We start from the raw sequence: 64,479 nt of genomic DNA on the forward strand, positions 1-64,479 counted from the left end.
GAAATTGAGCCTCTCTCTTCTCTGTTGTGGCTGGTACACGTCTCTGGTCTCCTGTGGTAAGTACTTGCACAAAAGGAATCACTTGAATTCAATGACAGTACTGTTTATGACATGATTTTTTTCCCTAAGATCCATGGACAGAATGAAAAATCTATAACCTTAGATGGGAAGGACTACATCTCTGTATCCACCAACTTAAAACTGAAATTTGTCACTTAACTCAGTTATCCACATAGGTAGCAAGCCACTGTGGTCTTCACTGGATTGTGTCTTTTATCATCAGTCAGAACTATAGATGTTGATATTACAAGGCAGTGGTTGTAGATTTTTTTTGGGGGGGGTGTCCAGTTGTGGGGCCTGAACTCTGGGCCTGGGCGCTGTCCCTCAGCTCTTCAGCTCAAGGCTAGCACTCTACCACTTGAGCCACAGCGCCACTTCTGGCTTTTTTCTTTTTGCTTATGTGGTGCTGAGGAATCGAACCCAGGGCCTCAGGCATGCAAGGCAAGTGCTCTACCACTGAGCCACTTCCCAGCCCCTAGATTTTTTTTTTTTACAATATTTCTCATATTCATCACCTTGATATCACGGTGGTTTTTGAACCTGTCTTTACGTGTGTTAAAGCCTTTCACAAGAATCAGATGTATTACTAGATAATTTAAAAATAATTATATTCCCTTACAATTGATTTCTTTGGTAATCAAACATGTTTTATTTCTCACATTTAATATTATTCTGAGAGGCAACCGTGATTCTGACTCTGGGAATAAACTTCCCAGATTGCCAAAGGGGTCCAAGGCACAAAAGAGCTTTAGAATCTGCCTGGGAAGGTGGCTCAGTGGTAGAGCGCTTGGCTTGCATGCACAAGGCCCTGGGTTCGGTTCCTCAGTACCACATAAGCAGAAAAAGCTGGAAGTGGTCTTGTGGGTCAAGTGGTAGAGCACTAGCCTTGAGCTGAAGAGCTGAGGGACAGCGCCCAGGCCCAGAGTTCAAGCCCCACAACCAAAAAAAAAAAAAAAGAGTTTCAGAATCCTTGAACTATAGAAAACACAACTGGTGGAGAAGTTTCTCATTTTTCAGGGGATTAATCTTCTTCCTCATCACAAATAATATCAAATTAGACACTGGAGTCCCCGAGAATGATGTTAGGTTCTTCCTCTAGTCTACAGGACTGAGAAGCAGCACTATACAGCTCACAGGGGACACCACCCTTCACGTTCATCTCAGCCAATGGAGACTCAGCTCACAAACCCTGCAGCTCAATATTTATTTTCTGTTCAAGGGAGGCACTATTAACTCCCAGTGAAAGGTCTAGGAAAAGATCCAACTGAGAAGGGAGCTTCCAAGGCTGAGCAAGGAGTAATTGGCTGCTAACACTGCCACAGAGGCAGGAGGAGCTCAGAAAGGAAGACTGGGAGAGGGAGAGGGAGCCCAGGTCTTCCATTCCACAGGGAAGAGCTAGGCCAGATGCCTGTAGGTTGCACGTTTGATGTTGGAAAGATGAGGGATTCCCATCAGATGGCATCTGTCTCCTCTGTCAAGTAGGAGGCAAGATCATCTACTGAGAATCAGAGAATGAGGGAGATAGAGAAAAAAATAAAAACAGTAATATCTAACTATCACTTTGCAGCTCATGGTTAATCTGGGGCTTGAAGGTCAACTAACCTTATCATTATTATTCTTTTTATTTTTAACTAGTGGGTTATGAACTTAGGCCCTGTACATATTGGGCTGGTAGTCTTATAGCTTGAGTCATGCCTCCAGTCTGGCTTTTTGCTGGTTACTTTGAAGATTGAGTCATGAACTTTTCCAACTGCAGCCATAATCTAGGTATCAGCTATGTGGTATCTGTGTCTAGATGTATAAGCATGAGGCCACTAGCTTCCAACTCAATTCTGACCTCAAAACACAATCCTCCACTTCTACTTGCCCTCTAGCTGAGGTTACAAATGTGTTCAATTCGAAGAATTTGTAAAAATTGCGATCTCTTCTTCCATGATCCATTGATCATTCAAAAGTGTATTGTTCATTCTCTCTGTTTTTATATGTTCTATATTTAATTTTTTCTGCTCTTGAATTCTAGTTTTATGCCATTGTGGTATGATAAAATGCAGGGAATTATTTCATATCTTTTGCATTCGTTATGACTTTATGTCCTAAAATGCCATTATTGTGGAGAATTATCTATTGACTGAGAAGAATGCGTATTATCTGGCTACTGGGTAGAATGTTGTATGGATAAACACTATGTTCATTTGATCCATAGTGTCATTTAATCCTGAAGTTTTTTTGGTTGATTTTTTTGTTTCCTTTGTTAATATGATTCATTTCTAAATCAGTTTGACTTGATGTTCACTTTGTCCAATATTAGTATAGCTACTCCTGCTTGCTTCCATTTGCTTGGAAAATATTTTTTCACTTTAAGATGGCTTCTGTCTTTGCCATTGAGGTATTTCTTACAGGTAGTACGTGAATAGGTCTTGTATCTAAATTCAATCTACCCACAAGTCTCCTTGGATTGGATATTTGAGAACATTGTTCATAATTATTATATATATATATATATATATATATATATATATATATAAACATACTAATTCTTGCCATTTTGTTTTTGTACTATGTGATTCTTCCCTGCTCATGTGCTTATCTTCTCATCTAAGGAGATTCATTCTTTGCTATATTTTCATGATTTGGGTTGTCTATCTTTTGTGTTGGATTCCTTTAAGTATGTTCTGCAGTGATTTTTAGTGGTCATAAATTCTTTAGGTTTTGTCCATCATGGAAGGTTTCTATTTATCCTTCAACTATAAAAGATAGGTTTATTTGATACTGTAATTTCATTTGGCAGTTATACTTTTAGAGACTGCAACAGAGTTTATGCCCTTTGCTTTTAAAGTTTCTGTTGAGAAATCTGATTCAAATGGATTCACCTTGATAGGTGACTTCTGTCTTGCAGCTTTCAATAGTTTTTCCATCTATGTGTCCAATATTTTAAGTATAATATGGCTTGGAGAGATCTTTTTTCACTCTTGCCTGTTTAGATTTCTAAAAGCTTTCTGTACCTAAATGGACAAGATTTGGCAAGTTTTTTTTTGCCATTATTTTATTAAATGTTTTCTATCCCTTTTAGCTTTTACATCTTTCTTCTATGCCTATCATTTGTAGCTTTGGCCTCTTAAAAATGATTGCCCTGCCCCCCCCCCCGCCTTGCATCTTCCATTTATGTCTTTATTTTTTATCATGAAACTTTCAGATTTTTATTAGCTTATATTAGTTATACGTCTGTGGGAGATGTTTCATTTCTATATTTGTTTGTAATATATTTCCACCAATCTCATCTCTGTTACTCTCCCTTTCCCTTTACGAAACAGTCTCCACTAAGTTCATTGTTCTACTTTCATGGTTGCAAACAATCTGTTTCATTGTCTGTTAGCCTAAGTCCTTCCTGCTGGTACTGTCAGAACCTATTTCTCTTGCCCTGACTTGCCATCCCTCTGCTGATCAACAGCTTTCATCTAGGCTGTTTATGCTGTTTCATTGTTGTTTTTTTACATCTTCATGTGATTTTTCTGCTACTTCTACCATGTCTTCAAGTCATGGTAGTCTATATTTAACTGATTCAGTCTATTGGCTAAACTTTCAAATAAGGGCTTCTAATTTGACTTACAGAACTTTTCCAGAATTTTAATTTTTTCAAGATTTCTGTATCTTTATTGAATTCTGGATAGTCTTATTTCATTCAGGTGTTTATTTTCTGAATTTCTTCATGTAGTGCATGTATATATCCTCTTTAATTTCATGGATCATTTAAACAAGATCATCCTTTTGAATTTTTCGTCTGGGATTTCATCCATTTCATTTTCATTAGGGTCCATTCTTGTGAAGTTGCTATCTTTCGGGAGTAGTCATGGTGCCTTTTATTTCCTTTCATCTTTCTCATATTCTGGTTGACTTGCATGTCTGAGATCAAGCCATTGGTTGAGAGTATTTTTTAAGGCTTTCATTCCATTTACTAATTGCACATACATCTGTGTAGCCAGATTCAAACTCATCCTCCTCTCTCTCTTCCCCCCCCCCCCCCCCCCGAGAGAGGGTGGTTATTCTGCCAATCATAGGCTTGGTCCTCTGTTTCCATAATGATCCATACAAGATGGGACTTACTCCTTTCTGAAAAAGGTGGCGCCACTGCCCACTGTAGCCTCTTCTTCCCCAGCTCCCTGCTATTTAAACTTGTCATTAGATCCACTTCAGACCCTCTTCTTTCTCCACCCACCTCTTGTAGCCATCTCCTCCCAGACACTGGCAGGGGCTTCTAAGACATGTGGAGCCATGCTTGTTTCTTTAAGTTCCCAGAGTAGTTCATTCTTGACCAATAGGCTCCCTTGAAGACAGCACCTCATTCTAATTCTCTGAGATGTGCGGAGTGAAAAAATGCCTTTCTCTCCAATGCTAGCCTAACATGGATACGTCCAAGTCACTATACCAAATCCTCACACTGGCTTAAGGCTTATGGAAAGAGAGAGACTGTCCTGCGGCTAGTTCTGTCCGTCTGTTTTCAAGGCTGCCTAGCTTACCTTGAGATGGTGACTTCACCTCTCTCTCCCATGGGGAGCCAGGGTTAGAACGGCAGAGAGTGTCCTTTACTCTGTTACCTATTTCTCTGTACTTTTCAGCTGTTCTGTCCTTCTTTCACGATTTACAATGCTCTTCCTTTTTCTCTCTTTAGAATAGTCTATTCTTTCATTATCCTGACTTTTCTCATTCACCGAGTTAGGTGGACAAAGCTTCTATTCTGCCTCCCTTCACCCTCCCAAGAACCTGAGGATTTGTTTTGGCTGTAAAGTCTTATCTGCCTGAAACCTCCTTTCCTTCCACAGGTCCCTTTTCTAACTGGTATCTTTATCACATGATGGGCAGACATAGCTCCAGTGAATCATCTCTTCTTTGAGCAATCCATCCAGTCCACAGAGAAGAGAGTTTCCTGATGGTTCCAGAGCAGTGGGCACACTGCATTACAGCTCACTGACTGTTACAAGTAGAGATCAAATTTCTTGCTATTCTTCCACCAACAAGGAAAATCCATCTCTCAGATTTGTACAGCCATACAGGAAGACAATTACTGAACCCTGACCAGAATGTATGGTTTTTTACTTGTTTGTCTGGTTTTGCTTAGTGTGGTGGTGGAAGCCTGTAACCCTAGCACTCAGGAGGCAGTGACAAAAGATTATTTTTTTTGCTTGAACTGAGTGCCTGGTTGCTGTCCTTGAGCTCTTTTGCTCAAGGCTAGCACTCTACCACTCTGAGCCGTAGCACTACTTCCAGTTTTGTGGTGGTTAATTGGAGATGAGTCTCACAGACTTTCCTGCCTGAGCTGGCTTTGAACCCTGATCCTTAGATCTCAACCTCCTGAGTAGCTAGGAAGCCAAGATTTTGTGTTCAAAACCAGCTTGAGGTTCATAGACTACTCTATTTCAAATTTTTTTAAAAAAGGGGCTGGGAAGGTAGCTCAGTGGTAGAGCGCTTGCCTTTGAGGCCCTGGGTTTGATTCCTCAGCACCACATAAGAAAAAAGAAAAAAGCTGGAAGTGATGTTGTGCTCAAGTGGTAGAGCATTAGCCTTGAGCTGAAGAGCTGAGGGACAGCGCCCAGGCCCAGAGTTCTGACCCCACGACCGGACCCAAAAATAAACAAATAAATAAATAAAAATAAAATACTTCAAGTCTATTCTTTGCCTACCATTCTTTTCCTTATTTTATCAAGCTTCCTTGGTAATTCTATTAGATAATTCTTTTTATGATTTTCATTTAGGACATTAAGCACATGAAAACAAACCCAGCCCTCATCCTCTACTCACATTATACTGATACATTTCTTGCTAATGCCATGAGTTAGAAAGAACAACTTTTTGAGAGAGTAGATCTCATGTGATGTGATTTATTACCACACTAGAATTCAAAGGAAAAAAGAGACCATTCTTCTTTCTAACTTAGGAGTTCCTTTGTGTTCTGTGTGTTTAAGAATGGGTGTGTGATTCTGGCCTGTGCTCAGGTCATTGTTTGGTGAAGGCTTTGTGTCTGTGATAAGCTCATGATAATGCGCCATTCCTTTCTTGAGTAGGTTTCCACCTACTGGCCCTCATTCAGTGTTGGTCACAGTTGCCCTGCCTAAAATGGGTCCACCTCAATGGCAAGATCTGAAGGAGGCTGCAGACTTTGAACCTTGTGATGATTACATGTAGGATACATATTACTTTTTAACTTAAAAATACAAAGGAAAAAGGCAGTTACCACTCTAGTCTTAGGCTAGTCACATTTTGATGTATCTTCTCTTAAATATTGTTGTGCATACGTATGCAACGGGAAGACTAGTGGTAACAGAGGTTTAGTGAAGGTATAACATCATGTGAGGGGAAGGAAATCCAGTTCTTTATTTTAAGGTGGGAGCTGGATCTTGCCACTTGATCTTTCCCTTTGTACTTTCGTTTCCTTCACAGCCAAGTTCCTGAAGGAGCTGTTAACACTCCCTTTCTCCACTTCCTTACTGCCATGGAATCCATTCTTTATTAGGAAGCAGAATTTCTGGGTGATACTTGAAGTTCATTCTCATGAATTCTAGACTGAGCCTGGACAGTAGGACCGTGTATTTTTCTCCTGTCTGAATGCATGGGTGCAGCCAGAGTTGATAAGAGTCTAACCCAGGTACGGATTTTGTGAATACCACAGAGTAAGAGACCCAAGGAAGTGAAGAGCAGATGTCAGGGTGTGATAGCTGACCAAAGAATTGAAATTGATAGAGGCAAGAGGGGGAGAAGGTTTAAAGGAAAGTCTGCATAAAGTGTAGGTCTCTGTGGGTCGAAGGTTATTGCAGTTAAGGTAAAGAAAGGGAATGAGCTACAAAATAGAAGAAAAAAAAAGCTGCTTGGAGAAAAGAAGGATTCAAATTAAGATGGTGATAAATGAAGTCAGTCAGCCCCACAGACAAAAGATGCATGTTTTCCAGTATATGTAGAAGCTAGATTTAGCTTACAAACTCCTGAGTAAATATGTTGGGTAACAGGTAAGTGTATACACATGTATTAACTGAAATATGGTGGGTTCAAGGGAGATCTCAAATCGTGCAATTCATTAGAAAGCCAAAATTCAAGTTCAGCAGAAGTAGGTAGGTACTAAAGGGGTGAAGTAGAGTCAATGGGGAAGGGGTAGACAAATGAAAAAGAGAAGAAGCGGAAATACAATGTATCTTGTGTACACAGTGTACATTGTAGAAAATGAAGAGGGAGGGAAGGGGTAGACATTGATCATGATACATTGTATTCACAAACTGCTTTGTTAAATGGCACGATTTTTGTAAAACTACTTCAAGATAGTAAAAACTAATCTTAAATGGGGTGCTGGTGGCTCCTGCCTTAATTCTAGCTACTCAGGAGGCTGAGATCTGAAGATCACGGTTCAAAGCCAGCCTGGGCAGGAAAGTCCCCATGAGACTCTTATCTCCACCACTCAAAAACCAGAAGTGGCACTGGGGCTTAGGTGGTAGAAGGCTAGCCTTGAGCACAAAGAGGTTCAGGGACAGCAGCCAGGCCCTGAGTTCAAGCCCCACAACGGACCAAAAAAATAACAACTTAAAAAAAGGTGATGGGATGCAAAAAGGTCTATGTGAAGTTGTGCTGAATAACGTGTTAGCCACTAGCCAAGGGTGACCACTGACCACTGCAATGGGCATAGCCCAAACTGAGCTGTGCAATCAATGTACCTCAAATTCCTGGGACTTACACGCCAAGAAAATGGAAACTATTGTTGAGCACTTGTGGCTCACACCTGTAATCTAAGCTCTTGGGGAAGACAGAGATCAACAGGATTATTGCCCAAGGCCAGTGAGGGTGGCTAAGGCAAACCCTCACGAAACCCCATCTCAACCAAGAGCTGGGTAAAATGATGTGCTCTTGGCTGTGAGGGAGGCTGGGATTGAACGTATCACCATTTGAGGCCAGCTCAGGCAAAAATGTTTGTAAAAAAGAAAAAAATGGGCATACATCTGTCGTCTCAGCTATGGTGGGAAGGTTTAAAAAAGGATTGCAGCCAAGCACTAGTGACTCATGCCTGTAATCCTTGACACTCGGGAGGCTGGGATCAGAGGAACAGATTCAGAGCCAGCCCAGGCAGACAAATCTAAGTGCGTCTTATCTCCAATTGACCAGCAAAAAGCTGGAAGTGCAAGTGTGGCCCAAGAGGTAGAGTAACAGCTGTGATCACAAAAGCCAAGCAAGAACATGAAGCCCTGAGTTCAAGTCCCGGTACCAGCATAGTAAACAACAAAAAACAGGATAATAGTCCAGGCTAGTTCCAGGCAAAGAGTGAGATCATAGCTCACAGGTAACCAGAACCAAAAGGGCTGGAGGTGTCTCAAGCGGTAGAGCATCTGCTAGGAAACCCTGAGTTCACACCTCAATACTGAAAAACAAAAAACAAACAAACAAACAAAAAACTCTGCAGGGGGAGGGGGAGCTATGAAGCTATTTCACTAATATTTTAAAAATTACCCATCATATATTAAAGTATTAAAATAGTCACATTGATTCAAGGTACATTATTAAAACTAATGTCACTCATTTATATTTTACTTTAAAAAATTATGTTTGTGACTCATATTTAATTTTCTTTCAAGGATGTAGTAATGGTGATAGGGCAAGTTATGAGAGGAGAGAAATTTAAGGAAGAGAGAAGGAAAAAATAAAGATGGAGGGCTGGGAAGGTGGCTTCCCATATGCATGAGGCCCTGGGTTCAAATCCTCAGTACCACATAAACAGAAAAAGCTGGAAGTAGTGCTGTGGCTCAAGTGGTAGAGTGCTAGCCTTGAGTGAAGAGCTGAGGGACAGTGCCCAGGCCCCCCCAAAAAAAAAAGATGGATCATTTGTGTGAGTACTGAAATGACTCAGAATTCATAGGAGAGTCATATTGGAGTGAGTGATAGTGAACTAGACGTGACACTGTTTAAGAAATGAGGATGTGTGCTCCAGGGTGATAGAGGATTGTACAGTACACCCGTGTGATGAGACAATGAGTGATGTGCAACTCAAGAAGCTGGGAGGAATGGGAAGCTGGTGACCAGGCAACTTGTCTGGATGCAGCAATGAGGACCCGAAGAGTTATTGTCCTATTATCAGGTCTAATGCTGAGGAGGTTGTAGTGAGAAGACACTGCCACTGGCAAGGACCCAAGCGAGGAACTGGGTCCTCAGAAGAGATCTAGGTTAGAACAAGCTGGGAGAGGACATGTTTTCTAGGCATAGTCTGGGAGCACCAGAAAGCACCTGGACAGAGGGGAGGAGCCAGAGAATGTGCTGAGAACCTGGAGCTTCATTTGGTCCTAACCTATGGAGGTTCAGAGAGAGCTCTGACTAGAGTCAAGGCTGTGAGGCCGGGGTGGGGGGAGGGGAGAAGGAAGGAAGGGAGGATGAATGTCCATTCTTCATTTCTGCTGGAGGACGGAGATAGGTGGAAAAGGGCAGTCCTACTAGCATCTGAGGAAGGGAGCAGGCCCGTATCTTACACCTGGGCCACCTTTGCTGAAACAGCAGAGCAGGCCCATCATCCTAAGCCCTCTCTAACTTCTCATGCAGTACTTCTGCCATGGTTTGGGTCTTGAAAGTCCCCCCAGAAGCCTGTATTGTAATGTGACCACCAACCTCTGATGCTTATTTGATGGTCGAACCTTTAGAGGATGTAGCCTAGTGAAGGAAGGTAGATTATTGTGTGTGTGTGTGTGTGTGTGTGTGTGTGTGTGTGTGTGTGTGTGTGTGTTTGCAGTGGATGCTGGGACCTGGCCCCTTCTCTCCCTCTCTCTCCCTCCCCTCTCTCTTCTTCCCTCCCTGTCTCTTTCCCTTCTTCTCACTGCTTCCTGGCACCATGAAGTGATTAGGCTCCTCTATCTACTCCTGCTATGAGGTACGAGCCACCAGTCACCAAGCCAACAGGGCCAAGACACCAAAAATTGGAACATCTAAATCCACAGGCTAAAAAAAAATCATTTCCTCCTTTAAACTGATTTATCTTATTTTGTCATGGCGATTGAAAGCCAAGTAGCACCACTAGATAAGTGATTTCTTCAGCCAACAACAGCTTCACATTATTACCCAGAAGTCAGATGACTTACAAATGTGAGCCTTCAGTGTGATTCTCTGCCCTTAATGCAAATTTCCCATGATGTCCTATACAGGGACTCATTCTGGTCCTCTCCAGAAGGAAACACAGTCTTGCTCCCAGAGCTGTGCCCTGCCACAGAAAGCACCATTGGTCCAAGACATCTTCCCTCCTCCCTCCTCCCCCAAACTCACCTTAGCACCTGCTGATGATTTCATGTCTCCCCCAACAATCTACTCTTGTCAGTGTCCAAACTTACCCTCTGTTTCTGGAGTTCTACCATAGCCTCTTCACTGCCCACCTCAGCACAAGCCCTCCTGCTATGGTCCACAGAGCCCTGTTCTGGTATTTCCCAATATTCTTTTTCATCCCCAACTCTGCAGTGGCTTCCCATCATTCTCTGGATAAATCAAAGCTCGTCCTCATGCTCTGTAGTCTCTCTCTCCCTGTCCAGATTTCTCTCACCTGTGCTTGTACTTCATTCTCAGATGCCCTGCCAGGCCTGGTTCTTTGAATGGGTTGTGCTTGTGGTTGAGCACTAGGCTCTCTCTGCACAGAATGCTTTCACTTCCCCCTCTGCCCAGCTAACTCCTGCTTATCTTTCAGACTCAGCTTGGACAGCTCTTCCTTGAGCTACCATACTAGGTCACAGCTGCCAATCAGATCCTGTTTCAGGATCCTGTATCCTGTCCTTGTTTGCTGAGTGTTGTCTCTCCTAATAAATTTCCTAAGGACATAGACTCTGCAGGGGTTAGGATCATGTCTGCTTTTGCTCAATAATATATCCTAGTGCAAAACAAAATGTCCTGTACATAGTAGGTGATCAATAAGCATCTGTTAACGAACCAGATGATTCAAGAGGTCATTAAAAAAAATAAACCCTCAAGCTTTGCTAAGTCCAGGGTCTCTATGTGATCCAATGATTTTGGAAACTCAGTTTCACTCAGTAGATGCTTGTAAGGCCCTGGCTCTGTGCAGGTTTGTTCTGGGCCTATTCTCTTCAACTGCTACTAAACAGACTGGAATGATAATGTTAGAATTGGGGAGATTGTTGGGTTGCATCTCCTATTGGGTACTGACGCCCATACTGATTTTCTTGAGCATCTTGACAAGTCTTAGTGGCTGCTGTTCATGGTAGACACCTCTGTCTTTCTAACACAGTGTCCATGTGCCATATTGGTCCTGCTTCTGGGTGGTGAGGCAAATAGCAACACAGGGGTTGGCAGGAAGGGCGGCCAAAGGAAGTTTGAACAAGGTCTGTGGGTTAGCACATGAGCACCCACTTCCTGTGTCAGATCAGCCCAGTGGGATTTTTAGGTTAAGCCCACCAAATTAAAAGGAGTGAAAGCTGGTGAGCAAGAAGAGCTGTTAAGTACTTTCCATCTGAAGCAAGAGAGATTATATATCTATATTCACCCCCCACTCCATGAAATGTCTCCTCCTTCTAATGACTTAGTTGAGTTATTTTCAGTGACAAACACTCCAGCTTTTAGGCCAGGCTCTCTTAGATTTTGGCTTCCTCTGGGTACAGGGAGAAGAAAGCAGCAGATGCCCCACTAGAGCGGCCTCAGTGCCAGCAACCTGCTTGGTCTGTCATGGGTGCCCTGGGCCTCTTTTCCTGTCTGCCCTTCTCGGCTCCCATGGTTGCTGACTCGTTGCCATCTGACCATCTGCCTTGCCCTGCCCCCACTTTTCTGACTTGCTGATGCTTACAGTATCTTTGGATGCCCATCTGGTCTAGCCCTATGGATGAAGAACTCTTGCCTTTCCTCTGCTCCATAAACACCATGTGCAGATTGCAACTCTTCCTCCTCCTCCTCCTCCTCCTCCTCCTCCTCCTCCTCCTCCTCGTCTTCCTCCTCCTCCTCTTCCTCTTCCTCTTCCTCCTCATTGCTGCTGGGTGCCTAAGGAGACATCAATGAGGACTGGATAGGAAGGAGGCCACTTGCCTATTGTGATTAGTGTCCCCACACCAAGCAATGTCTATGGGGTAGATGATTACAACTCCAGTGTCCCTCCCACTGCCCCCCTTTAAAAAACTGGATTTTACTAATTATTATTTTATTATTATTATTATTATTATTATTATTATTATTATTATTATTATTATTATTATTATTATTGTGCTGGTACCAGGGCTTGAAGTCAGAGCCTAATGCTCTACTACCTGAGCCACATCTCCATTTCTGGCTTTTATATATTGGTAGTTAATGGAAGATAAAAGTCTCTGGGACTTTCCTGCTCAGGCAAGCTTTGAATTTTGATCCTCAGATCTCAGCTTCCTGAGCAACTAGGATTACAGGTATGAGCCACTGGCTCTAGACTAGGATTGTTTATCTTTATAGCCAGAGTGTCTGGAATCTTAACATTCTCGTAGTACCTAGGGCTGGCCTGAGGGCGGTGCAGGGGAGGAGATTGCATATAGGAGGATGCTCTGACGTCTGCTTCCTAAACTGATCTGGAGGAAACAGGCCCAAGGGCTTCTGTGGTTAGTCCCGTCCTTCCTTTGAAGGAGTGGCCCCGAGGGCAGAGCAGGAAGACACTTGGTCTGGGCTTTGGAGGCAAAACTCCTCAGGTCCAACCTACAGCTTTATCCTCAGCTCATCCCAATTTCACCAATGTATCTGTAGTTCCACTGACTAGCTTTGTTCCGGACCGTGGGGCAAGGAGGGGGTAGTAACTAACATTCGACAGCAATGGGAAACTGCACCTGTGCTCATGGCACTCAGTCAGAACAAGGAGAGCACGCTGCATCAGGCAAAAAAGACACAATGGTTTCCATTCCTCTCCTTTTATTTCTTGGATCATAAAATAAGGCATGTTCACCACAGGAGAAAATACAACTGTAAAGGCCTTTTTGTCCTAACAATTCTTGTGAATGCACCTGGAACAATACTACTAACACAAAAGCATAGGTAATAAAACACACAGGTTCTCGTTCATTCTCTCTCTCTCTTTTTTTTTTCTCTCTCTCTCTCTGTGCACATGCGGATAGATGAATGTGATGATGTTTTTGTGACATAAAATGGTGGCTCACAGGTAAGGGGGAGAAGCCAGTGGAGGCAGAATTGAAATGGCTGTGGAATGTTAGAACAAGAGGAGCCATGGAATACAAGGGTACAATTCAGATGGGGGCGGGTGTGTGTGTGTGTGTGTGGATGAGGATATTGAAAATAAGAAAAATATTTGTATGGCAAAAACCTGTGCAGTTTTGGAGCAGAACTTCCAACATCTAGTTAGCCTCATTTTCCTTAAATGGAAAATTGGGTAATAATGTATATTCTCACAAGGGTTTAAAATGAGAAATAGAGATGATATATTTAAAAGGCACAGCTATACATTGAGTATGAGCGTCTCTCTTTTTTTTTTTTTTGTACTTATTTTTCTTTCATGGGATTGGAATTGGAACCCAGGGCCTCTTGTAGGTTAATCAAGTGCTCTACCGTAAGCCTTTTCCCCAGTCCTAAGGGTGCACAATGATTGTAGCTGATATTGTTATTGCCACTGTGTTGTGTTGCTATGGTTACAGTGCTTCAGCAGGGCAGTGTCAGGCATCTAGTTGTTCCTGTCCCAGACAGCAGATACAACCCCCCCTCCCATGACCTCCTTCATTTCATTTTGGAATAAATTCATTTATTTGTTCCTATCTTGCTTCTTCCTTTTCCTCTCCCATAAGTGGATTTCTTTATGCTGTGTATCCTTGAGGAAAACTTTCTGATATCTGTGGCTGTAAATCTTGAGGTGTGTAAAGATGTTTTAGATAGCAAAGGTCAATGATCAATCTCTTACTTCCTTTCTCAGGCCTGGGGCTGGTGGTCATGCTTTTAAGTGAAGACATCCACTTCTTTGTCATAATTTACACATACCTGAGGAGAGCAGTCATAATGGCTTGCTCAAGAAAAAATACTTAAGAATTATGAAGTCAGTTCCTGTTCATTGTCAGCAGCTTTGTAGCATTGATTCTGAAGCTCTGGACATTCTGGTCCAGTGATTCTGTCCTTTGGGAGGAAATTCTGTGTTTCTACTTGCATTCAGAAGGCTGGCTTAGAAGTCTTAAGCTTGAATATTCTGCAATCTGAGGGCTTGTTGTTGTCAGTAAAACTAAGCCTTCCTACGCACTCTTCTATTCTTGATTTATAAATAGGCTCAGCTGCCTAACAATTACACATACTCTATTTTGCACATGTACATTTCTCGGAGGAGATTTGTTTTTAGAAGGCAGGTGGCTTTTACTCTGATGAAGTTAACTTAGTCCAGCCCCCCTCCCCACCTCAAGTAAGTACCTTTAGGAGAATAGAGATGAGGCATTTGGTCTTCAAGGCCTAAGGAACAATCTCCAACATGCACAGGATCTTCAGTATCAAATTCCTAACAGATCTTCACAGAGGCAGGCCCAGGACTGGCCTGTGCGTGTCGTGAGAACGTGTGTACCTGTGCGCTTTGTATCATGTGTGGCCTCACATGTTTTGGCTGTGGAAAAAAAATACCAGTGACAAAGACAAATAAGTTGCTGGAGAAAAGAAAGAAATGGGAAGGTGATGAAGTTGTAGCTCTAAGTATCATTAAGGATGATGATGGAAGGAAGGAAAGGGTCTCACATATATCGAGACCTGGGGAGAGTTTTTCCTGGCAACCCAGAACATACACATAGGAAGGAGCTACCTCAGGCTTAACTGGGTGGCATTTCGACTCTCAAGGGAGAACTGGGACTTGAATCACCACAGCATTCTATAGCATTTTCAGATATGACATTCCACTTACCTCTCCATATAAGGAAGTAAGGCGGGTGACTAGTATCATTCTTACAGATGAAGAAAGTGAAGAGGAATGAACGGGGCACCGGTCAAGCTGGGGCTTTGCTCTACGGTATCTAGAGCTCTCTTTGGTCTGGAAATTCAGGGTTGCTGATGTCCGGGTGCAAAGCAATGAAGTCTGGCTTTCGTGAAAGCCTGTTTTTTTTTTTTTTTTGTTGTTGTTGTTGCAAATTCACGAGGTTGGTAGACATGAACCCAAAGCATAGCCCAAATACTTCTGTAGAGTTAGGGGGTAGTGGATATGGAGGCTTAGGGGCTGGAAACTGTGGAGGCCTTAAAGAAGACAATGGATGACAGTCAGGAATGTCAGATGAAAGAAAAGGCGCCTGAGGGGGAATATTGCCCTAGAGGGCAAAAGGCTTGATTCCGTAATTTATGAGTGTAGAAGAAAGCAGGCCTCGATTGGGTAGATTTTCTTGTGCAATTAAAAAAAAAAAAAAAAAGCAAACCCTAGCCTGGGGCGCTGAGGAATCCGGTCGGACCAGTGGAGGGCCCCAGCGAGTCTTCCAGTGCCCCGAGGTGGCCCATGGGCACTGCCAGGGTGTGGGTCCCAGCGGGCTGGGAAGCAGCGTGGAGGACTGCCTGGTCGTCCCTGGCAGTCTGTGTGAGTCTTTTCTGGTCCAGGTGGGCTGCCTGCCCTTCCTCGCCTCGGCCCCGGTGGGCCCACCGACCCTGCGCCCCACCTCCCCGGGTGTGGGGTGTGGGTGGGTGGTGTGCAACTGATCTGCTAGTTGGGGGGCAAGGCGGGGGGGCGATGCAAATTCCTAGTAGCCCCTTCTAAGTGGCTGCCCTGCGCCCCGAAAGACGCAGCTGGGGGGGGGGTGCGCGCGTACGCGCACGCACACACACAGACGCAGACACACACAGACACATACAGGCCGGCCACAGAGAGGCCTGGATGTGTGTGGGGCGGGGGGGGGGGGGGCGGCAGAAGGGAGGTGGGAACGCCCCCCTCGCCATCCCCGCCCACCCCGGAGAACCAGTGCCCTGCCCGGCCTGCCAGCTGGCGGCTGACCCCTGAGCTTTGGGGACGCTGGGGGGAGGACGGGGGAAGGTTGGGGGCAGGTAACGGCAGGCCAAAGAGGAGGGGTGGGGGCTGGGTACCCCTGGGACACCCGCCCCCGGCCGATCCCGGAGAGGGGACGGTGAGTCAGATCCCGGGCACCCCCGCGGGTCGGGCGGGGGGGCGGGGCAGGTCAGGAAATGACATCAGAGGCCTATGTTAGGGGAAGGGTGGTCGGTGCCCGACGGGGTGGGGGCGACGGGCGGGGGGGAATGGGGGGGGACCTTGGCGGAGCCTAAGGCCCTGGGGCAGGAGCAGGGGGGGTGCCTTTCCTGGGGGAGGGGGTGGTTCCTAGCTCGTCCGCCCTCCCCCAGCTCTCCCCGCCCCCCTCCCCGGGCCTCTCCTTGTATGGTCTGGGCGCCGCTCTCCGCCCGCCCCCCTCCCGCCCTCCCCTTTCCCGGCGTCCGTCCCTCCACGCCCGGCTCCGAGGCTGCCGGGGACCCGGACGCAGAGTCCGCGGACCTTGCGCCGAGCGCTCATCCAGTCGCGGAGCGCGCGCTCCCGCCGGCGGTGAGGCGCGCGTGGGGAGGGGACGCGGGGCGCGGGGCGCGGATGTGGGTGGGGAGCCCCGATCGCCGGGGAGTTCGCGGCTCGGCGCCGCGTAACCTGGCGACCCCCCCCCATCCCGCCAGCACCCCAGCCCGGCCCAGCCATGGCCGCCCCCCGCCCGCCGCCCGTCATCTCCGTCTCGGCTCCAGCTTTTTACGCGCCGCAGAAGAAGTTCGCCCCGGTGGTGGCCCCGAAGCCCAAAGTGAACCCTTTTCGGCCCGGGGACAGCGAGCCTTCCCCGGCCGGGGCCCAGCGTGCACAGATGGGCCGGGTGGGCGAGATCCCCCCGCCACCCCCGGAAGGTATGCAGTTGGGTATGGGGTGTGTGCGTGTGCGTGTGTGGGGGGGGACCAGGACACCTCCCCCTCCAGTTATGCAGCTGGGCCTGGGGTGGGGGCAGCTGGGACCCCCCCCTGCGGTCCCCAGGGTGCGATCCGGGCTTTGTGGAATTTGGGGGGGGGTGCTTGGGAAAGTGGGTGCGGGGCGGGGGCTGGGCGCAGCCACCCCGTCCCGAGCAGATGTTCTTACCTCATCGCGGAGCCGGTGGCTGGGAGCCAGGCGCCTGGGACGGTTCCAAGTCTCCCGCCTGGGGGAGGGAGGCGGGAATGTGGGCCAGGAATCTATCCCCCCCCCTCCGGATCCGTTCTCCCAGTGTAACGGGAGCCGCACCGCTCGCTCCTCGGCTCGTCCGCCTCGGCTCCCGGGGCATGGGGGCGGGAGGGGGGGACTGCGCCCTCCTCCTCCCCCCTCCCAACCCCCAGACCCTGGAGAAAGTTCTTGCACTGGGAGTTAGAGCTGTGGACCGAGGGCAATCGAGGCCCTGACGCATGGCGCTCTTTTTCCTTCCTACCCAGACTTTCCCCTACCCCCACCTCCCCTCCTTGGGGATGGCGATGAATCTGCGGGTGCCCTGGGAGGGGCCTTCCCACCCCCACCTCCCCCGATCGAAGAGCCTTTTCCTCCTGCACCCCTGGATGAGGACATCTTCCCCTCCCCGCCACCTCCAGTGGCGGAGGAGGCGGGGGCCGAGGCCCCTGTCCCGCTCCCGCCGCAGGTATGGGGCTCGGAGGGGCTGCTGCTCTGGGACCCCCCCCCCCCCAGAGCAGGGTGGGGACTGGTGGGTCCTTCTCACCTCCCATGCCCCTTCTGTCTTGTTGGGGGGTGGGGTGGGGAAGGGAGGCCTGGGATGGGTTCTCTGACCCCTGACCCTGCAGCCTAGGGAGAAGGTGAGCAGCATTGACCTTGAGATTGACTCTCTGTCTTCACTGTTGGATGACATGACCAAGAATGATCCCTTCAAAGCGCGGGTAAGGGAGGGCCCGGGACCCTAGGAAACGCTGTTGACCTGGGGAAGGCGACCCGTGGAGGGAAAAGAGGAACTCAGGCCGGGCCACTTCTATAAGTGCACTTCTGTCCTCTCTGCCTCTCCTCCCAGGTGTCATCTGGATATGTACCCCCACCAGTTGTCACTCCGTTTGTTCCCAAGTCCAATACCAAGCCTTCAACTGGGGGCACGGCACCCCTGCCTCCTTGGAAGAGCCCTCCGAGCACACAGCCTCCAGCTCAGGCCCCGCCACAGAGCCAGGCACTGTTTCACGTCCAGGCTAAGCCCCAGCCTGTGTCTTCTGCTCATTTGCAGCCGCGAGGTCCCCCAGCTCCAGCCCCAGCCCCTAAGTTTCCTCCACTGGCTCCCAAGTGGAGCGCTGGAGCCCCAGGTGGACCTGGGCCGCAGCCTAATAAAAAACTGGGGGCTCCGGAAGCCCCGTCTTCCTCCAGTATAGGCTCCCCTCAGCCTCCGAATTTCACCTATGCACAGCAGAGGGAGAAGCCCCAAGTGCAGGAAAAGCAGCAACCAGCGCCCAGGCCACCACCGCCACCTCAAAACCAGGTGAGGGACAGATCCAGGTGGAGGCCTAGGGGGGGTGGATGGGAGGGGGGGAGGGAGGTGTATACCGAGGTCAGGAGCCAGAGAAGCTGGGAAAGTTGTGTGGAGGGGGGTTGCCGGAATGTTTGAGGTTGACTTTTCACACCCCATTGGTGAGTATCATTTGTTAGGACAGTAGGGACAGAAAGAAAGCTGTTCTCTGGCATTGGGTGGGACCAGAGATGAGGAGAGGTGGGGGAGAGGGGGAGTCAGAGCAGCAAGGGCTCAGAATTAGGCGGCTTTGGTCCACCTTCTCTTATACCTCTGCCCAAGGAGGATCACCAGTTTTTTCCTGGTCTGGGACTTTGAGTGAATCTCAGCTCAGAGTACTTGCAATGCCCGAGGGTCCATCTGGAGATAGGAGCCACAGCACCAGTAAACAAGGGAACAGCCAGCCCGGCCAGCTGCAGCTGAGTGCCAAGCACTGTGCTGAGATGCTGGAAGGGAAGAGATCTCTCAGAACAGGCTCAGTGGAATGGAATTAGTGGACTGAGGATTGAATCCCCTGCTCGGTTTCTCACATGCCATCACACCCTAGGCAAGCGTGGCAAACTGGGAGTTGGAGCCTCCATTTCTGAGTCTTCAGAACAACACTGTCCTCTGTGATGGTGGTGAAGAGTAAATGATCTAATGTGTGGAAAGGACTAGGCTGTGTGTCTAGAATAGAACTCTGTTCAGAATAGAAACAGAAGAGTTCTTGCTCTCTAGTTCAGGAGCTTTTTTAGAGTTGAAGGGAATCTGATGGTCATCTAGGCCCACCATCCTCATCCAAGGAGTTCATCTGATCCTGTGTATATTCTAGACATACTATGGGAAGAAATGCCAAGTGGATTCTTGTAACTGAGCATCACTGCATGGTAGGAACTCAAAGTAGGAAGTCAGGACTTGGAGGACTGGCAAGTCATGAAGTTGGTGTGCCTTGAAGGACAAGTAGAGTTAAGAATCCCAAGAGGACACCTGGCACTGGTGGTTCCTGCCTACAACCCTAGCTACTCAGGAGGCTGAGATCTGAGGATTGTGACAATAAAGTCCATGAGATTCTTATCTCCAATTGACTACCAAAAAAAAAAAAAAGCTGGAAGTGGAGCTGTGGCTCTAGTGATAGAGCACTATCCTAGAGCAAACAGGGATAGTGCCCAAGCCCCAGCAAAAGAGAAGCAAGCGAAACAAAACAAAACAAAGAATCTGTAAAGGAGGCAACAGCATTTGAATGAGAATAATACTGGCAAAACTCAAAAGTGCTGATACACAAAGGGTGTTTGGAAAACAGAAAGCACAAGGTTCCTTTGGGGGAAATTATGGAACTGTATTTGGGGGCTAGGGTAGGAAATAAAATTGCCACCAGTTTTGGGAGTTTTCTGCAAAGTTGTTGCACCAGAGACGTATGAGGTCAGAGGTCAGCAAGGTGTGAGTTTACTCCTGAGCCACACTAACGTTAATTGCAACCAAAAATAAGACCCACAGGAAAGAACCTACAGAAGGAGGCAACCGAAAGCGGTTGGATGAACAAAAGGGGAAAGGAGAAGAAATAAACCAGGGAGGTTCTGAACCTGAATGTGTTAGGGAGTGACAGGACTTTTGATCAAATAGAGAAGTTAAGAAGGGGAAATGGTTTGGACCGGAAGAGGCGGGGTCCAGTTGGCAGCTTGTTGGGCAATAGGTTCCAAGAGTACTTGCCCTTTGTTCGAACTGTCAGTCAGCTAGAAATGTGGGTAATTCAGGATGGGGTTCTGAACCACAGAAGTTCATGTGATAGTGCTCACAGGGACCCTGAGGCAGCAAGCTTTGAGGCATTGCACAGAGGTAGTTGATGTTTTGAGAGGAACTTTGGCTCATGCTACCTTGGCTAGGGTAGGAAGGAGAAGAGAAGTGGGGCTAGAGGAAGTGGAGCGAAACCCAAGAAGGTATTGTAGGGCTCTTCTGCTTGGCATTGGCCTAGGACTCAGATAAGGCCAGAGATTTGACTTTTAGGACATCACAGATGGCCTTGGAGTGGTCCTTTTGTGGTCTGATAGGAACAATGTCTAAGGAGTGGTGAGAACAGGGAGGTGGTAGTGTCAAGCTGGTCCCCAAGGTTGGCAGGAAAAAGACCAGGGAAAGATGGTGTTAGTGTAGGGGGAGCCAGGAAAGTGTAGGTTAGGGGAGGGGGGCCTAAGTGTGTTTGGAAACAAAGAGGCCCGAAGTTTGTGGGGAAGGCTCAGTGATGCCTGGGAGCAGGGACTGACCCCAGGGGCATTTCTAGGGAGCAAGGACAGGGCGGCATATGTGGTATTTGCTGTGGCGAGCATGCAAGGACGAGGAGTGAGCTTATACTGGCTGGCTGCCAGGCCTGGAGCGGATGAGGTCATCAGTGAGCGAGAGCGAGGGGGCGAAGTTATTGGGGGCTGGAGATGGAAAAAGGTTCGGAACAGCTGCTCTGGGAAAGGCAACTGGAAATCTGGTTGGAGCCAAACAGCAGACAGAGGAGCTGGGGTTGGAGTGTGTGGAGGGCCCTGCAGTGCTTTAGGAAGTCTGTCTGCAGTGTTCAGTTTCTCTCCACCTACTTTTCTGCAGCTCAGAGGCAGAAACAGGAAGCCAGGCCGTGGTGTGACCTGAGGTTGGAGATGAGGCCAAGATAGTCCGTGTGGCTCTTGAGTAGCCAGAGTTAGCGGGAGGCCAGTGTAGGGGTGGCGGGTGGCAGGCTGGCAGCTCTAGACACATGGGGCAAGTGGGGAGTCAGGCACCCAGCCCTTCTACTAGGGTCACATAATGGAAAATGGGGGCGTATTTGAGAGGGGTCTTGGGAACCAAGAGGTTGTTAATGTTAGATTTAAGGTGTGCTGAGATGGAAGGTGACTGATGGAGAGAAATTCAGCCATGGGAGTTGCGGAGCTGTGGCATTGTTACCAGTAGGTAGAGGAAAGCTGTTGGTAGCAGACAAGAGTGTCCTGGAGGGTATGGGTGCCCACAGACAGGGTTCTGGTTGCATTCATCCTTCTAAAGACTAGGGCCAGTGTCTGATAGTGTGCCAAAATGGCAGGAAGGGAAGTTTGCAAGAGGTCCCTGCTTGTTTTCCAGGGACCTATGGCACTCCAGAGTAGGAGATGTGTCTTAGGGCAATATAGTTAAGAGCGGGCAGTATTGTCCCTGTAGTTCTGCTGCAGGAAAGCAGAGCAGAGCTGGTACAGATCCTTTCTGGTGTTGTTTGTACTGGGGTTTGAGTTTGGCCTTCAGCTCTCTCTTGGCCTTTTCACGAAGGCTGGTACTATTTCACACTGACTTTTTTGCTGGTTAATTGGAGATAGAGTCTCGGGGACTTTTCTGCCCTGGCTGGCTTTGAACTGCGATTCTCACATCTCAGCCTCCGAAGTAGCTAGGATTACAGACTTGAGAAGATTGTGGAGTTCCGGGTGGCGGAGGGGCAAAAAGACAGGGATTGTGTCTCTTGGGTGGCCTTAACCCAGTAAAGATGACCAATTCAGTGTTCCTGTGGAAAGGTCTTTTGAACACATGTGGTCCAGGTCAGAAGGTCTCCCCAAGTTCTCTGGGTCCCACAGCATTCTGTCTCTCACCCCCCCCCCCCGTCCCCCCCCCCCCCCCCCCCGCCCCACCTGCGCGTTCCCAGTCTCCTCCAGTATTCAGTCTCTTATAGGAAGAAGGGATGGTAAGCTTCTCTCTCAGGAGGGACCCCGGGATGTCTTGGGGTTCTGGGGGGTTGGGGCTCCAGCGGACAGCTCTGGGGTTTAACCTGTGCTTGCATCCTCACGCTGACAGGGGCTGCTCAGCAGCAGGTGGGCCGGGTAGGTGTGTACGTGCGCCCCCCGAGCGCGCGCCCCCTTTTGTGCACGCAGCACGCCCCTCCCCTGCGGGGAGGTGGGCGTGTCCGAGCATGCTCTGTGAAGTCGATGCGTGCGTGGCCTCTGCGTGTTAGGTGCTTCAGTGACCTGAGCTGCTGTGTGCGTGGCCTCCTCCGTGGCTTAGTTGTTCCGGCCTGTCTCTGTGACCGCTGCGGGGGCGGGGCGAGGGTTTGGGGCGCCCGGGGAGGGGGGGTGTGGAGATGTGTCCCTCTAAGAGATCCAAGCTAAGGTCAGTGCCTGCCACTCTGTGATGTGTTGGGGGGCCTCCCCCTGGAGAGAAAAGGAGGGGTTGGGAAGGTTGGGATCCGAGCAGCCAGGGAAGCAGGCTGGATGAAGAGATCGGTTAGTCTGGGCGGGCTCCTGGAGGGGGTGACCCTGGCCGGATAGGAAGAAAAGTGTCGTTTCCTAGGTGCGCTCTCCTGGGGCCCCAGGACCCCTGACTTTGAAGGAGGTGGAGGAGCTGGAGCAGCTGACCCAGCAGCTGATGCAGGACATGGAACAGCCCCAGAGGCACTCCGTGTCCGTGCCTGTGGATGGTGAGTGGTGGGGTCTTTCTCTCTTCGGTCCTTCGGGTACTGTGCTGGCCACGGATGCGGTTGGAGGGTCCCCGGTGAGCTTGTGAGAAGGCTGTGCCGCCGCCGCCTCCTCCTTTTCTTCCTCTTCCTCTTCCTTTCTCTTCCTCCCTCTCTTCCTCCTCCTCCCCTTTCCCCCCTTCTTCCTCTTCCTTCCTTTTCCTTCCTCTCTCCTCCTCCTCCTCCTCCTCCTCCTCCTCTTCCTCCTCCTCCTCCTCCTCCTCCTCCTCTTCTTTCTTCTTCTTCTTCTTCTTCTCCTCCTTCTCCTCCTCCTCCTCCTCCTCCTCCTCCTCCTCCTCCTCCTCCTCCTCCTCCTCCTCCTCCTCCTCCTCCTCCTCCTCCTCCTCCTCCTCCTCCTCCTCCTCCTCCTTTCTTCTTCTTCTTGATGTGGTTCTTTGTTTTTTTCCCAGAGACGTGTGGTCAATGCCAGAAGCCACTGATCCGGTCAGAGCCGGCTGTCCGAGCCATGAGCAAGCTGTTCCACCTGACCTGCTTCACCTGCCACAAGTGTAACAAGGAGCTTCAGGGGCAGCAGTTCTACAACGTGGACGGGTCCCCGTACTGTGAGGACTGCTACACCGTGAGTCCTACTTTGGGCTCTGGGGTGGATTGGGGCTGGGGGGGGGGGAAGGGGGTTCAGGGAGCCCCAGGAGTCGTCAAACCGTGCTGCTTCTGCCCCTTAGAACACCTTGGAGAAGTGTCACTCCTGTGGGAATCCCATCGCCGAACACATGCTGAGGGCCTCCGGCAAACTCTACCACCCGAAGTGCTTCACCTGTGTGGTGTGCGGCTGCCTCCTGGAGGGCACCTCCTTCATCATGGACCAGGCCAGCAAGCCCCACTGCGTCCCCGACTACCACAGGTGAGGACCCACCCACGCCCCCCCGGCCGGTTTCTCTGGGTTTCATCCATACTTTGTCAGGTAGTCAAGGTCCCACAGAGCTTCAGGACAGCTCCAGACTCAGGTCTTGCTTTCTGGCCCCTGGGGACAACAAGGGGCAACTTGTCCCAAAGGTCTGGATGGAACGTCCCATGACTGGCCTTGGCTAGGGACACTTACCACGGTGTGCAGTGACTATTCACCTGCAAGTCGTTTCTTTTGCACTCAGTTTGGAGCACTGTTTTTTAGTTTTTTTTTTTTTTTGTTTTGTTTTTGTTTTTAGAAACTGGGACAGTCATTTTGTCAGGATGGCTAGTAAAATACCTTCATAGTGCTAAAAGGAAGCTGGGAAAAGAACATTGTCAATCTCCACCTTGGAGATTTTCAAGATTCCACCATGGGTGGCCCGTGTTCCCTGGCACTGTCTAGGATCAGAGGAAAGGCACTGATATATTGGTGTGGTAGACCAGGAGGGGCCTGCCACATTACTAATGCTAACTACAGGAGCGGCCTCAGCTGTGTGGTAGCCAGAACACTGGCAGGGTGAGCAAGAGATCTTTGCTTCAGGGTCAGGTTTGGTGCTTGGCCTTTGGACTTTGATGAGAAATTGCTCCACCAAAAACATGGGTGCTAGTAGCTCACGCCTGTAATCCTAGCTACTAGGAGCCTGAGGATTGAGGTTTGAAGTCAGCCCCGGCAGAAAAGTCCCTGTGAGACTTATATCTCCAATCAACCACTCAGAAACTGGAAGTGGTGCTATGGCTCAAAGTGGCAGAGTGCTAGCCTTGAACAAAAGGGCTCAGGGACAATACTGAGGCCAAGTTCCAGCCACACAACCCCTTCCCCTAAGAAAACCCCTCAAAGAAATATGGGACAAACAGAATATGTGGGGTTTTGTACCCAGGAGTCATGAAAACCTGAGGTGCTGCTGGCTCCATGGAACCCATGGCCTTGTTCTCTATGTCCATCCCCTTCCCCTCCCTCCCCTGCAGGGCATACGCCCCAAAGTGCTCTGTCTGCTCAGAGCCCATCATGCCTGAGCCTGGCTGTGAAGAGACTGTGCGAGTGGTCGCTCTGGAGAAGAACTTCCACATGAAGTGTTACAAGTGTGAGGTCAGCTGTCCCTCTGTCTCTCTGGGGAGCCCCGTTGTGTCTTAGATCGTCTTAAGAGTGGGAACTTTGTGTGTGTGTGTGTGTGTGTGCGTGCGTGTGCGTGTGTGTGTGTGTGTGTGTGTGGTTTTATAGTGTCATGGGATTGAGATGGGGCGCAGGTGTCCAGTGAGGTTGCAGAAGTCTTGGCAGAATGGAGCTGAAAACTAGATGCCACTGGCTCAATCCTGTAATCCTAGAGCTGCTTCTGGAGGCTGAGATCTAAAGATCATGGTTTGAAGTCAGCCTAGGCAGGAAAGTTTGTGAGGCTCCTGTCTCCAGTTAACCAGCACAAAGCCAGAAGTGGCGCTGTAGCTCAAGTGGTTGAACACCAGTCTTGAGAGAAAAGCTTGAAGGACAGTGTGCCCAGGCCCTGAGTTGAGTTCAAGTCCCAGCATCAGCACAACACAAAACAAAAACTTCCAGAATGGAGCTGAGACAAGATGAGAAGACCCCCCCCAACCCTGTTATTTTGCGGGTGGGCACCATGACCCCTCTTGTCTCTGGGGGAGGCCTGGTGGGGGGTGAGGAGCGTGAAGGTGGCCGGTCAGGAAGAAGGGGGTGAGTGATGGGACCATCCTCAGCTCTGAAGCACCTGATGACCAATTTAAAGCTAGAGCAGGAGCCTTCCCACGCTGAGCGCCCCTTCCCCTTCTTCCTTCTCAGGACTGTCAGAAGGTTCTGTCCATCCAGGCTGATGACGAGGGCTGCTTCCCTCTGGATGGTCATGTGCTTTGTCGGACTTGCCACACTGCGAGGGTCCAGAGCTGAGTGAGGAGGACCAGGCCGCCTTTCCACTTGTGGGCCCATTCCCTATCATGGACCACACCCACACGGACAACAGTCCTTTCCTTCCGCCCACCCCCACCTAGCCCCTCCCTCCATTCCAAACCCTTTGCCAGCATCTTAAGTGCTCTGGACCCAGGGCCCCAGCATGGCCCAGGTGGGGTGCTGAAGCCTGGGGCTCCAGGCTTTGCTCATCCCCTGTAGGGATCTCCAGGACCCCGCCCGAGGGGCACCACTTTAGTGCTGCTGCTTTCACCGCTGCACCGATGACCCTGCCCGTCCTGAGCGGTCTCTGCACTCCGCTTGCTGAGGGCTGGGAGCTAAAACCTTGGCCCTCTGGGAGTCTGAACACCCACCCCCCGCCCCACGCTGTCAGGTTGTGGCTATAGCTCCAAATGGAAATAAAACCTTGTTTTGCAGAATTGTCAGTAGTCAACTGACTCTTGGCTGGAGTAGATAGAAGGATCAAAAGCCTAGGGGTAAGGATGAAAATTCAGCTCCTGTTTTATTTACAAAAATAGATATGCCTATGTAAGTATATATATATATATATGTATATATATATTAAACCCTCCCCCTCATACCAACCCACCCACCCACATAATTGCTTCTCTTCCATCCCCACCTCCCTTTTTTTTAAAAAAAAACAATAAAACAAAACAAAGGCTCCCGGGTCCTGAGGCAGAGTCCTGGAAGAGTAGGTAGGAGCAGCACCAAATAGCCTACATCTTGTAGGTTGAGGAAGGGCCCAAGGAGTGGCCCTGGCCCCATCCTTGCTCCCTGAGGGCAGGGGGAGGGCTGAGGTGTCCGCAGTGGCCACTCAGTCCTTAAACCCCTGAATACTGCAAAGTATTCGCTTCTGGTGCCCTGGCAACGTGATTCCCATCTGGGTGAGGTCCCTGTGGAAAAGGAAAGGAGTTGCCCGAGTCTGGTGGCTCAGATCCCCCAGTCTCTTACCCAGACCGCCCTAGCCCCAGGATCCTTACTCGGCTGTCAGCTCCAGCACACACTCCATGGTGTCCAGCCCGGCCGAGCGGAAGTGCAGGATGTAGCGCTTCATGCGAATGGACTCCAGCCACTCAGAGACGCTTCGATAAGGGATTCCATCAGAGCCGCTCAGGCTAGGCAGGCGGAGAGTCACCCTGGGGGATACGAGGCTGCCTCAGTCACAGGGGCTTGGTTGGAGTCTGCCCTCCCCATCGGCAAGCCAGTACTGAAGTTGAATGCCTAAGCACAAATCATCCAGGCTCAGTGGATTAGCCAGCCATTGTCTGAACCCACTTCCTGGCCTGCTTCCTGGTGCTGGGAGCTGTGGGCGGGCAGCTGACAGACCTGCTGTGTCGGGTAGACTTGTGGAAGGTAGCCACCTGGGAGGCCTCGATGGAACTTTTTCCTCTAGCCTGTTCCACATGGAAGTACCCCAGGTGAGAGGAAGAACAGGCATCGCAGCTGGGTGTGGGTGGGCCTGCCCTTTCCTAGTGCAGCTTGCCCGAGTGCTAGGAGCGGCCTTTGCTTGCTACCTTCCACCTCTGTTGTTATTCTTGCACTTTGACACCCACAATACAATGAGCGTTCCTGTACTAAAGCCAGCCAGAGCCAAAAACCATTAGCAAAGTAGATCTGCTGGGGGAAAAGAAAATATCCAGCATTCCAGAAAGATTAGCACATGCAGTCTCCAGCGTCCGAGGGAGGAGTGTTCCAAAAAGATAGTTTCAAAAGTTGGAACTTGGAGCACAATTTCTCCCAGAAACAAGGTTATATATGGTGGTTTGATACAGAAGCAGACTGTGCCAGGCTGCTTTACCCAATAAAGCAGTTGGAAGTCTAGCCTTGCCTGACTCCCCCACCTGCTCTCCTTCCCGCCCGCTCCCCACCACCTCATTCTCTACATTCTGACCATGTTTTTAGTAAAGTGCAATTTTTGCCATGTCCCTCCTGTAGGCAGTTTTGAGAAGAAAATGGATAATTCTCTATACCCAGGAAGTCCAATTTCAGGAAAGCTGTCCGTAAACTAGGTGCTTCCATTAACTGCAATCTGCCAGCCTCCACTCTGCAGGGCAGGCCGTGTGGTCGGTCAGAAAAAGCCACAGATCTCCAAGACATTCCCCCGCCATTCCTACCTCAAACTAGTTGTGCCCAAGCTCCCTGGAGCTGGCCCTGTGCCCTTGACCTCTTCAGTATCTGGCAAAAAGCATTCCTATCAGGTAATCCAAAAGCTGTTGAATATGGGGTCCTTCTCTCCACATGCAAGAATATTTCTGCATGGTAGGTGCATGGGAATGTATCCTAAGCTCCAGACTGGGCCACAAGAACTCCCCAGACACGTGACCAGCTGTAGGTGGTCAAGCAAGTATGGTTTCCTGAAATTTCTCACGTGAAGTTGGGGATTTGGGACCTGGCTGTGTACCTCTGCCATGTGGGTAGTCTATATAGCTCACATTGTCGTCTTCATCATCATCATTTTTAAATAAGTTGTAACTTTCCCCCTTCCTCCTCTGGAGTTTAACTGTAGAGCACAGAACTCGAGGAGAGTTCTGTGCTAGGCTCCCTTAAGAGCATGCATTATGGTCCTGTCTCATGCTTAGACTCTGTCCAGATCTCCTCAGGGCTCAGCACTCGATGGATATAATGGGACGTCCATTTCTATTCTGATTTCCCCTGTACTTCCCCCAGCATGGCTACCTGGGGTCAAAATTGGCAATGGTCCTCAAGGAGTGGGGGTCTCTAAGCAATTGCTCCAGATGTGCCTGCAGCTGGAGGAAGTGGGGCCGACGGGTGCGGTCATACGCCCAGCAGTTCTTCATGAGTTCATATAGAGGGGCAGGGCAGTCCACTGGAGGGGGCAGCCGGTACCCATCCTCGATGCTCTTCATCACCTGCAGGAGTGGGGCAGGGAGGGTTACCTAGGTGTAGGAAGCTAACCTGATGGTCCAGGGGAAAACCACACAGGATTGTTTGCCATGGAGATTAAACAACCCTGGCCACAGCAGGAAGCAGTAATCAGAACAAAGTGTGAGAAGGAGATAAGTATTTAAAAAAAAAAGAAAAGAAAAAGAAAACTGAGGTCAGGAAGAAGGTATCTGGAGGAGAAGGCCACGGAAGTCTGTGGGAGATGAGAGGTGGTGAGGGACAGGACAAGTCCAGGCTCACCTCCTGGTTGCTCATCTCTCCGTAGGGCTTGTCCCCAAAGCTCAGCACCTCCCACATCACAATCCCGAAGCTCCACACGTCGCTGGCGGTGGTAAAAATGCGGTGCGCAATGGCTTCTGGGGCTGTCCAGCGGATGGGGATCTTCCCTCCCTTAGGAAGGCAGGGAACAGGAAAGTGACGAAGACCACATGGCCAGAAGAGGCTCTGTGCCACTTGAGCACGAGACCTGGTGGCCGTACACACACAAGGGCAGGAAGAGCATGAATGGTCTGGGTGAATGTGTTTGTGGTACATAACGGGGGTCTAACCTGGGTTTCGTAGGTGCCATCAAAGTCATCCAGGAGGCGGGTGAGACCAAAGTCAGACACCTTGCAGCACAGGTTCTGATTCACCAAGATGTTCCTGGCAGCCAAGTCCCGATGGACGTAATTGTGGTCACCGAGGTAGTTCATGCCAGATGCTATGCCCTGCAGCATGGCCACCAGCTGCCCGGGCACCAGGTGGTCCTCTTGTTCCTGCAGCAGGACGAGTGACAGGATGGGCAAAGGCCATTCGTCCCAAGGCACAGGGCTCCCGGATACACCCCCTCCCCGGCCAGTCCCCCGGCTACCTTCAGGAAGGCATCCAGGGCTCCGTTCTCCATAAACTCTGTGATGATCATGATAGGCTTTCCTGAGACACAGAACACAGCTCGTCACACACGGATCCAGGTTTCCTGACCTTTGCTGCCCACCCTCCATTTCCAGTGCTCCTCCTCCATCTTCCCTCCCCCACCGCTCAGCACAAACAGACTGCCACTCATACTCTTTGTGATGACGCCCTCCAGGTGCAGAATGTGGGGGTGGTTGAACTGGCCCATGATGGTCGCTTCTCGAAGGAAGTTCCACCACTGGCCATCGGGGGATGTGTCCTTCAAGGTTTTAATGGCCACCATCTTGCAGTCCTGGCTGGGGAGCCGCAGGGTCCCACGGTAGACTTCCCCAAACTCTCCTGGGTAGAAAGAAAACAAAGACTGTGGCGCTGCAAAGCCAGGTTAGCCCAGATGTAGGCCATGAACCCCTCTCGTCCTCTCGCCTTCTCTTGCAGAGGATCAAAAGTATGCTCCTTGGAACAAAAATTAAGTTGTCCTTCTTGGAGCTCTACAGCCTGATCATCACTGTTTCCCGTGAGTGAGCATACTACCTGGCTTACAACAAGTACTAAATGCTGAGGGGGGTCCTGTCGGCAGAATGGAGCTGCCCAGGGGAAGTTGGGTGGGGGGACAACTTTTGCCATCTCTCTTCCAAGAGTGAGCTCCCTGATCTCAGCTTGGCCAGTCCTGGCTACACAACTGGCCAGGACACTGCCCAGCTTTGTTCTCTGCTCAGATCCATTTCCTCTGGTGACCCAAGCAATCAGAGCAGCCCAAAGACACTGGATCCCTGTTGTGGTGGAATGAAGGCTCTGGATTGCTACCATGTAGGGGAAACATATGAGGACACCCTGATTGTAGCTCAGTAACAGATGATGTGTTGGACAGTCTATCAGAGAGCCGCGGAGCAATGCGTGCTGGAGGCAGAGACTTTTCCAGGGTACCCGATATGGTGTTTTTGTTTTGGGTGTTTGGTTTTTACATAAATGCTCAAGTCTCAGGCAAGCATAGCTCACCTGGTAAGTAAAGCCAGAGGAGAGGCCAGCCCAGACAAGGGTTAGAAGGCAGAGAGCTACTGGCAGCCATCTGCTGCCCCGCGGGAGACCGGCTGTGCACGGCATGGCTCACCTTCCCCTATGACCGTGTCCACAAGCAGCCAGGCCGGGTCGAGCTCTTGGGTGAAGTCCAGGGCTCCTTGTGCAGGGTCCTCATAGGCCTGGAGATCCACATAGGGCTTCAGCCACAGCTTGTCCTCTGGGGAGCACAGAGGGGCTCAGCCAGGGCAGCACGCAGTCGGGGCTTGGAGTATCGGATCTGACAAGAAAGGCCCCTTCCTTTCTTCTCCATACTTCTGTGCTCCCTCAGATGAACCTTATTTTAGCTCAGAGACAGAGAGAGATAGAGAAAGAGAGTCTCTATTCTTAGCAAGAAGCCTCCACATCCTGGCCTTTCTTCTTCCAGCCATACCTGAAGGTCATCGATCTTCACTACATGGGGCAGTAGCCAGAACCCAGGCCCTGGAACCAATTCTCAATCTGCCCCGAGTTACCCAATCTGCTTACAACTCCTGACCCAGCTTGAGCCCCATGCTCATCCAGCCAATCAGACCTCCTTCACTCTCTCTCCCTTTCCAACCACTTGGATCCACCGCAGCCGTCCTTTCTGGCAGCGCCGCCTAATGAGGTGACAAGCAGAACGCAAGCCCCTGTGTTTCAGAGGTCTGCAGCCCTTCTGCCTGGCCTTGGCTTTACCCATAGACCTAGTCACCACCAGATGGAGAAGGCTGCTGACAGCCCCGGGGTGGTGGAACGCTGGCCCCCACAGCTCAGCTAGCAGACCGTTGCATCAGAGCCACTGAGAGCTATCAGGGCAAACTTAATTAAGCAAAGTTAATTAGGTGGCAAAACATAAAGCCCTAGGGACATTAAGCCCCGCCTGCACCCTCAGAGTTGTCCTGCCGATGTGGGTCCTTTGGTTGAGTCCCAGTAGTAAAATACACACAGCCAGGCAGCCGGTAAATCCTAGCTACTCAGGAGGCTGAATCTGAGAATCGTGGTTTGAAGCCATCCAAGGCAGGAGAGTCTGTGAGGCTTGTATCTCCAATGAGCTACTCAAAAAAAAAGCCAGAAGTGGAGCTGTGGCTCAAGTGGTAGAGTGCTATAACTTAGAGCAGACGAATCTCAGGGACAGCACCCTGGACTTGAGTTTAAGCCCCAGGACTCTCTCTCTCTCTCTCTCTCTCACACACACACACACATTCTCTCTCCCTCTTTCTCTCTCACACACACATTCTCTCTCCCTCTCTCTCTCTCTCTCTCTCTCTCTCATATGTACACATAGGCTCTCCTCGCTTACCTCGATCGGCATCCATGGTATGGTCACGCTGTCTCTGCTGTCGCTGCCGATGGTTTCTCCTGTGGGAGAGGGGTGGCACTTCCAGGTCGTAGGCCTACCTCGGTGGCCCAATGGGCTCCGGGTATGCAAGATGGACATGGGGATGCACTTAAGCTTTGGCAGCCGGGGATGGGGGGTCGGGGATGTCCCTGTCAGGGCTTCTGACTAGGCAAAGGGTCCTGGGAAGAAGTGGGGTAGGGCAGGGAGGCAGCACCTTGATCGGAAGAAATGAATCCCGAGCAGCAGAGCTACACCCAGCAGCACCCCGAAGATGATGGCCACAATCTCTCCTCCAGTCAGGCTCTTGGAAACTGCAGGCACAAAGGTGAGCAAGTCTTGGGGGGGGGGCGGGACTCACAGCCCCATGAAGTGTGGATGGGCAGGGCAAGGGCCTTGGGTATGCTCAGGGTCAGGTCTCTTGGTGTGTGCATCTGTGTGTGTACATGTGCACACATGTGCAGTACACATGCAGTAGGAGCTCAGGTGCATCTGTGGGTGACAGGGATGTGTTTCTGGGGGGCGGGGTAGAGTAAGAACTACCTGGTGGGCTGGTCCGAAATTCATGGTCGGGGGAGAAAGGGCCGGGGCCTAGTGGAGTCAACATTCGCACTCTGACGATGTATGTGGTGTCTGGCTGCAGTTTTGTCAGCAACACCCGGGGTTCTAGAACCATCTGGTGCCATTCTTCATCCTGTGGGTGGAACTTGTGTTAACTGGGCTGCGCCAGGCCAGACCAGAATGGAGATGATGGACAGACCTGGGAGTGAGTATGAGCAGGGGCTGGACACGGGCAGGACAAGGTTCTTGGTGGAATTCTGTCCCGCGGATGCTGAATTGCTCTGGGTGGTTTCCCTCCTCCCATCCCAGGCCCGAGGAATATGCACTCTGAGGGTGTGGTCCACCAGCCCCCCTGACCTGGTTCAGGATGTGCAGTTCGTAGCTCAGGTTTCCACTGGGACTGCGGGATCGAGACCCTGCCCAGGTCAGCTCCAGCTGCCTTGGTTCTTTCTTCACGAGCCTCACAGACAGGCCTGAGAGCGATTCTGGGCATCCAGAGGGACGGTTGCATTTGGAAGAAAGAAGGAATCCGATCAGGAGTTATTTCCACGGCTTCCTGCCCACTCATCCCCGTGCTCTTAAACCTTCTGATGACATCGAGTGGCTCACCTGCATGCCCCATGTTGATGCTGAGAGAGGCACTGGCAGGCTGGGAGCCGTCCAGGCCGGACACTTTGCTTTGGGATTTGACGTGAAAGGTGTAATTGGCGTACGGTTCAAGGCCTTGCACACGCACAGTCCGCACCGTGAGCCCCAGAGCCCCGGGGAGGAGGCGCACTCCTGGCCCACAAGGCTGGCAGGGCCCTCCGTCCTGCACTGTACCCTGACACTGCAAACACTCCACACTGTATCTCACGTCCTGCCGTCCCCCCATGTCGGCAGGGGGTTCCCAGCGCAAGGAGAGCTGAGTCCCCGATGCAGAGAAGCTCAGGTTTTGGGGAGCCGATGGGGGTCCTAGAGAAGAAGAAAAGACATCAGTAGCTGCCAGCTTCGCTCTCCCTCAACCTACTGAGCCCCACCTTTGTCTATCTCCCCCATTTTAGAAGTCCTCCAAAGTCTTCATGGGAGATCTGACCTCCACAGAAGGGAAGGTAGCATCACCAAATCTCTGCCTTCTCCCAGGGAGAGGCTAGCACTTCATGGTCACTTCATGGCATCCAGAATCTATCACATAAGCCCTGGAAAATCTGCCTCCAGTGAGTGCACGATGAAGACCTAGCACCTCCTCCCAGATGGCCACTTCCTGTCCCCTGGACTCACGTGTACATGCTACCTGGGGGCCCTCCCCAGGGGCCCGGTAATGGCCCTTCTCACAGGTACAGATGGTGGCTCCCGCGGACTCGGCTGTGCTGTGCTGGGGGCACTTGAGACAGTGGGCTATGTCCACATCAGTCCGGTAGAAGCCACTTGGACAGACTGGAGAAAGAATGCCGTAGAATCAAGCTTTTTCTGGTGTTTGATGGGAAGAACCAACCCCACGCTGTTGCTACAGCAATCCTGCGTACTGAAAACACTTCTGCCTGTGTGCACTGGGATTAAAAATAGCTGAGAGGGGCCAGGTGTGGGCGGCTCACGCCTGCAACTGTAGCTACTCAGGAGGCTGAGATCAGAGGATCAAGGTCTGAAGCCAGCCTGCTCAGAAAAGTCCATGGGACTCTGTCTTCAGTGAAGCAGTAAAAGACTCAAGTGGAAGTGTGGCTCAAGGGACAGCATCAGCAAATAGCAAGAAAGCTGAGTAAAAACATGGGATCCTGAGTTCAAGCCCTAGTGTCTCTCTCTGACACACACACACACACACACACACACACACACACACACACACACACACACACACACACACACACACACACACACACACACACACACACACACACACACACACACACACACACACAGAGAGAGAGCTGAGATGACTGGAACTGGGTGTTGGTGGTCTATGCCTATAATCCCAGCACTTGGGAGACAAAGGCAGAGGATAAACTTGAGGACAAACAGTATCACAGACTGGTCTTGCACTCAAGACCAGCCTGTGCTGTATAGTGAGATCCTGTCAAAAAGAACAAGGGTTTGGCACGCAGCTCCGGGGTAGAACACTTGCCCACCATATGCAAGTTATCCCCAGCATCACGAATGAAATGACACCTGAAGTACTGACACAGCACTGGCTTCCCTGCCTTCCTTGGCACCTACAGACCCTCCCTCCCAAGCGGCCCCTTGAGTTTCTCATGGCCGCCTTCCTTACCAATGCATCCCGCACTGCCGCTGCCTTCCTCATAGCCAGGCTTGCAGTGGCATCGGCCCACAGGCACCAGCCACTCACCATCAGGGCTACAGTGCATGCGTGGTGCACCCGAGGACCCGGAACTGGTCTGTGCATGGGGCAAGCAGGTCCCAGACACTTCTACCAGCCCCCCAGGTCCAGGAAGAGTCTGAGGGAACCGTGCCAAGCCATGTACAATCTCAGGACAACGCTGGTAGAATACCCGAACAGACACTAGGGCCACACAGGCACCAGGGTTGTGGAAAGCAAGGTAGAGGCCGCGGCGGGTCAGATGGCCCAAGGAGCAGCGCTCCACGTTGAGCTTCACGGAGCCAGATGCTAGATCTTGAATGGTGAAGCTCTGGTCTGCAGCCACCGTGGTCACCTGAGAGGAAGGTAGGGAGGAGAGGGTGAAGGAAAGCCCATGCTTTGTTTTCACAGAACAGAAACAGCTGCCAGGCTAATGCAGTCTGACAATCTGTACTTTGAAAACCCACAGTCTGAAATGTTTCTGAACTGGAGACCATGTACGTGAAGTCACAAATAGAAAACGCACTAGGTGCTGGTGGTTCACACCTGTAATCCTAGCTACTCAAGAGGCTGAGATCTGAGGTCTGTGGTTTGAAGCCAGCAGGGACAGGAAAATCCCTGAGATTCCTATCTCTGTGGAGGTAAGCTGTGACTCCAGTGGTAGAGCCCTAGCCTTGAGCAATAAAGCTAAAGGGCAGAGTCTAGGCCCAGAGTTCAAGCCCTTGTACTGACACACACAAAAAAAAAGAAAGAGAGAAAGAAAAAGAAACATTCCACATCTGACCTCATGTCATAAGTCACAGTAAAAATGTAGGCATGCTGAAATGTTGTAGGAAATTGCCTTTAAGCTATGTGTCTAAAATGTAGACGAAACATAAGTAAATTTTCTATTTAGACTTGGGTCTCGTCCCTGTGACTTGTTATTTATATATGTAAACATTCCAAAGTCTGAAAAAATATGTGAAATCTGAAGCAACTTGGATGTCACGTGTTTTGGATAAGGAAATGTCAATGTGTATTTTACAATTTAAATACCCGTGATTGAAGGAGAGCTTATTTTGTGAGAGGTACTACTAGGCAAAATATTTTGTGTGCAGTACTCACTCCCCTTAGCCCAGATAATAACCTATGAGATAGGTTATCATCTCTACAAAAAAAGAGGAAGAAACTAAGGCAAAGAGAAATACGAGATCACACAGCAATTACATGACAGAGGCAGGATTGGAACCCAGGAAGCCGGACACTACAGTCTCTGATTTCCACTATGGAGAGGCATTCCCAACTCTGGTACCAATGAGGTGATCAGTTAAATTTAATGTATTATATAATTAATTATTTATAATTAATTTATTACCAATAATAAAACTTTACAACCGCTGCTCTTTGGCAAGAAATGAGAGCGCCTCCTATAATAATAGGCCCCTGACGGTCTTGCATTTGGGATAGCGATGGAGACTAGCGATGGACAGGAGGAAACTGTCCTTCCGTGTAACTCTGGTGACACGCAGGGGGCAGTGTGTTGTACACACCCACCACAGGTACTGCACAGAAAGGTAAAACCCTTTGTACCGCATTCCTCTCTGCTACCATGGCTTCTTGCTACCACAATGCATGCTTAGTAAACCCTTCTAGAACAGGTAAGACTGGCCTTCTTATTATTGCTACTTTACAACAAGGTCACCAAAGCTTGGCGAGCCTAAACGACATCCCTAAAGTGACAGCCCAACAAAACCATACTCAATCTAGCCTTTCTGTTTTCCAGTCCCATGTTTACCCTCTACTCTACATTTGTACTCTCTTCCTGTCTCTGGACCAGCCAAGGTCATGGGTAATTAGCCAGGTAGGGATCAGTGTCAGGACACTGATTGCAGCAACACCTTTTGGAACAAGGGTCGTCGGAGCTGAATGCCCACATCCTGTTCACTCTCCATGTACAGAAGGTTGAAGGTCTCCTTGCACCCCTTAGGCCCGGCTCCCCCAGGGAAACTCTTGCAGTCTCGCACGGTGAACTTCAGCTCTACGTGGACCCGGGAAGCTTCTTCTTCTCGGTAGATCCAATTAGAGCGCAGCCAGTGGTCAGTGTCTCCACCTTCCTGCACTGGGCAGTCCTGGTACATGTACAGGGGTGTCCCATTCAGCATCTGCTGGACCTCACTCCACTGCCAGGAGGAAATCAGAATCAGGGACCAGAGAGGACAGGAAGCTGGGATTGGAGTTCCCCTCCTTCCTTCTCTCCACTGGTCCCACCTAACCTCACTGCTTGGCTCCAGGATAACAGGTTAAATCTTTAAGGTTGTGGTGTTTTCTTAGATATGGAATGAACAACTGTATATTAGCATCTTAGCTAACCCAGGGCTCTTTAGGTTAACCTGCTCCTAAGGCAAAACTCATTCACAACCCTCTGCCTATTTGCTCAGAGAAAAGGACTTATTTTCTAAAATATAAAAACATTCTGGCCGGGCGCTGGTGGCTCAGGCCTGTAATCCTAGCTACACAGGAGGCTGAGATCTGAGGATTGCGGTTCAAAGCCAGCCCGGCTTTGAACTCCGTGAGACTCTTATCTCCAATAAACCACTAGAAAACCAGAAGTGGTGCTGTGGCTCAAGCCGTACAGTGCTCCCCTTGAGCTGAAGAGCTGAGGGACAGCGCTCAGGCCCAGAGTTCAAGCCCACGACCGACCAAAAAAAAAAAATTCTGTATTTTTAAAGGGCCAGAACAGAGAACATTGTGTGTGTGTGTGTGTGTGTAAATTTTATCCTCCCCAATATTCCTTCCAGTTATAGCCACTATCAAAATCAATGAGAGAGTTGGCTTGTTTCCCAGGTCCTATCTTGTCTAACCCCTTACCTTCTTTTACATTAAAGGAATTTTTAAACCTAGTAATAATGATTGGCTGGCACTAACACAGCACTTCCTATAAACCACACACTGTTCTAAGCATTTCCCAGGAAGAAACTGTCAGGCACAGTCAGGTAGAGTGACTTGCTCAGCTATGAAAAGGCAGAAGGAGTCTGGTACAGGATGGCTGGTGCTTTGGTCCTAGCTACTCAGGAAGCTGAGATCTGCAGATCAGTCTGAAGCTGGCTGTGGCAGACAAAATCAGGAGATTAGCAAAAGGCCAGAAGTGGAGACACTGTCCAAGTGCCCAGTAGAGATGAGGGGCAGAGCTGAGGATGGGAAGCCAGGTCCTTCAGGGGCTTCATTATACCTGTGTCATTAGTGTGAAAGTTAAGCAACAGACACTTGTGCAGAATAAGGGAAGTCCATCATCCTTCTACTCTCGTTACTGGCCACCATTTGGAGCAGAGTGTTCTGACTGCTTTCGGTGTCTCTAGAGAAATTTGTACAATGTGTTTGCGTCTCGTTTTTAACATAAGTGAGATCACGAGTGTTACTCTGTAACTGAGTTTGTCTTAAAAAGAAATGTCCTAGAAGCCAGGCATGGGTGGCGCATGCCTGTAATCCTAGCTACTCAGGAGGCTGAGATATAAGGATCATCGTTCAAAGTCAGCATGGGCAGGAAAAGTCCATGTGACTCTTATCTCCAATTAACCACCAGAAAACTGGAAGTGGTACTATGGCTCAAAGTGGTAGAGTGCTAGCTTTGAGCAAAAGAGCTAAGGGACAGCCCCTAAGTCCTGAGTTCAGGCCCCATGACTGATAAACAATAAAAATAAAAAAAATTAAAAAGAAATGTCCTAGAAAGGTGTCTATATGAATATATATGCCCATACCTTTATAGAAATGATATATATGCCTATATATTTATAGAAATCTATTAGTACCCAATTGCATGGATGTTCCATAGCTTATGTAAGCATTTACCTACTGCTAGGCATTTAGTTAGCCTCTAGTTTTGTTTTGTTTGTTTTTGAAAATACACAGATTAAGATTTCTGCATAAAAACCTGTATCATCTGGTGGATGTATTACAATTTTGCAAGATAGCGCTAAATTGCCTTCCAAAAGATTTTTGTCCATTTATACTTTCACCAATAATCAAGAGGAAATATTTTTCTAGCAACCTCATCCAAATGAGATAGCTCCGTTGTTTTTACTTTTTTGCCAATTGTATGGTGAAGACAGCTTCTTACCATCTGGTCTTGGGGAGGGGAGGTAGGCCTTGAGCTTTTTTTTTGCTCATTGTCTATTTGTCTTTTGATACGTATTTACTCACATACAATTGTTATCATAGGACTGTTCATTTGGATGAAATTTTGAAAAACTTGTTTAGACGTTAATCCTTTGCTTAATATGTACAAGACTTCATATGTTCGAATACTCTTTGCCATGTCGTTTCTTTGTTAATAGGTCATGTCTTTTGTTTGGGGAACTCTCCCATTGCAAGATTACAAAGATCTACTACTTTTGTCTTAAACTTTTTGTACATTTGGTTTTTGTGTTTGGAGTCTCCTTAGAATTTTCATGTGACATGTATCAGCTGTGAAATAGAGGAATTTCTACTTACTTTTCTAACTACAGACATCTAATGGTCCATTTAATGACTACTCCATACACTGAGGCCCCAGGACACGGCTCCTTAAAATATACATCTTTGGCCTATTTTGAGCTGGTTATAATGGACAAACTGATAATGCAGGAGTGGCTCTGAAAAGCTATCCTTTGTTAAAACAGATTCATATCTTTGAAAGAAACCTGCCTCCCAAGGCATCTACTAGGGAAAGGGCAGCTCTAAGATAACTTGTACAAGGCCAGACATCTTATCCTCACAGCAGGACAGCCCTGCTTGACTTCAACTGAGGCAGGCCTCCATCTTCCCACCCCCAACTCCTTTCCATAGCTCAGGATCCTACAAATGCTTCCAGCATTGCTTCTTCCTCCAGTCTTACAAGTGTGGGCCTCCTGTGAGTGGTCATGTGATCAGGACAGCTTTTTCCTCAATGAAAGCTGTTGAATAAAAGAGGGGAAGTGGGGGATGGGGCAAGTGAGAACAAGTGAGGGGGTCAACCGGATTAAAACGTTGTGCAAAATACCATAGTGAGATGGGGGGGGGGGGGCGGGGGAGGATGGGAAGGGGAAACAAAGGAGGAGGCTACAATACTTGATAAGAAATGTACTCATTATCTTGCCCATGTAATTGTAACCCCTCTGTACAGTATTTTCACAATAAAAAAAATTCAAAAAAAAAATACCATAGTGAGGGCTGGGAAGGTGGCTCAGTGGTAGAGCGCTTGCCTAGCATGCCCTGAGGCCTGGGTTCCATTCCTCAGTACTACATAAACAGGAAAAAGCCAGAAGTGGTGCTGTGGCTCAAGTGGTAGAGTGCTAGCCTTGAGCAAAAGCAGCTCAGGGACAGTGCCCAGGCCCTGAATTCAGGTCCCAGGACTGGCAAAAAACAAAGCAAAACAAAATAAACAAAAAATCACAGTGAGATGCTTGGAACAATTAACATACACTTAAAAAAAGAGAGAATGAGGAATGTAGCTAAGGGGTAGAGTGCTTCCTAGTGTACATGAAGCCCTGGGTTTGATTCCCAGTACCTCATACACAGAAAAAGCCAGAAGTGGTGCTGCGGCTCAAGTGGTAAAATGCTAGCCTTGAGCACAGAGAGGCTTAGGGACAGAGCCCAGGCACCAGTTCAAACCTCAGGATCAGGGGGGGAAAAAGGAACGATAAACAGGTCTTGTGGGGTATGGGGACAGGGAGAGGGCAATCAGAGAGCATGAAAATGGAACAATGAAGCTTGAGATTGGTTTGGGCAAGGGGAGGGGGAAGGATGAAGGAGAGCGGTGGAAGGGGGTGGGTCTCATCAAGATACATACGAACCCCTTTGTACAACTAATCCAGGGTAATAGAAATGCAGGAAGAAAATAAAATAGGGTTTCTCCTATTGAGCCTATTTCACAGGGTTACTTATGAAAATATTAGAAGTTAGAGTCTTTCTGTCCTCTATAACATTTTCTACCTTGATTTCTAATTCCAGTTCCATTCTCATGAAACTGGCATACATGTGGGCTTGTCTTTGGATTTTCCATGGGCTGGACTACTCTTGTCCATATGGGTCTGTCCATATGACAGCTGTTGGTGGGACAAAGGTCCTATGTCATATCTCTTCCAAAAGTATTCTCCTTGTTAGGTTTTTCCTCTGCCACATCAATTTTAAAGAAGATGCTTTTAAATTTGATAAAGTATTCCATTGATATTTCAGATACCATCCAGTAATTTGACAGGGAAGAGACTGAGGCCTGAAGCAAGGGCCACTTTCCCTGAGTTTTGATTCTACCCCTGAGCATGAGTTCTTCATGCCTACTCTCAGCTTTGGGAAGAGTCGGGAAAAAGCATCATCAATTAAGAACTGGCGGGAGAGTAGGGCAGAAGTATATGCTTCTGTGAGGCACATATTTCTGCACTGTGTCAGAGAGTTCAAAGATCAGGCCAAAGGTGTGAAAGGTAATGAAGCTGGAATGAAAGGTACCTGGAGTCTGCCCCGGGAGGAAGCTGGGGAGCCCATGTGGAAGGCTCAGGGCAGGGCAGGTGGAGAGGGCAGTGGGTGATTAATGTGCAGCTCAGGAGCCAGATTGTCAAGGCTACAGCTGGAGTCTATGGAAGCAGATGTTCCCAGCTGTAGCTGCCACTCCCAGTTCCAGCAGGGACAGGGACAGATGGGGGAAAGAACCAGCTGGCCAGGAACAGCACTAAGGATCTTTCGCTTAACACTCAAGCACTGCTGGCTGCTACTAGGGGTACATTCCAGGGGTGCGACTTTTTTGAGTGCACGCTGGTTTGGGACAGCTGGTGAGCAGAGGAGATAAGGGAGATGGTGGGAGTAAGTGACTACTGGTTGTCTTATTGCTCTCCTAGCATCACACTGAGGAAGAGCCTTGCTCCCCTAGGGCCCAACTAGGGAAGTAATTTGGGTGGAGCCCGGGCAGGGGCACAATGAAGACCCAATGAGAGCCAGCTGCCATCTTCATGTGCTGATTAGCTGGTTTATGAGATGAGGTGCCTATTAGGGCTGGCTTAATCCAGGATTTTCCAAACAGCCCCTCCTGGAGGATATACCACGGTTTAGTCTATTAACTCTAATTACAGGCTACTCTGTGGGAGGGTGCAGAAGACAGCCAGGACCCTTGTACCAAAAGGGAGAGAAAGCAATTAAGTGCAACCCCGGAAACCGGCTGCAATGAAGTCTCAGGTCCTGGAAGAAAACACCTAGAGAACAGGATCCAGGGCCAGCGAAGGTCTTGGATGCACTGTCTGCCCTACTCACAATCCTCCTCTGCTCAGGTGCACCCAGGGGAAACTTGGAACAGGCTCTGGTACCCTCAAAACAGCTGGAGCGTGCTGTGTGGAGGGATGAAGAATGGGCCAAGAGCACAGAAGGAAGTCCAAGACCCTTGGCCCCTGAAAGCCACCCAAGCAACAGCACTGAAGGAAAGAAGCTGACCTGAGGATGCTTTCCTCATGACTCCTTCCTCTCCCAAAGCAAGGCTGTGGTTGGTCTCAGCACTTCCCCTGGGGAGGGGCGCTCAACACCCCACTGCTTCTGGTAAGTATTCACCTCAGCAGCAGGAAGGGGGAAGTGCCAGGAGGAGGAGGAGGAGACATTCCTCAGGGGGTGAAGTCTGCCCCCGCCCCTCAATCCCATTCAGAAGGCTGTGACTCAGCCTCCCTGCCCCCTCCCGGAGGAGACACTTCCAGTTTTTCCAGCTCTTTTTGGTTCCTCCCCCACTTCTCCGCCCCGTTTCCCACTGGGCCTTGGGCCTTGAACTTTCCCAGATCCTTCCCGAGACACTTACCCCATCCTCTGGGGGGTCCAGCAACCAGCCCAGCTCTCCTTGGGCCTCACTTGTGTCCATCAGCGTGACTGAGAGTGGGGAGAAAGAGACCTTGTCACTCCTGGGTGGGGGGGGAGCTTGTCACTCCTGGAGGGGAGGAGCTTGTCACTCCTGGGGGGGGAGCTCATCACTCCTGGGAGGGGAGCTTGTCACTCCTGGAGGGGAGGAGCTTGTCACTCCTGGGGGGGGGGAGAGCTTGTCACTCCTAAGGGGGGAACTTGTCACTCCTGGAGGGGAGGAGCTTGTCACTCCTGGGGTGAGGAGCTTGTCACTCCTGGGGTGAGGAGCTTGTCACTCCTGGGGGGGGGCTTGTCACTACTGGGGGGGGAGCTTGTCACTCCTGGGGGGAGGAGGTAGCTTTGAGTTCCTATTCCTTCATCATGTGGGGATCCTAGCCCCAGACTTTAACCTTTCTTTTGGTATGGATACTGGGTACCGGTGCTGAGCTCAGGGGCTGCGTGCCCGTCCCTTAGCTCTTCTTCAGTTTAAGGGTGGTCCTCTGCCACCTAAGCCGCAGCTCCATTTCCATTTTTGCTGGTTCACTGGAGCTCAGTCTCACGGACTGTTCCTGCCTTGGGGTTGGCTGGGAACCACCACCCCTCAGATCTCAGCCTCCCCAAGCAGCCAGGATGACAGGCGGGGGACAGCAGCTCCCAGCCTGCACGTCCCCTTTCCTAACAGGTGCAACATCCCTTGGCTGGGGAGGCCAAGCCAAGGGGAGGAGGGGAGGAATGGCGCGGTCTTCCCGCAGAGAAGAGAGAGGGGCCTAGGGTTGAGTGCGGCCTCTGAGACCACAGTCGAGATGGGAAGTGTGAGGGGCAGGCTCAGGAGAACCCCACGTTTACGAGGGGCGGGGGGTGGGCGCAGCCGGGACACCCCTGGGCAGCCGGGACACCCCTGGGCGGGCGGCGAGCGCTCGGCCTCTGCAGGCCCAGTGGGCACCCGGGCAGAGCTCCGGCCTTCCACTGTCGAAGGCCTGCTCCGTCCTGGGACAGGCCGGTCCGCTTGGGCCAAGCGTGGGTCCCAGGTCGGGCCCCCCCGCCATCCCTTTCCTCCCGACGACGCCGGGCCCTTCGGCGGGCACAGGGCCGCTTCCCACCTGGGCCGGGGGTGGGTTCTGATCTCCGGGCTGGACAAATGAAGGCCCCGAGGTGTGGAAGCGGGGCGCGGTGAGACTCCCCCATCTCTCCCCCCTGCCCCCCAGTACTGCCCGGTGTGTGGGAGGTACTGAACCCAGGGGAGCGGCCCTGGGGTTAAAGACCAAAGCCTGGCCTGGCCGATCGATCGCCCGGCGGCCCTGGCGGAGCCGGGGCGCGGGACGCGGGGCTCGGGGCCTCCCGGGGGAGGCCGGCCCCGGCGGGGCGGAGCGGGGGGGGGTGCGGGCCGGCCCTGGGGGTCGGGGGGCGAGGGCAAGGGGTCAGTACCTTCCTCGGCGCGCGCCCCCGGGGGCGGCGGGGCGCGGAGCAGCAGCGGCAGCAGCAGCCCGAGCCCCAGGGCCCAGCGCCGCTCCATGGCGCCGGCCGGGAGCTGGGACCTGGGCCCCCGACGGCGGGGCCGGGGCGCGCGGCGCGGGGCCGGGGGAGGCGGGCGGGCCGGGGGCGGGCCGGGGCGGGCCGGGGCGGGGCCGGCCTCACCTGGCTCACCTTCTTAAAGGGACCGTAGGGGAGGCCGGGAACTTGTTGGACGGGTCCTCATAAAACTTCCAGACCTGGATGGAGGCGTCCCGACGGAGTGACACCGGCGGGCGCCGCCTCGTGGGGGGACTAGCATCGAGAAACCATTCTCAACTACAGCTCTGGGCGCAGCCCGGTCTCAGGCTTCCACCCCATTTCTGGTTCTGATTCCCACGACTCCCCAAGAGTCTTTCCTCTCCCGGGAAGGGCAGGGATGAGAGCCACACCTTCCCTCCGAGGCCCACTGGGCCGGCTGGTCCCATCCCTACCACGTGTATGGGGGAAAGGCAAGAGGAAGGAAGCGCAGATAGAGGGAGCACTTTCAGGGGAGTCTTCAAGCAGCAGTCCGTCTGGCCCGGTGGTTCCGTGGCCGAGCTTGGGGCAGGCAGGAAGCAGGGCCTCCAGGCCTCTAGCCTTCAGGTGTGCTCAGGGAGGCTGAATGGACCAGTTTGACTGCTGGGGCCCAGGGCAGTCCTGGGAGTTGGGGCAGGAAGATGGGTGTGGGCCGGAGCAGGTCTTGGTAAGCAGGCTAAGGACTTTGAAGCCGGCCCTGCAACCCCAGAGCAGACGTGAGGAACTGGGGATGTAGAGAAGGAGATTGTAGATACTTTAGATTTTCCCGCTGGTGTCAACACTGGGATCTTGTACCCTCTTGAGATTGCCTTCTGTCTACTGTATAACTGTTTATTCAACAGCTTCTGTGCATACTTTTAGTACTGAAGAGAAAGGTTGTCCTGACCCTAAATGAACTGCTAATCTGAACAGTCGTTGGGAGCTTCAGACTGTGCTAGTCCAGAGATGATGAAAATGTATGAAAGAGTGAAGCCTATAGAGGTGTGAGGGAAAAACAGGCTGACAGTGGTTCAGAGGGGTCCTGGGCCCTCCTTCCCATACCCCTTGCCGCTTCCACCCCATTAAGTGTGACTCATTCATACTTTTCTGTCATTTAAATTGGGTCACTATGAAGGAGACAATTTATAGGTGCTTGTTTATTTCTTAATGAATGATTCGGGGCTGGGAAGGTGGCTCAGTGGTAGAGCGCTTGCCTTGCATGCATGAGGACCTGGGTTCGATTCCTCAGTACCACATAAGCAAAAAGAAAAAAGCCAGAAGTGGTGCTGTGGCTCAAGTGGTAGAGCGCTAGCCTTGAGCTGAAGAGCTGAGGGACAGCGCCCAGGCCCAGAGTTCAGGCCCCACAACCAGACCCCCCCCCAAAAGAATGAATGATTCTTGAGGTTGTTCACTTTAAATATATATATATATATATATATACATATATATATATATATATACAGGGCTGGGAAGTTGGCTCAGTGGTGGAGTGCTTGCCTCACATGCATAAGGCCCTGGGTTCGATTCCTCAGCACCACATACACAGAAAAAAAAAGACATGGCACTGTGGCTCAAGTGGTAGAGCACAGCCTTGAGCTGAAGAGCTGAGGGACAGCGCCCAGGCCCAGAGTTCAAGCCCCAAGACAGACAAAAACATTTTTTTTAAATACAGATGTTTATAAGGTAAATGTGGCTCCTAATTTGTTGGGCTAGCCAAAACATCTTGGCAAAAATAAGTACACAGAATCAATGTATATTGGTTAGAAGGGTCATGCTGAAAGACAGGAACGAAATGGGAAGTATAGCTCTCAGTGGGCTTGTTGTCCAGTATCCATTCCATGCCCCAGGTTCACCACCACCTGCTGTTTCTTCTGGTTCCTCTCAGGATTTTACCCCCATTTACACACCAGATTTGAGCATTTTCTGGCCTCTCTCCCTCTACTCCTCCAGACACATATCTTTTAAACTGCATACAGAAGGGGCTGTGCATCCATACTGCTCAGACAGAGAGGGAGTAGAGCTTTTCTGATGTTCAGGACTCTGAATAGAGACTCTGAACCAGAGGCCCAGGTTTTGTGCCAGCTCTCTGGGGCCAGAGCTCTGTGATTTCACCCAGGAGGAATGGATAAAGCACCATAGCCAACCAGAGGGGAAACTAGAGCAAGCTTTGGACAATCACTGCAAGGAAGCAAGCCAGACTGGAGTGAGGGTGTGTGTGTGCTGCTCACTGTAGTTTTTCAAGTTAGAGGACCGGTGGGACTGGAGGGAATGGGGGCCTGCGCCATGCAGTGAGAGGTGGAGTCTAGACTTGCTTTTGTTTCAGATCTATCCTTCACTTTCTGGTCCAAAAGCCTTACATATGGGAAACGACTCTCCTTCCATCTCTTTTGTAAGATGATCCTGAGTTGATATTCCTTCCTTACATTTGGTGTGAACGAGGCACACCTTTGATTCCAGAGTCTTTAACTCACAGCAAAACTGTGTCAAGATTTATACTTTGGGTGGAAACTAATGGCTCATGCCTGTAGTCTTCGCTAGGCAGAGGCTGAGGTCTGGGGATTGTGGTTCAAAGCCAGCCCAGGCTAGGGAAAATCCATGAAACTCGATTCTCCAATTAACTCCAAAAATGGAGTTGTAGCTCAAGTGGTAGAGAACCAGCCTTGAGTAAAAAGCCAAGAGGGAGCACGTAGGCCCTGAGTTCAAGCCTTAGTGCCAGCTGTGCATGCAATGTATGCATACACACACACACACACACACACACACACACACACACACACACACACACTCATAAACATTTACACTCTCTGGGCTTCAGTTTCTTGGGACCTGCATCATCTCTGAGGCCACTTCCAGAGTGGTGTTGGACACTGGACAGGTAGCAGAACTCTTGTCAGAAGACTTAGGCCATTCTGTGTCTCGGTTTCCTTAGCTATAAAATGGGATTAATGACACCCACCTCAGAGAGTGGATGTAAGTGACCAAAAGAGGAGAAAGTGCTTCATTAACTGTCAAGTTCTGAGTAAACATTAATTTGTCAGGAGAGTGTTGGAGGTAGGGCTTGCCCAGCTTCTCCTTTATGACTAAGATGTCAGGTTTTTTTCCTTTTAAAATTAACTTTATTGAGGGCTAACACACATGAAATCAATTGCACCCATTCCAAGTGTACAGTTAAACGGGCTCAGAACAAACACGTACACCCGTCTTGATGGAGATGCAGAACACTTTCATCACTTAGAAAAATCCCCTCCTGTTCCTTTGAATCAGTCCCATTTTTGGCTTCAAGCATCTGTCAGTATAAATCAGTGTAGCCTTCTCCAGAATCTTACATAGTCACGACAGTCTGGCTTTTTTCTCCTTAGCATGATATACTCAAGATCCACTGGTGTTGAATGTGTTGGCTGCTTGGTCCTTTTATATTCCTTGCTAATCTGTGTCCCTGGATGGTTGTCTGAAGATATCACTTAACAATCCAAAGTCAAAAGTAAAAGTGCATGCTCTATTTTGTTCTTCTTGTTAAACAACAACAAAGATTTGTCAGTCACAGGGCTTGAACTCAGGGTCTAGGCACTATCCCTAAGCTTTTGTGCTTTGAGCCATGGCACCACTTCTAGTTGGGTGGTTAATTGGAGATAGCAGTCTCACAGACTTTCCTGCTTGAGTTGGCTTTGAACCAGGATCCTCAGATCTCAGCCTCCTGAGTAGCTAGGATAACAGTTGTGAGCCACCAGTGCCTGGCTACTTTGATTTCTTAAGCCACTGAAACCACAAAGTCTTCCAAAAAGAGTTCTCCCCTTCTTTCCTACTTAGAAAGAACCCAATGTCTCCAGTGTTGTCTTATTCCTCACTCAGGGAGGGGATGGGCAGTCTCTACAAAGGAGGCCTCCTAGGCTCTGCCTAGTTCCTGCAGCCTTCACCTTAACACTGTCTTGTTTACATTGTTCCCCATGTTGTCCTAACCCTCTCTTTCCTGACCTGGGATTAAAGAAAAATCATACCCAGCCTCAGTCAAGGTCTTATGTATCCATAAGACTCAGGTTACCATACAGCTCACAAGGTAGTAAGGTAACTCACTGAATGGCCTAAATCACTGGTTCCCACTCTGAGACTCGGAGTCCTGAATAATTTATGAGCCCCCTGGCAGCTCCCGAGCAAGGGCCTGTGTGGCTGGGACCAAAACAACTTTGTTGGCTCCATCAGGCCAGCCCACACTTGCAGGCAGGAAGATTTAGGAGACTGTGTGGGCTGGGGGAGGACCCTCCAGTACTGCGCTTGAGTGGATTCTGGAGATCTTTGATCATGAGGCTGGTTTGGGCCTTCCCTTCCCTTCTCAGCTGTGTGCTTACCTATCTCTCCTCTGATCCTGGTTTACTATCAGGCATAGGGGCGGAGATAATAATAGTTACCATTTATTATAGCACCTACGCATGCTGCCAGGCACTTTGCATGCATTATTTCACTCACTTCTCACACCAACTCTTGACGGAAGGTATTATTAGTCCATTTTATAGACGGAAAAAAAAAAAATCAGAGGCCCAAGGAATGTGAGTTACTTGTTCAAAGTCACCCAGTTGCCAAACCCGGGTTGGAACAAAGTTCTGTAGGACTCCTGCCCCTGTGGCTGTCAGTCAGGGTTTCAAGAAGCCAAAAAGTCAGGGAGTCCCATCCCACTCAAACTGATAAGCTTCCTGACCTAACACACCGTGGCTTAGGTTTGCCTGGTTTTAAGCTGTATGTAAAATGGAATCCTCTGAAAGGCATTCTGAGTTCTTTCTGTGTGTGAGATTTATTCACCCTGGTTGTGCTTTGATTCATTCTCAAAGCCTATGATTCACTCGCTGAGTGAAAAGCACACACTTTGCAAAGACCTCTTGAGCTATGGTTAAATGTTCTCTACTTGAACGGCCACTGTGGGTGACTCCCACAGTTTATTCGGCTTGTCCCTGTATCTTCCAAACTGGCTTAATCCTTCTGCAAGATACTTCTACTTTCAGAAAAGATTTTTTCCCCCCCTAATCCGAATGGTCATTCCTTGATTGATCAGATACAGTAGATTAGGTTAGTTGATTAAGTATCTTTTCCCCCTAGTGTTCTTCTCTTCTTCCACATTGCTTTACCAAGAGCAAGACACACAAGAATAAATAAAGAAAAAGAAGCTAAGAGAAGCAGCTCTTGATCCACTGACATTATGAAGCCTTAGGAAGGTAAATACCAAACCTACAGTTCCAGGATAGATTGCATTTTCTTCCCGTGTTTGTTTGCTTATTTTTAAATCCGGTATCTATCACTGCAATATTAAAGTCTTCCACAGCACCTGTTCCTCCTCAGGCAAGATGAGGGTTGAGGAAACGGTGGCGTCACACGGGGATTCGCTTACATCCAAGTGAGTATTTAGATCCCAGTATGCAGATCAATATCTTCTTAGCTCTGTTCTTAACCGATCTCATAGCAGCGTAAAATATTTTCAACAGTCACTCTGTTATTTCAATGGATTTTTTTTTTTTTGGACCAGTCCTGGGGCTTGAACTCTGAGCCTGGGCACTGTCCCTGAGCTTCTTTTGCTCAAGGCGAGCACTCTACTACTTGAGCCACAGCGCCACTTCTGGCTTTTTTGAGTAGTTTATTGGAGATGAGTACCCTGGACTTACCTGCCGGTGTTGCCTTTGATCCTCAGACCTCAGCCTCCTGAGTAGCTAGGATTATAGTTGTGAGCCACCTGGTGCCGGGCCTTGATTGATTTTTGAAGCGGTGGAATGAAAGGGTGTGGGGATTAGTCATGTGAAAATGCTGAAAATAAGGATTGTGTATGATAATGGTCATGCGCATCTCATAAGAAACCACTGCCTTTCTTTCTTGACTTATTTGCCTGACTGCCTAGAAGACTGAGATGTTCACCTGAGGAATTAATATGTTTGTTAAAGCTTGACTAGGCTGCAGGATAGAAGGGAAGAGAAGAGAACAGATGGATCTCAGTGAAGTGGAGCATGTAAGAAGTTTCATAAGAACGGGTTGAAACAAGCCTTAATCACCAGAATTCCCCAGGAGCTCAGTGATAGCTCAGTCTTTTGCAAAAAGTTTACTGGTTAGAGCCAGATGCCAGTGGCTCACATCTCTAATCCTAGCTACTCAGGAGGCAGGGCTCTGAGGATCATGCTTCGAAGCCAGCCTCCAATTAACCACCAAGAAGCCACCAATGGAGGTGTGGATCAAATGGTAGAATGCCAGCACTGAGCAAAAAAGTTAAGGGAGAGCACCCAGGCTCTGAGTTCAAGTACCTGCATCTGTGCACACATGTTTAAGCATGTGTGCACAACACACACACACACACACACACACACACACACACACACACACACACACACACACCTACCTTTAACCTTTACTGGTTAGATCTCAGGAGGGAAAGATAAAATCTGCTATATTTTAAAGTTGATTTTAATATAGGAGAGGTGGAGGCTGAAAAAAACCAATCAGCTTTGTCTTTTGAATTAGGCTATTATAGTTCATTTCAAAAACATACCATTTTGTTGCTAGTCTAGGCTAGAGGTTCTGGGGAATTCACTTTCTACAGACAGCAGGGTAAAGACAGGTATAATCTACACGTAACTTTTTAAAGTCACAAGTTTTATGGTCGGGAAGTTATATTATTGTCCTACTGAAGAAATAGTTGGTAAGTGTGAGACTGTTTAGTTGGGCATAAATTAAGATTCTTGGGGTTAAGGTGAGGTTCAACTGGTAGGGTGCTAGCCAATGAGTGAGTTCAAGTTCTGGTCTTGGATCAAAAAAAAAAAAAGTTTCTTCTAAAGTTTGCTTTGAAGAGGTTATTTTTCAGGAGTTTCTAACAGGCAAGTTATTTAAGTCCTAGTTAGATGATTACAAAGCACACAGACACATGCACATTTGGACACGCAGGTAATAGCCACTTCTCTCAAGAAACAAACAGTAGGCATTTCCAGATCTTGTGAGTTTGGAAGGAACCCAGACCACAAAATGTGAGCGCCACCTAGGGAGCAAAGTGGGTGCTGCCCCTGTGTCTTCAGGTCTGTTTCAGGTGGGCAATCCAGGGGGTAACTTCTACTTTTAAAATGTTAGGCTATCATGGGGACATTTATCAACACAAGGAGAAGGTGACAATGATTTTCATATATCTGATTATCACAAAGATGTACTCATCTTTATGATAATCAGATATATGAAAATCATTGTCATTCTTAGGTTGGAAGTAGCTTTCCCAGCTGGCATTTCTTGGCAGAACGATAGACTTCTGACCAGGTTGAGGGTGGGGGGCGGGGGAAGGTAGGGGGCTGGATGGCGGGGAGCAAGCTTTTTTTCAACACGATTCTTACTCTTCAGTTTTAAGTTCTGTGCACACAAAAAAAAAAAACAGAAAAAAATGGTTTGAGCAGTGCCCACTGAGAGGACATGTAATTTCATTACGTGAGATGTGTCTGTTAGGCTGTGAGCTACAGACTTGCTCACACTTCCGAGTGGCATTCTCATACCAACGCTGCTGTGTCCAATGACAAAAAGTGAAGTGTTCCTTCTCCCTCCCTCCCTTCCCCCCTTCCCTCTTCCCCTGCCTCCCTCCCTTTCTTCCTCCTTTCCTTCCTTCCTTTGCTATCCTCCTTCATCTCCTCTCCTCTTCCTCCATCTACTCCCAACACTTGCCTCTCTCTTTTCTCTCTCTGTGCTTTCTTCCTTTTATTTAAAAACAATTTTTAGGAATTGCTATCTATTAGACCCAAATTAAAACCTCATACCCAGTGTTTAATGTACTTTGTTTTTCTTTGAGTTTCTAGAAACTGTAGGTATGAATTAGCATACCTAATGATTGGTTTGGGTTTGGCAGAGACCTGGCTTTCTGCCTTGCCTTGGCCATTCGCAGCATCCTCTATGGCGGAGGTTCTTTTACCTTTAGTGATCCATTGCCTCTGTGACTGGGGCGGGGGTGGGGGGGACTAGGAGGGAAGCAGGGAAAGGAGAGGGGGCTGCCTCCATAAGGAAGACAATGTTGGCAGAGGCCGAAGCACAGAGCCATGAGGATGCAGGAAGGCAAGGTTGGCAGGATACACAGGGGGAAAGGTGACCTTTATGTGGGGCCTTGCACTATGACTTCACTTTTCATTCATTCATTCATTCATTCATTCATTCATTTGTTCAGTCAACAAAAGTTTACTGAGCTCCTCTGATGAGCCAGATGCAGCACAGGGGAATAATTTGATTAAGATATTATATATTATATAGAGAGAGATTGTGTGTGTGTGTGTGTGTGTGTGTAATGACTGGAACATAAAGCAAGTTTTGGGGGTGCATAATAGTAGGAGTAGGGAGGCCAAACAGAAAGAGTGAATATGGTCGGTGTACATGCCTGTATGTAGATAAAACAGTAAGACTCATTGGGGTGTTTTAAGGAGGGGAGGTGAGGGAGAGTGATGGAGGGGTGAATTGGATTGGGGTACACTGTATGCATATACAGAGGTGTCATAATGGACCCTCTCTCTTGTGCAACTCACATATGTTAACAGAAAAAGAAGAAAACTCCACAAATCTGCCCATAAGCCCTCACATGCTGTCGAAGGGGCCACACAACACCCCGATAAAGAGCCTATTTATTCCAGAGAGAGAGAAATCCTGGGAAAACAATTAAAACAAGCACAGGGAGAATTGGAATAATAGGAGGAGGTGTGTGTTGTGTAGACAGAGTAGGGTATTCTTTTGTTTGTTTTTGTTTTTGCCAGTCGCGGGATTTGAACTCAGGGCCTGGGCACTGTCCCCTGAGCTTCTTTTGCTCCAGGCTAGCACTCTTACTTCTTCAGCCACAGTGCCATTTCTAGCCTTCTCAGTTTCTGTGGTACTGAGGAATCGAACTCAGGCCTTCATGCATGCGGGGCAAGCACTCCACCACGATGCCACATTCTCAGCCCTGCAGAGAGTGTTTTGAGTGGGGAATTGAAGGTCGGGAAGGAACAAGCCATGCTGGCTATGGGAGGAAAGATGAACCCAGATCAGAAAACAGTTCTCATGCCCAGGCACACATGCAGGGGGCAGAAGCCGGTTCACAGATGGTTCACAGAAGCAGGAGGTATATGTTTCAGGTCCACGTGAGCAAGGGGCTGATGGGAATAGAGAGGTTTTGAGGAGGGGCCACAGCATGCACGGGTCCTCTCAGGCCATTCTGAATGCTGGTTTTGAGGGAAATGGAGCCCTCTACTAAGAAAAGGAGATGCCCTTTCTGACTTGACTTTGATGAGATCACTTTGGCTCCTGTGCAGACAGCTGCTGACAGCCAGTGCAGACAGACACAGGGGAAGGGCCTGCACGGGTGGCTGAGCCAACACGAGAGAGGAGGGCCTTGAAGCCGGGTGTCCGTGGGATGTGTCTGGGCTGGTGAGAAGCAGTTGTACAGCAGAGGTAGTTGCAGGCCTAGGCAGGAAACAGCTTGATAACTACCCAGTGGGAAGCTGACTGTCTACCCCACCACTGCCATATGGTATGATGTGATAGGCTGGGCGGAGGTGCGTCAGGGGAAAGAAGGGAAGCTCCGGAAGGTTGGAGTTGACCTTGACGACTATCTTTGATTTGAACTCTGTGCTCTCTGTAACCCAGAGATAGAACAAGTTTGACACATAGGAGCCTTGTGCCAGATGTATGTTTTGAGCTCTGATGGGCAGATTGAGGGAGAGGTGGTAGAGGGAAAAGCCAGATGAAGAAACAATGGTCCAAGACTGGGTGTTGGTGGTTCATGCGTGCCTATCATCCTAGCTACTGAGGAGGCTGACATCTAAGGATTCTAGTTTGAAGCCATTGTCCCTGAAAGTGCATGAGACTCTTTATCTCCAAATGAACCAGCAAAAAGCCAGAAGTGGAGATGTGGTTCAAGTGGTAGAGAACTAGTCTTGAGCACCAAAGCTCAAGGAGAGCACGTAGGCCTTGAGTTCAAGCCCCAGGCTTGGCCCAAAAAACAGCAAAAAGAAAAAGAAACAAGAAACAATGGTCCAGCAAACAATAACAAGGGCTCAGGCCTGGGTCTGTGTGTGGAAAGAGGGGGAGGTGACATTGACTTGTAGAATCATAGCATGTGTTGGCTCATTGTGTGTGGGGGATGGGGGCAGGTAACCAATGCCTAGGATCATATTGGCAGTTATTACAGTTATCATGTTGATGGAAAAAAAGCCCGGATAGCTCTGTGTGAAAGTAGAAATGCGGGAATGAGGTTTTGCTCCCTGGGGTAATGCTGCAGAGAAATAGTGATGAATTAGCGTTTTGTTTGGCCAACTGGGGTTGCATGCTGGGATTTGGAGAAATTGGGTTGGTAGTAGAGAATTAGACTGGGAATCAGAAAGGCCTGGAAGGGTATGGAGAGAAGCCAGTGGAGTGGGTAATGGCTTATCAAATACTTTCAGGAGCAGGACGTTGGTTAAGAACAGGTCGTACACTTCACAGGGACATTTATGAAGATTCACAGTGAGATGTGGGAGTTAGTCATGTGTATGTGTGTGTGCTTGTGTGTGTGTGTGTGTGCATGCATACACACATGCATGTGTGTGCCTGCTGCTACTGGGGTTTGAACTCAGGGAGTAGGTATTGCCCCTTAGCTTTTTCACTGAAGGATATCACTCTATCATTTGAGCCACAGCTCCAGCTTCTCAGTGGCTAATTGGAGATACATGTCATGATGTTTCCACCCAGGCTAGCTTCAAACTGTGAGCCTCACAATTCAGCCTCCTGAATAGCTAGGATTACAGGCATGAGCCACCAGCACCCAGCTGATTAGTCTTTTGTTTTGTTGAAAGGGTCGGATGCCAAAAACAGCGACGCATGATGACTCAGAATTTTTGTTTTCCTCTGCTACGTGTCACTTTTCAGCAGATAACAAACGAAAATTTCAGCTAAAGCTCTGCTATTTTTTCTCTCCTTTTCTCTGTTGGATGTGTTGGGTACCTGCTATCTGCTCTTCTAATGTTTGTGTGATGCTCTGTGCTCTGGGCTGTGAGCTACATTTTGCTTTGTATCTTTCAGAAGCCTGGCTGGATTGAAAGGAAAGGTCGCTCACTACCTAGCTGCTATTTTGCTTCCTTCTGGCTTTTTCCATCAATGATGGCTTCCCCACGGTCCTCTCGACACCTCTGGCCTTCCACCAGAAGGTCGTATTTGTCCAGAAGGGATTCTGATGTTCTTTACTTGTATTTTCTTTCCTTGTGAGGATTTGTTTAATTGTTATCACCCTCCTAACTTGAAAAACATCCCTGACTGTCTTTTAAAAAATTATTTTTGGCAAGTTTCAGAAAGAATCCACCAGGAAATGGAATTTCTGTTGTTATGCTCACAATTATAATTACTTTTTATCACTAGTCAATAGGAAGCATCTACTTGTTACTAGCCCATCTTATGAGAGCAGTGGACAAGTATGACTATTGTATAGGAGCTCTAGGGAATCTTGGGGACTTAAGAATCTGATACCAAGAATGTGGACACTCACATGGGGTGAAAAGGACTGTAGATCCAAGGTTTATTGTTCCAGCTTATGTATGTATGTATGTATGTATGTATGTATGAATGATGTATGTATGTATGTACCTCTGATCTTTAGATTTCCATTCTTTACTAGTAAGGAGATCTTAGGCAATCTTTTGATGTCTCTTGGCTTTGGGTAAGATAAACTTGTACCTGAAGTTGGTGGGAAGGCTTCCCAATGTCCTACCCTAATGCTCTTCAGCACCAAGATCAGGAATTCCTTGAACACCTTCCACTTGACTCCCAAAGTCGCACTTGATCTGGTGTGATTTCAGATTTTGTACTTTCCCATAGAAGGCAGCAGGTGATGGAATCAGGTGGTGGAATTAGGACGTTACAATACACGTGTCTGCTTAAGAGAGTAAAGTAAGCAAGGGGGCTGCTCTCGTGGGCCTCCATCGGTGGTCCCAAGACACAGCATTGGTGAATCTCTTGTAGTAGCCAGAATACAACTCAGCATTGAACCCACATTGCAGGTTAATCACATACAAGCATCTACGGCTTGCTGATTTCTTTACGAGATAAGGAACCGGAAACCCACGGAAGCCATGAAAGCAGTTCAAAGTTTGCATCTGGTAATGGTCACCACGACCTTCCATCCTGGGTGGTCTAAAACTACAACTCAAAATCTCAATCCACCACGGTCTTTAACTCATGCTTCCCTGTGGAGACACAGGGAATCATGGTTGTGTGAGTAGCTTGGTGGTGACGGCAGGAAAGATAGTTGCTTCCTGGGATCTCAGGATGGCAGGAAGCAGATGACAGTTGATGTAGGCGGCTGGCCTTGACATGGAAGCTTTGCAAGGCATGATGGGAAGTGTGTCTCCTTCAGGAAGGGCTGCTCTTATGCGTCTGGGAGCTGCAGGATGCTGGTGGTGAGGAGAGGGGAGGCCAGGGGCAGGAAAGCCATGGCTGAGACGGACAGTGACAACAGGAGCGTAACAGCTGTGGGAGCAGAACCCTGAACAGCTGTGTGGGGGTGGGAACGCCCACGGGGGGAGGGGGGCTGAGTCTGCAGACCCACAGGACAAGCTGGCAGGGCGCACGGGCCAGTGCCACTGAGCTGTGTCATTTGTCTCCCAAGCTGTGGGGCTCTGGAGAAAGAGCTGTTAAGAATGAGTACAAATTGATCTTTCATGTATTAAAATATCTCCCTTCAGGAATGCAGTCAAGAATCCACTGTCTCTCCTACAAAATTAAGGGGAGGGAGGGTAGGGGAGGCGAAGGGAGGGACGGGTGGGCATGTTGAAAGGGGAGATGTTGAACAAGATGTATTCTATTTATAAACTGCTTTGTTTATAACTGGCAACTCCTTTGGACTACTACTTAAAAATAATAAAAATATTATCAAAAACCATCTTGCTTCAAACTGGGGCTACGAGCCTTTGGCAGCTTTAAGGTAAGCTGCCTTTCCCAAGGGCAAGTTCTTCTTGTTGTTGTGTTGTACTTGATACTTCTGAGAAATGGGTCAAGTTGTCTGCCATCCACGAAATTGCTACGATTCAGTTACTTAGATTTTGCAGGTATATATTTTTATATAATTGATATTAGTTTTATGTGCAGTATGTATTTTTCTGAAGCAAGTTTTTTTCTTTCAACTACCTGGTATAGAGTTCCCCCCCCTCCCCCCGCCCCCAAATCATTATATATAGATTTAGCTAATCTTTTTAACTGTGGCAGGATATTCTTGAGTATGTTGTATATTTAGTATATCATACTGTACCGTATATCTGCATACACAAACATATGCACGCTGGAACTTGAATTTAAACCCAAAGTTTTGTGCTTGCTTGGTTTGCTCACTTGCTTGGTGCACTACCATTTGAGCTACTGGACTTTTGGAGCACACTGGGGCTTCATTCAGATCCTGATGCTTGCCAGGCAGACACACTACCACTGAGGTACCTTTCCAGCCCTCCAGCATGGAGTTTTGCTGATGATTTTGTAAATGGGATCTCATGAACTCTCCTCTCTGGGCTAAGGTTGAATCATGTATCTCTGGATAGCTCAGCCTTCTGAGTAGCTAGGATTGCAGGCAAGAGCTGCTGATGCCTGGCTTATACAATCTTTTTATTTTTTTAAAGTTACCCTGGACCAAGGCTTCTGCTGTGGTTTGAAGATGGGCACTGTCCCCTGGGTCTATATGAAGGGCTTTGTGGCCATGGCAATGCTATTGGGAGACAATGAGCCCTTGGTAGGTGGAGTCCCAGTGGAAGGTCATTAGCTCTTTGGGGATTGTGGGACCTAGCTGTCTTCTCTCTTTGCTCAGGCTTGACAGACATCACTTGCTTCTACACGCTCTTCTGCCATGATGGCCACCACCTGCTGCTGCCTCCTGAGGTCACATCAGTGTGTCCTTCTCTACCCTCCCACACTGGATCATGGACTTGAACTCCAAAACCTTGAGCTAAATCCAACTCCCAAGAAATGCACTGTCTAAACTATTTTGCTATAATCACATGAAGCTGACTGACCCAACCCCTTTCCTAATGACACACGTATTAAATTAATAAACAATGACATTAGCTAAAGTATGATGAACCCCCCAAATAACATCCTAACTGTAATGTAAACACATGAAGACAATCTACTTAAAATAACATAATAATAATTTCAATCTGCTAATGCCTTGGGCACACACAGAAGAATCAGTGAATCAGACAGTTGTTTATCTCCCTATGTCGACTCAAGAGAATGTCACAGATCCAAATGCAGATAGGTTTAGGTGTGTTTTGCTGTTGAGGCTGGTTGTCATCAATTTCATGGTTTTGCTGAGACCGTCATCACTCCTGGTTAACGATGCAAGGCGACCTTCCAAAGCTTCTGATTTTATTTTCTTGTTCTATTCTTAGAAAAAAATCATTGCATCTTAAAATGGTGCAGAAATTATTTTGTGTTTATATTTAGCACAGTTCAGTTCTTGGCTCAGATGTTTTTCACCCACACAAATGTTTGGTGGGAAATCCAAATGTTTGCTGGGTGGCAGAAATTCTTCATTGTGTGAGATGCATGTTGGTCCCAACCCAAAACGGCCATGAGTGACCCTTAAGATGATGACAGTCAGGAACTGAAGTCACTCTTCCACTGAAGAAGTGATTGACTAAAAGATTATTAGCATACGTTAGTTGGACAGAAGGGTTTCATTGTGGTATTTACTACATGCACCTAATGAACTCGGTCAAATTCTCTCCACCAATTTCTTTTTCAATCACGCTTCCTCCGTTCTGTTCCCTTCATACATAAATATAATGTTACTGGGAGAAATAATTTAATGATGACAGTTTTTTTTCTCCTACAGGCCTTTTATTTTGCTGTTGGAAACAAAGCAGCAAGTGACATCCTTATTGATATCATTCAATGCACGTGCCAGAAAACAATTCTTTCGAAAAGATAAGGCCCATGGCATTTCAATGAAGCGGCCTCCTTCTTGGGCTGATGCATGAGGCTTGAGGTGTGACTTCTCCAGAGCACTTTCTGGCTCACGTTCCCTTTCTCCTCTTTAGATGACTTCCAGAAGTGAGTTGGAGCAAGTCCTAGTTCGTGTTGAAAACCCAGAGCCATGGCCTCCCTCCCTTCTCTGGGAAGAAATCCAGCTTCTCCCTAGAGAAGGCTGCCCTTCCCTGTTCTTCTCTGGAGAGAGAGACCCACATAATTCAAAGAGTTCCCCCTACTCTTCCAAGGAATATGCTTTCAACCGTTCTGACTCCTCTACTATAACTTAATGCATGATTTCCACAGAGTTTTTTTTTATTGTTTTTAATTTAAATTTTAATTGTTATTGTAAAGGTGATATACAGGGTTACATAAGTCAGGTAAAGAGTACATTTAGTTTTGGACAATGTCACCCATTCCCTTGTTCTCTTCCAGTTGGAAAAACATCCCCCATACAGGTTGGATAGTCCATTTTCAGCCTAATGTCCAGTGAGTACCAGCGCTGCATCTATTCACCCTTGGTCCGTCCATTTCCCACGGGGGGGCGGGGGTTAATCTCTGATGGGACACCCTTTGGTGGGGATGTGGCTATTTGGACCAAAGCCAGGTTCAGGATAGACATGAAATAAGCTGAACAATATTAGGCTGATTTAGATGAATGATTGATCTTCATTGTGTATGTTGAAAATCATGCACGGTTTGAAGTCATTCCTTAGAGACGCACTGGTATGGTCTGGATATGTGTCCCCATATTCATGCTGGAGGAAACAATCTCCAAGATAAGAGTGTTTAAAGGTAGGACTTTAAAGAAGGAATGAAGTCATCAATGCATGGAGACCATTATTACGAGAGTGGGCTTGTTGTAAGAGTGAGCCTGCTTTCCATTTGCCCTCTCTTGCTCTTCTACCTTCTGCCATGATGCAGCGAGAAAACCTCTATTAGATGCCACTATTGTTCCCTTGGACTCCCTAACCTCCAGAACAGTGAGAAACACATTTCTATCCTTTATAAACGATTCGATCTCAAGCATGCCATTACAACAGCACGGAGAGACTAAGACAGGTGGTAAGGCTGGACTTTGAGAAGGAAAGAGAACAAAGTTATCAGACTTAGGAATCTCCACTGGCTTGGAGCTTGGAGGGGTCATAGATGGAATGACCAGAGGGAGGAGCCTTCTAGGAAACAGAATAGGAAGCCACTGAATGTTCTGAAAGGAAGGTATGGGATCCCAGACACAAGCAAGACGTTTATGTGGCTCACCCCACCTGTAATCCTAGCTATGTAGATGGCTGCGACCTGAGGACTGTGTTCAAAGCCAGCCCAGATAGGAAAGTCCATGAGACTCTTATCTTCAAATAATTACCAGATGGACCAAAGTAGAGCTGTGGCTCAAGTGGTAGACCAGCCGTCGTGAGCAAAAAAGGTTAGGGACAACACCTAGATCCTGAGTTCAAGGCCTATTGTGGATGTGCACCTCCCCCCTACCCCCCCCCCCCACATTCACACACAGGGTCATTAATATTAGAAGACTTGAGATTTGTTAGTAAGAAGGAAGAGATACTCATTTTCTACTTCCTTTTCTGTTTTGAAAATGAGGAACAAGTTTGAGACAGGAATGTAGTAGATTTTTCCCTTCAAAACAGTAAAATAGTGGATAATATACAAGATTGGCATTGCATATCATTGTCTTTGTAACCATTATCTTTTATGTATTTCTCCTGTTTCACTTAATAAGAAACAGTGCTTAGCATTGTCCCAAAACATCTTTATATATATATATATATATATATATATATATATATATATATATATATATATATATATATATTGCCTAAACACCAAATATTCATTACCTTGTCAAGCTTTTATTATTATAATTGTATCCAGAGAGCTGGAAGAAGAGCTAGGAGGCATCCTAGATTACAGATACAGTGACAGAAAGACAACTCAAGCCCCAACTCTTTTACAGCAAACCAGCTCTCAGTTAATAGAAACTTGCAGCCTGTCATGATGAGCAATTTATTTTTGTTGCTTTGTAGAATGTCACGCTATTTTCTATTTTCTTACACTGTCTCGAATGTTTGTCTGTTTGGACATATTTATCCATTGCCACCTGGTGGTAAATAAGAATTATCTTTGTGAAGAGGAGGAGCAGGAAGGTGAGAAAACAGTTGTTGCTTACTGAAAATGGCAATCTTGGTTCAGGCATTTGAAGTTTAGTCACTAAGAAATGACGAGGAGCAAAAACTGGTTTCTTTTGGCTTCACTGAGCAGCAGAAATGCTATGATAAGATAGGATATTATGACGCTCCACTCTGGGCAAAGGTAGAGTTAAAGCAGCTTCCTTGTATGGTTTTGTGGGGGTTCAACTTTTTTTGGGAGCAAAACAGAGGCATAGACTGTGGATCTGATCAGAAAGAGCAAAACTGGAGCCCAGATGGTGTTCTGAAACCAAATTAAACGGAGAATGATGATTGCCAATGCGCTTAACATCATGCCAACCACATGTTAGGCTTTCGAAACAGGTTAGCTTAATTGGAGATTGTACTTCTTTTTTAGATCAACTTGTGATTTTTTAGAAAGTATTTTTCTACCATTATTATTATGTTTTTGTTTCTTGGTGTGATGGAGAAAGTGAACATACCCACCAATTCACCTGCTTGGGAGCTCCACGGCCATCTGCATCGGCTTGAGGTCACTTTTCCCGGTGTTTTTGTAATAACTCTGAAATCTCTCCCTGTGGTTACGCAGTTGGACAAGCTACCTGTTTAACCACACTGAAACTCTGCTCTTTCCTTCATTTTGGCACGTGCAGACAACCGTTCCCGTAGAGAATTGTCAGGAGCAGCTGCAAGCTCATGAGTAACTTTAGTGAGCTTCTCCATGGAGTGGGAAAATGCTCAAGTTTTACATCATTTGGGGATGTGTCCCTTCATTTGACTCTTTATCTTCCAGTTCCCAGAACTACCTGAGTGGAATGTAGGTCACTGCATGTTGGCCTCATCCCCAAGGAGACATTTCACCATCTGCTACAACCAATAACCCTTGAAGCCCTGTGCCTACATGAAGCAGTGTGATGGTGAATGGTGTGTGTGTGTGTGTGTGTGTGTGTGTGTGTGTGTGTGTGTGTGTGTGTGTGTGTGTGTTGGATGGAAGCTGCTCCAGGATGCAGGAGGGATAAGGTAGAAGACAGAGGAGAGGAAAGGAATCAGCACAAAAAGAATAAACATCTTGGACTCTGATTTTTCTTTAAGCAAGATTAAGCAAGGCTAGCAACATGACTCATGTGGACTTTCTGCCCTTTTTGTCCTCCAAATGATTATGAAAAACACATACTTGGAAGGTTTTTAATAAGACTGTGAGTATTAGATCATTATGATTTCTGTTCAGGGAGGACAGCAGTCCAAAACTTAATTGCAAGAAGAAAATGAATCTGTAATTCGAGAAGGCAGTACCATTGACAAACACCAAGAGACCAAAATTTGGCTATTTTTGCCTATGGCTCACTCCCTTACTGCCTTTTCTCATTTTTTTTCTCTAGATTTTTTTTTAAAAAATCAAAGATGTAGATATGACTAGCTGATTTGTTATGGAAAAGTAATGGTTCTTGCTCACCTTCTTTCATTTTGCCATTTCCCCAGGCAGGTACTTTTAGTGAGTGTGTGTGTGTGTGTGTGTGTGTGTGTGTGTGTGTGTGTGTGTGTGTGTGTGTGTGTGTGTGTGTGTGTGTCTGTGTCTGTGTGTCTGTGTGTCTGTGTCTGTGTCTGTGTCTGTGTCTGTGTCTGTGTTGTGTATGTTTCAGGTTTTGCCTTTAACTGGTTTGTCAGTATTGCTAATTTGGATTTTTTAGTGTTGTATGTACTTCCCACTGGATAGTATGAAGCTTTACTTCTTCTTCACCTTTACCACCCTCCCCTCCCCACCCCTCCCCCCATTCCATTCCCACCCCCTTCTCACACTTTTCAATGCTGTACATAGTAATATTGATTAAATTCACATTCAGTGTTGAAAATGTTATGGCAAAGTAACTATTATTCATTGTGAATCTAGGTCTTGAATAGAAAATTGCTTTCCTGAAGACTTGGAAAAAATTATATTAAGTGAAGCAAGCCAGGCCCAAAGAAACATAGGTCCCATGGTTTCCCTTATTTGCAATAACTAGTATATGTCTGAGTCAAGCAGAAAAGGTCAGATAAGTTGATGTTAGAGAAATGAACCCTAAGATATGTATTCAAATGTTTTTTCTTTCATGCGATTGTTTCTAACACATTTATAAGATGATTTCTTTGTTGCTTTGTATGTCCCTCCCCAACGGTATAACCCCTGCTTTCACTGTATTTGATGTTGGTATAATTTGATATCGGTGGAAGGGAAGGGAAAAAACAAATTGTTTAAATAGGGATACAGGTGGACCCACTGCAACAATGAGATGTACAAGTTATTATGTTGAAAACGAACTTTACAACTTTGGTGGGGGGGAGGAGGTTGGGTGAGGGGGCAGGGGGAGGATGAGAAGGGATGGGAAGGGGAAACAAAGGAGGAGGCTACAATGCTTGATAAGAAATGTACTCATTATCTTGCCCATGTAATTGTAACCCCCTCTGTACAGTATTTTCACAATTAAAAAAAACAAAAAGTTGCTTTCCTGTATAAAATAGTGTTTTATTTCAATATAACAATTGTTTTGTTTGCTTCTCATTCTCAAACTGTTTATCATTGCTCTCCATCTTTCGCAACGATTTTGGATGCATCAGGTATCCTAAAATTTTACTTGAGAACATCGCTCCTGGAACCTTGTGTTCTGTCCAGCTTGGACTTGTCCCTGTGCTCAGCGCACCTCCCCCTAGGCTGAGATCTGCCTTGCCATCTTCCCATGGTGTCTTTTCCCTCTCCTTCATCCTGGGTCCCGTGTTGCCTGTACTGTGTGTTTTCTCTGAGATGATCTACTGTCTATCATTGGAAGACGCTATCCTTCAGTAGCTCCCGAGGAAAGAGGACATAGAAAATAAACTTATTTTTGAGGAACTTTGTTTGCCAAGTATGTACAGCGACTCCTTGACCTGATCTTAAACTGATGTAACTATTTTCCGTCATAGGCAGCTAGTTCTGAAAATCCTGAGAACAAGCCAAGTTCATTCTTGACTTTTTATTCTACTCTCATATCTTTGACCACTCTTCTATTTGCTGTTCAGCTTCCTAGAGGACTTCTCTTTTCCATTCCTTTTGTTGTTATTTTTTAAAATACCTTACATTAATTTAGAAGAGTTTTGAGGAGTGAACAAAAGAAGATACACAGATTCCCCTGCCCTTGTCCCTCTGTTTGATTTTTGATTGAGGACAGCAGTTTCAGATTTAGTTTTTGCAACAGAACAGAGTCTTGGCTTTGAAATATTCTGTGGGAGCTCAGTGTATAAAATAGTTATAAACAGAACAGCCTTATTTGATGAAGGCTTGGTTTTTCTTTCTGTTCTCTTCTTACCCTTGGCTTCCCTTCCCCTG

General features: G+C 48.3%; 2 protein-coding genes across 3 annotated transcripts; one reads left to right on the plus strand and one right to left on the minus strand.

Moving 5' to 3' along the window:
• Positions 1-16,429: 16,429 nt before the first annotated feature.
• Positions 16,430-26,133, plus strand: Zyx (zyxin). The gene is made up of 10 exons (XM_069996947.1): positions 16,430-16,525; positions 16,648-16,866; positions 17,419-17,618; positions 17,779-17,871; positions 18,000-18,452; positions 22,734-22,860; positions 23,307-23,476; positions 23,580-23,758; positions 24,769-24,889; positions 25,592-26,133. Exons 2-10 carry the CDS (start codon positions 16,668-16,670, stop codon positions 25,694-25,696), a joined length of 1,647 nt encoding a protein of 548 aa, XP_069853048.1. The 5' UTR covers positions 16,430-16,525; positions 16,648-16,667; the 3' UTR covers positions 25,697-26,133.
• A 130-nt stretch (positions 26,134-26,263) lies between these two features.
• On the minus strand, positions 26,264-44,051 carry Epha1 (EPH receptor A1). Of its 2 annotated transcripts, XM_069996945.1 has the most exons (18): positions 43,957-44,051; positions 42,494-42,561; positions 36,612-36,893; positions 34,687-35,089; positions 33,705-33,860; positions 33,054-33,398; positions 32,802-32,929; positions 32,427-32,577; positions 32,101-32,197; positions 31,848-31,906; positions 30,621-30,746; positions 29,666-29,851; positions 29,472-29,533; positions 29,170-29,376; positions 28,862-29,011; positions 28,394-28,587; positions 26,698-26,853; positions 26,264-26,610 (listed from the first exon to the last, which is right to left on the minus strand). In XM_069996945.1, exons 1-18 carry the CDS (start codon positions 44,042-44,044, stop codon positions 26,532-26,534), a joined length of 2,937 nt encoding a protein of 978 aa, XP_069853046.1. In that variant the 5' UTR covers positions 44,045-44,051; the 3' UTR covers positions 26,264-26,531. The 2 variants fall into 2 exon arrangements, with proteins under 2 accessions (XP_069853046.1, XP_069853047.1); XM_069996946.1 differs by lacking the exon at positions 36,612-36,893 and having other exon boundaries at positions 26,265-26,610.
• Positions 44,052-64,479: the final 20,428 nt, after the last annotated feature.

This window comes from Dipodomys merriami, unplaced genomic scaffold (assembly GCF_024711535.1).
Source record: "Dipodomys merriami isolate MVZ:Mamm:240054 unplaced genomic scaffold, mDipMer1.0.p SCAF_5, whole genome shotgun sequence".
Classification (NCBI taxonomy): Eukaryota; Metazoa; Chordata; class Mammalia; order Rodentia; family Heteromyidae; genus Dipodomys; species Dipodomys merriami.

Excerpts from the sequence above, each read along its gene's own strand:
- Zyx (XM_069996947.1), top strand. The coding sequence starts at position 16,668 with ATGGCCGCCCCCCGCCCGCCGCCCGTCATCTCCGTCTCGGCTCCAGCT. Across the intron at positions 18,453-22,733 it reads CACCGCCACCTCAAAACCAG|GTGCGCTCTCCTGGGGCCCC; the intron begins GTGAGGGACAGA and ends GTCGTTTCCTAG. Across the intron at positions 22,861-23,306 it reads CGTGTCCGTGCCTGTGGATG|AGACGTGTGGTCAATGCCAG; the intron begins GTGAGTGGTGGG and ends TTTTTTTCCCAG.
- Epha1 (XM_069996945.1), bottom strand. The coding sequence starts at position 44,044 with ATGGAGCGGCGCTGGGCCCTGGGGCTCGGGCTGCTGCTGCCGCTGCTG. Across the intron at positions 42,562-43,956 it reads GGGGGCGCGCGCCGAGGAAG|TCACGCTGATGGACACAAGT; the intron begins GTACTGACCCCT and ends CCCCACTCTCAG. Across the intron at positions 32,198-32,426 it reads ATTTCGGACCAGCCCACCAG|TTTCCAAGAGCCTGACTGGA; the intron begins GTAGTTCTTACT and ends TTGTGCCTGCAG.